The sequence below is a fragment of the Budorcas taxicolor genome, chromosome 22, assembly GCF_023091745.1.
Source record: "Budorcas taxicolor isolate Tak-1 chromosome 22, Takin1.1, whole genome shotgun sequence".
Classification (NCBI taxonomy): domain Eukaryota; kingdom Metazoa; phylum Chordata; class Mammalia; order Artiodactyla; family Bovidae; genus Budorcas; species Budorcas taxicolor.
This window is the reverse complement of record NC_068931.1, coordinates 59,379,190-59,451,278: the sequence shown is the minus strand read 5'-3', so window position 1 is coordinate 59,451,278 and position 72,089 is coordinate 59,379,190.

Genomic DNA, 72,089 nt, shown 5'->3' with positions numbered 1-72,089 from the left:
CACAGTTAGCCTGCCCTAATGCTGTTTTATTGAGTTTCCAACTGCCAAGTCGTGTCTGAGCTGACAATCTGAGTTTCAGACTTTTAGAGAAAGAATTGCTCCATGTTGAGCCATTCATACTTGTTTGATTTCATATAAAGAATCTGCCTTAACAGTTCTGGAGCCAGAAGGTACCTGAGTTTGGGGGTCCAGACCCCTTGACTTAACTTCTTACTCCAGTACTCTTGCCTGGAAAATCCCATGGATGGAGGAACCTGGAAGGCTGCAGTCCATGGGGTCGCTAAGGGTCAGACACAACTGAGCGACTTCACTTTCACTTTTCACTTTCATGCATTGGGGAAGGAAATGGTAACCCACTCCAGTGTTCTTGCCTGGAGAATCCCAGGGACGGGGGAGCCTGGTGGGCTGCCATCTATGGGGTCACACAGAGTCGGACACGACTGAAGCGACAGCAGCGGCAGTGTGGTCCATCGAAATATCTGAGTGGGGAAAAATAATTTCACAAGGGTATCAGAAACTTCTAAAGAACTGAGCAAATGTGGGGTTCAGATAGGACTTTTATGAACAGCAGCGCAGAAAACAGGGAGATAAGAGATGGCATCAGCCAGTTTCCTGAAGCTCTGGTCCCTGGAGGGACGTGGCAAGCTTTGATGCTCTGTGTGTCTCTCTGCTGTAGGACTTTAAAAGTCTAGAAAATCCTTAATATCTTTCATACCTTAACCCTTGGCATGCATCTGAATCACCTGGAGGGCATTTGTCATTTTTATTTCTTTTTTATTGAAGCGTAGTAGATTTAAATGTTGTGTTAGTTTCTGGTGTATAGCAAATTTATTCAGATATATGTGTATGTATGTATTCTTTTTCATATTATTATCGTATGGTGTATTACAAGATAAAATAGTTCCCTGTGCTAAAGGGTAGGGCCTTTTTTGTCTTTTATATATAGTAATTTGTGTCTGCTCATTGCAAATAGAAGGCATTTAAGGCACATATGTTTGAGTCCTACTCCCTGGTTTCTGATGTCTTGCGGTGAGGTCTCAAAATCAACTTCAAACAAGTTCCCCAAAAATGCTTGTGCTACGGGTTTGGGAACTAAATTTTACTGCATTACAAGGCTCTTCTCCTCCATGGCAGCTGAGTTGAAATTAAACAAAAGTGGGGAGCGACCCAAGGTCAATGTTCTCAGCCTTGGCTGTTTGCCTCCCCTGAGGAACACCGAAAAACAGCAATCTCAGAGTCTCTGGGCTGGCGGGCTGGGACCACGGTACCAGTCTTATGTTTTTTAAAGCTCTGCAGGAGTCTCCAGTGTGCACGCAGGTTTAAGATTCTTTGTCCTTTTCTGATTAGATGTCAAGCATGGTCAGTTGCTCCAAATGACTAGGGATGATAGTGCCTGGCCAGCCTCTGAAAGGCAGAGAGGAGGCCTAGTGTAATCCTTTCAATGTAGCGTCTGATCAGGGCTTGAGTGGACACAGCGCTGATAAATCATGAGGCTCTGACATAAGGCCTTTGTCCTCCGAATCGGACGCCAATTGGACAAGATATTTTTCACCCTATGGGACTTCGTGGGAATCTTTTACTACCTAGAGTGTGGCTGTGGGACCACGTACCTCAGAGAAAATAAAAGTTCCCTAAGGTCTTCTATTTTGGTGGGGAAGGTGCAGGGCATTTTAATTTGCACAATACGCTGAGCATGGAGCAGCGAAGTGCACTTCTCTGTGAGCAGGCTAATTTGTGAACTCTTGCTCTTACCCCGACACTAAGCCTGGCTAAACTGCATTCTTCTCAAGGGTGAGTCAATGGAGAAAATCAGATCAAAGCTCAGAAAACTGTCTGCAACCCAAGAGGAGAACATTTCTCTAAGTGTTCAATAGAACATCAGGCCCTCCAAATAGGATTACAACGTGGCAAGGGAAAAAAAAGAAACATTTAAAATGCCTGCCTGAGAACCCAGTTTGTTTTAGAACATGTGTAATGACAAATGGGTTGAGAAAAGTAGGGACCAGCTTATGTTAAGAAAAAATCGGAAAGAATCAAATGGTCCCAGAAGCAATAAAAGGGAAGATATGGTATACAGGAGATGGAATCATCAACACTATATTTTGATCTCAATTTTTAAAATTGGCACCATTAAAGCAATGCAAATAAGTTAGGTGAAGATTTTTTTTTTTCTTTTAGGGAAAGAGGATCCATTTCTTCATGAATGAAAATAGGAATCGACGTTCTATGCAATGCAGTGGTAGTTTGTCCCAGCAAATGGTCTGAGGAGGATTCCCGGTTACCCGTGGTCTCTAAATATTACACTCAGTGTATCTCCACAGTCACACCCTGCAGTGCCGCGCATGGATGCTGGGAGCTTAATGGGCAACGCAATGGTCAGTAAAGAGTTTCTTCTAGCACAGGGTGCTTCTCTCAGTCCCTACCTTCATGTCTACCCTGTTGGTGGGACAAACGTGCACCAAGATTCGGATGGGCGGGGCCTGCGGGGCTGCTTAGGGGTGTGGAATGCCTAGGGTGTGGGTGGCCTTTTCCCTGTCACTGTGACTTTTCACTTCCATGGCATTGCACAAGCTCTTTAAAATGCACTGAATGGCTGTTTGTCACAACATTAGATATTACCTTTAGTGATAATTTCCACAAAAGGGATAATTTCCACAAAATTGTTGCATGAAACAGTGTTCTTCATGAGATCATTGCCAGGAGTAAGGGCTCTTAGCTCAGGAAACAGTCATTCCTGTTCTATAGCTTAGAGCCTAAGCTCAAGCTAATTTTTCACGGGGACAGAGGAGTCAGTGAAGTTTCAATATACCTGCTCTTGTTCGAGCACGTGCTTGAACCTCTCAAGCGTGTTTGCCCCATTTAAGATCTAGCTTTGCCCATGGACACGATTCGCTTTCTACTGGAGGGAAGGGATTTCAGAACATGGAGGGAGCAGCCTGATAAAAGCTGTATTATTGTCAGTTAGAGTATATTGTAATAAGACAAATGCATGCGGTCGTTGACCCGGCTCTAGCGTTTCCACCACGACTTTTCCCTTTGATAATTGTTTGACTAGTGTAATACGTGACTAGAAAATAACGACAGTATCTTCCCTGCCGGAGAGATTTTTCAAATCTCTCCAAGCCCTTTCAGCTGTGTGATCACATTGTCATGGTAACTGGGAAGAAATTCTTAAATAATAGTGAGTGTTCTGCTCAAAATTCTATATCTAATATTATCACTTTTGTTCAAAAAGGTATATGGCAGGTAGTTTTGAGATCGACAAATGAATCACCAGTGTGGTATGAACTCTGAAAAGAAAATTAATATCTTCACCAAAGAAGCATGTTATCCCCATTCTAAAAATCTAATTTGTGTTAAAAAAAATTCTTCACAGAGCAGATAAACAAGGTCGCTGTGACTTCTTTTACACAGAAGCGTTTCACAGCTAAAATTAATTATTATTCCATTAAACTAGATGCCCATGAATTGTCTAAGTTACATCTGTGTACGACTCAGTGTGCCTGTCCTATGTGAGTTTCAGTGTGGCAAATGGAAGTAAGAGTCACATATTTGCTTATAAATTTTCCTTGCACTTACTCATATTATGAAAATTGTGGAGGCCCAGCATGGACTTAATTTACATATTTCATTCCCTGGATATCCAACTTGTCTCATACTTCCAATTAACTCCTGAGAGATGCCTGACAACAAATACAATGTGCGTAAGACATAGCGCACGCTGATACGTGCTACCTTTATCAGCCCGCATTTCAACTGGCCGGGATAATGAGTTGCATCCTTACCTCATAGCATAGGTCAAAGTTCGCTCAGTGGATCAGGGACCTGATATTAGAGCTGAAACTATATAAAGCGCTTAGAAGAACATATGCAGGCGTGAATCTGCACAGCCTTGGATGTGGCAAATGGTCCAGAAGCACAGGGAACGGAAACAGGAACGGACTCCATCAAAACTTTACCCTTGTGTCCAAAGACACTGTCAAGAAATGGAAAACACTTCACAGACTGGGAGAAAATATTTTCAAATCATGTCTCTGATAAAGATCTGGCATCTAGACTATATAAAGAACCTGCACAACTCAACAGAAACAGCCTAATTCAAAACTGGACCACGAGCTTGAGAAGACACTTCCCCAAAGAACATATTCAAGTGGCCAACAAGTCCAGGAAAAGACACTCAATATCATTCATCATTAAGCAAATCAAAACCGCAGTGAGATACCACTTCACACCAGTAGGATAGCTGTGACCAAAAAAGGAGAAAGAAGTGTTGACGAGGATATGGAGAAATTCACATCTCTGGGCATTAATGGCGGGAATATAAAATAGTGCAGTCACTATGGAAAACGGTTCGGTAGTTCTTCAGAAAGCTAAACATAGAATTACATAAGACCCAGCAATCCCGCCTCTAGGTAATATATACCCCCCAAAGGATTGAAAGCAGGCGTTCAAACAAAACATTGTATGTGAACCTAGTGGCAATGGAATATCATTCAGCCATAAGAGGAATGAAATACTGATATATTTTACAACATGGATGAGCCTTAGAAACACTATGCTAAGTGAAAGAAGCCAGGCACGAGAGACCACACGCTGTGTGAGTCTATGTATATACAATATCCATGGAAGGTAAACCCACAGATATATAAAGCACATGGCAGCTAACAGGGGTTGGAGGAAGGGGGGATTAGTGTTGACTACTAATGGGTGTATTGTTTTTGAGAACATTTTGAAAATATTCTGGAAATTAGTGGTGATTGCACATAACATTTTGAAATATGCTAAAAACCACAATTATATAGTTTAAAATGATTTATCAAATATACAGAATAGGCAAATACATAGAGATAAAGTACACGTTGCTTGGTGTCAAGGGGTAGGGGTGGGGGAAAGATGGAATGGGGAATGGTTGTTTAATGACTTTTCTTTTGGGGTGGCAAAACGGTGCTGGAACTAGATAGTAGTGCAAGATTGAAAATGTACTAAATACGGTACAATTTGGTACTTAAGAGGGTTAAAGCGGTGAATTTTATGTTATGTGAATAAAAATAAAATAAATAAAATTTTAAAAGTAAGGGAAGAACTGTTCTAAATAATAAAGTTTAATACATTTTTTTTAATGACCAGGTTAAAACTCTGAAATTTGAGTTGCAGCTTTTTAAAAAAATCTCTAATCTTATTTTGTGCAAAATTTGCACATAAATCTCATTTATCCAATTTTTGCTTATTTAATTTTTTTGGTTAGTTCAGATTTTAAGCAATTAAAAAGGATCCGAGATCCATTGGCTGTATATGAAGAAGGAACTAAGTCTTTTAATTGCACCCAGGAGGTTCAGATACGATGTTCCACTATGTAAAAATACCATCTTGCTGAATTATAAATAGGATCTCAGCTGCATTTTTTACAACTTTTTTAAATTAAAGTATTGTTGATTTACAGTATTAAGCAGCATGCTGATTCAGCCCTTTTGCAGATTGCATTGCATTGTGGGTAGTTGTCAGATGATGGGTGTCATTCCCTGTGAGTTGCTTATCTACTTTATGTATAGTAGTTTGTATCTAATAATCAGTTTAGCTCAGCTGCTCAGTTGTGCCCAACTCTTTGGGACCCCATGGACTGCAGCACGCCAGGCCTCCCTGTCCGTCACTAACTCCCAGAGCTTGCTCAAACTCATGTCCATCGAGTCAGTGATGCCATCCAACCACCTCATCCTCTGTCGTCCCCTTCTCCTCCTGCCCTCAATCTGTCCCAGCATCAGGGTCTTTTCCAATGAGTCAGCTCTTCGCATCAGGAGGCCAAAGTATTGGAGCTTCAGCTTCAGCGTCAGTCCTTCCAATGAACACTCAGGACTGATCTCCTTTAGGATGGACTGGTTGGATCTCCTTGCAGTCCAAGGGACTTTCAAGAGTCTTCTCCAACACCACAGTTCAAAAGCATCAATTCTTCGGCACTAGCTTTCTTTATGGTCCAACTCTCACATCCATACTTGACTACTGGAAAAACTATGATGGACCTTTGTGGACAAAGTAATGTCTCTGCTTTATAATATGCCCTCTAGGTTGGTCATAGCTTTTCTTCCAAGGAGCAAGCGTCTTTTAATTTCATGGCTGTAGTCACCATCTGCAGTGATTTTGGAGCCCCCCAAAATAGTCTCTCACTGTTTCCATTGTTTCCCCATCTATTTGCCATGAAGTGATGGGACCGGATGCCATGATCTTCATTTTTTGACTGTTGAGTTTTAAGCCAGCTTTTTCACTCTCCTCTTTTCACTTTCATCAAGAGGCTCTTTAGTTCTTCTTTGCTTTCTGCCATAAGGGTGGTGTCATCTCTGTATCTGAGGTTATTGATATTTTCTATTAATCTATTAATCCCATTCCCTTAATTTGCCCCTGCCTGCTTCCCTCTCCCCTTTGGTAGTCCACTGCATGAAATTTCTTGTGAATTTCAGGAGAAGAATTTCAGACGCTTAGAATTTCATTTTGTTTGTTTAGAAGAGTTTTCCTAGGTCTAGGTAAGGAACCTGAAACTTTGCCTAACTATTTGTAGATAAAAGACTAGGAAGAATGAGGCTATTTCCCACGTTGTTTGACTTATCAAGATGACCTTGTTGTCCTGAATATAATTTGAAAATTATCTTACTTCATTTAACATTTGATTAGTTTAATAGGGCACATTATAGAAATACAAAAGTTCCAGAAACCATCCTATAGAAGACATTCTTTCTCCCCGCATTGGCTCTCAGTGGGTCAGTTCTCTTCCTCAGGTTGTTGGGAATCCCCCGAGATTTCAGTGCACATCTGAGCAAATAAGTCACCTTTTACGTTAATAGTATATATTATGTAGCACTCTTATGAACTTGAAAACCATTTATTACATACTTTTACAGGTTGTTACATACCTGATTTTATTGGCTTGTCTCACCAAAAAAGGGGAGGAGGGCTGCATTGTATTTGATTATTTGTTTAAATTTCAGCTTACTTGAATTGATTTCAAATGTAACTTCTGCCTCCGAATTGTCCCAGATGAATATCACTGCGCTATCCCAGTGAAGTTATCTGACATTTTGGGTACCTTTTGTTCTCAGACTAGCTGTTTGAGTTTCTGAATAATTTAGTGTCGATTTATGACAGCTGTTTCCTCTAACTCATGTTGATTATATACTCTCTGCATAAAGATTATGCGATTCTGGCTTGAGACTCAAGCTCTGCCTATGTGAAGTCAAAATAGGCAGTCAGTTGACAAATTCTTTTGTTTCGATGGTACTTGCTAACCAACGGACTTTTGTTGTTGTTAAAATTTATTTGTTCATTTGGCTGCACTGGGTCTCAGTTGCAGCATGTGGGATCTAGTTTCCTCCCCAGGGATCGAACCCAGGCCCCCTGCACTGGGAAGACAGAGTCTTAACCACCGGACCTCCAGGGAAGTCGCTGACCAGCTGCCTTTGATCTTAAACGATGGGCTTTTGGCGGCGTGTTGCTCTAGCCATCTTACATATTCACGGAGACTGAACAAGACAGCAGCAGCAAGAAGAGAAGAACAGAAATATTTTTAAACTTTTCAGTCAGATGTTTTAAAACAGTGTTAGAAGCCTTTTTCAAAATGCATATGATTCAAACACATTTTTTTAAAGCTTTCATCCCTCAAGTAAACATTATTCTGTACTAAACAAATAATCATTTTTTAATTTTTGAAAGTTTCATTATAAATGGCATGATCTTCTAGAATACTAATACCTTGATCCAAGTATTTAATTTTACTGTTTGAAATATTAGCCAAAACCTGTGAAATAAAAAAGTAACAAAACCCTAAGCCATTTTTCTGTAAAGAAATAATGCTCTAAAGTCAAGGATAACTGCAATTCCTCATAAAACTCAACACACCGTGGCTTTATTTGCAGGTACAGGGGAAAAGAATCAGAATTACATTTGTAAAAGATAAATAGAATGCCTCAGATAAACATAATAAAGTGATGTATATTAGTATACAAGAGTTTGCAATGCTTCAGGGCGTAAGTTAATTTCCATAAATGAGATCTTAAGAGTTGTCTTGAGGCTCTTTTGTTGGTTTTCACATTAATCATCTTGTAACTGAATGCATTTTAGTTTATCATGCTTTCATTTAAAAATATATGTAAGAAAATGGTATAATTTATATCTAAATCATAATTTGATGAAGTGTTCTATAGCCATTGGTATAATTCCATGACAGTTTCTTAAATGTAGAAATCACTTAGTCTTGGTAAAATGTGCCAACTTCCTAATTAGTTTAATTTTCCCATTTATTGTAGTTCCTGGTGCTGTGTGTGTGTGTCCATGGGCACTTAGTCGTGTCCAGCTCTTTGCAACCCCAGGACTGTAGCCAGCCAGGCTCCTCTGTCCATGGAATTTTCCAAGCAAGTGCTGCATGCTGCTAAGTCGCTCAGTCGTGTCCGACTCTCTGCGACCCTGTGGACAGCAGCCCACCAGGCTCCTCTGGCCACGGGATTCTCTAGGCAAGAAGACTGGAGTGGGTAAGTGCTGCATGGAATTATGCAAATAAGAACACAAATGAAAGGCTTCTAATTTTACAGAACAGTTGTTAACTTCTTTTACTGAACACTTAGCATGTGCAAGGTACAGCTCACAATGCTTTCCAGGTCCTGACTCTTAACACTTGAATTACCTGCTAGGACTTCCGTGTAACAAAGCACCACAAGCTGGGTGACTGAAACAACAGAAGTTCATTGTCTCCCGGTCCTGGAGGCTGGAAGTCCAAGACCAGGGTAGGCGCCTTCTGAGGGCATTGAGGAAGAATCTGCTCCATGCCTCTCCCAGCCTCCGGCGATTTGCTGGCCATCTTTGCCACTCCCTGGCTTGCAGAAACGTCCTCCTAATCTCTGCCTTCATCTCCGCATGATGTTCCCTTTCTGCGTATCTGTCTGCCAGCTTCTCCTTTTATAACCACACCAACCGTACTGGAGCAGGGCAGGGCATCTGAATTAATTGCATTTGCAGCAACCATATTTCCAAATAAGGTACGTTCTGAGGTTCTAAGGGTTAGGGCCTCGACATGTGACTCTGGGTGGGGACACAACTCACAGCAGCAGTCACCCAGCCCTACAAGGCAGGCACTATTGCGCTCTCCAGTAGCTGTATGACACAGCTGAGACAGAGAGCTTCAGCTACCTGCCCAGTCTGACGCAGAGAGGAAGTAACAGCTGGGACTTCAGTGCAGGCATCTGAGCTTCAGAGTCTACAGACATTTTTTTTTTTAGCTTAATTTTCCTTTAATGGGCTTCAGGATATATTTTATTGATATTTTATATTTTTATATCAATATTCAAATGTGCATTTGTTCTATCTAAGGCCAGTTTTTCCACTGGAGCACTGGACTTTCTACTTCAGTGGCTTTCAGAGTCTGTTACTGCTAACCACCATCATCCCTCTTAACATGATCAGTTCCTGGCAGGATGATTTTCCTTATGATCTGGGTAAATTTAGGGCCCTATTTAGATGCCTAATCTACTAAACTACCTAACATATCTATAATGGAGTTAATAAAATATATTCAAGTTTATAAAGCTATATCTAATCCATATTCTGGTCACGTCATGCTTGTGTTGTCCCTGAATAACAAGTTTGAAAAGAAACAATGGAGAAATAGTATACCCCTTCTGCTGCTCCTTTGACCATGATCTGTGAGGGAGAGTTCACATTATTTTTCCACAAAGGAGAAAGCTGCTGAGTCAGAGGCAAGCAGGTAAACCTCCCATATACCCTGTAGACAGGAGACTTCTGTAGTGTGTATTTCAAGTTAAAAATTGTCAGAAGTACAGAGAGGCAATAACTGAAGGAGCTGCTGTTTCAAACACCAGGGAAATGCTCTTAGCGATGAGCGATTTCAGCGGGAAAAGACGCTCCTCGTGCCCCCTCTGTCCACACGGTCCTTACTGGCTCACCACAACGTCGGCATCCCACCCCTCCTTCAGGAGGATGGGAAGGGCTAGGTCCAACCCAGAAGTTGCACAGGTCACTTCTGCCTACATTTTTAGTAACAAAATCTTGTCATGTGGCCAGATGCAAGGGAAGCTAGGAGAACTCTAAGCTGAAAGTTTTATGACGAAGAAGAGAATGAATATTAAGGGATGTATAGTAGTTTCTACCGCAAAGAGGCAAATAGGCTCTGTGGCAGTGCAGCTTGACAGTAAAGGAGCATTTTTACATTGAATAGTAGGAAACTGAAGCCGTCAACCTATCACTTATAATAAAGAATAAGACATAGGAAAAGTTTCAAGCACGCATGAAAAAGCAGAAAATGGTTTAATAAACCTATGTCTCCATCACCAAATACAAATGGAAACAAGGATTCTGCGCCGACAGCTCAGAAGGGAATAAACCAAGCGTTCCGAGGACAGGAAAGATGCTGCAAACGGCATTATTCCGTGCTTTATGGCTGAGTAACGTTTCATCGTGTGTGTACCCTACATCTTCTTCATCCGCTCATCCGTCGGGGGACGTGTGTGTGCTTCCACGTCCTGGCTGTTGTAGAGAATGCTGCTATGATCATGGAGGTGCGAGTTTCTTTTTCATCTTTTCCAGATATCCGCTAAGAAGCGTGATTGTTGGGCCATTTGACGACTCTTAGTTTAGGTTTTGAAGGAACCTTTATACTGTTATCCTTAGTAGCTGCACCAGCTCACATTCCCAACAATGGAGGAGGTTCCTTTCTCTCCACACCCTCTCCAGCACGTATTATCTGTAGACTTTTTGATGGCCGTTCTGATTGGTGTCAAGGGATACGTCACTATAGTTCTGATCTGCTTTTCTCTAATATTTAGCGCTGTTGAGCACCTTTTCATGTTCCTGTTGGTGGCCATCTGTATGTCTTCTTCGGAGATATGTCTGTTTAGGTCTTCTGCCCATTTTTCCATTGGGTTGCTTGTGGGGTGTTGTGGGTTTTTTTTTTTTATGTTGAGCTATGTAAGTCGTTTGGATATTTTGGAAATTCATCTCTTGATCAGTCACATAGTTTGCACAAACACTTTTTGCCATTCTGTAGGTTATCTTTTTGTTTAAACAAAATGTACGTATTTTGCACAATGTTTTAATACATATCGCCAAATGGTTTTTCCAGAATATTCTGTTAATTTGCATTTCAACCAACGTTTTAGTCTATTTTCTTGCATCATATGGATATTTGTTTAAAAGCTGTAGCAAATTTGATAGATTAAAATGTTTATTCCTTTTATCACTAATCAAAATGAGTACACTTTTGTAGGTTTTTGAATGTTTGGTTTATTCTTCTCTGAGTTGGCAGGGCTTAATCTTTGCTTCCATTTGTACGTTATTCTGTCTTATAATTTTATAGAAGCCCTTAACGTGTTAACTCGTGGTCATTTTTATAGTTTGCCAACAGCTTTCTGTTTCTCATTTGACTTATTTTTCATAGTCTGTTACCCAAATAGTTTTAAATATTGATATTCATATTATCCGTTTTTACTTTTATTGTTTTTGCCTTTTACTTCAAGCTTAAAAAGACCTTCTTACCCTAGCTCAGTTCTTGATAGATGAACCACTTCCTTCAAAGTGATACACTTACAGTAGCCTTTACCTTACATGTGCATGTTTGAAAGCACCTGTGTTATTTTTCCTTTGTTTAGTATACCACAAATGCAGGGTCTTTTACTGCAATTTAGAGTAATCACCACTTAGTATTGATATGTTACTCAGGTATTTTATGACTAGAAAAGGAAAGGTTTCTACCCAAAAAGAAAAAAGTTGCTCAAACTGTACTAAAGAAATTTTCAAGGCATGGAAAATCACAGTGTCAGTTTCCCTTACTTTTTTTTCTCCTGGAATATTCCTGAGGGCAGAGGACAGTGATTAATTTTCCCCAGGATAAGCGGCAGCAGAGCCTAAGGCAGCTATAACAGCAAGCAATCCTTTGAAATTTTATTTTAAAGCTTAAACATTTATGCAAAATTTCCCTTCCGCTGCCGAGGATGCCCATTCAGTTTCCTTTGTGTTCTCAGTCGCGCAGTCGTGTCCAGCTCTTTGCAGCAGCCAGGCTCCTCTGGCTCAGCTGTGTGCCCCTCTTTGCAACCCGACGGACTGTATCCTGCCGGGCTCCTCTGTCCGTGGGATTTTCCAGGCAAGAATCCCAGAGTGGGTTACCATTTCCTACTCCAGGAGGTCTTCCCATCCAGGGACTGAACCTGAGTCTCTTGCGTCTCCTGCATTGGCAGGCTGATTCTTTACCACTGCACCAGTTGGGAAACCCTGGTTTTCTTTCAGCCAGGTTTATTGAGGTGTAATTTATATACAGGACAAATTACTCTTTCAAGTTGTATAGTTATGTTAGGTTTGATAAATGTATATAGCTGTGACTCATAACCACAATCAAGATACAGGAATGTTTCCATCATCCCAACAATTTCCTTTGTATCCATTGCAGATGATACCCTGTCTTCACCTGCAGCCCTTGGGAACCACTGCCCTGACCTCTGTCCCTGTAGCATTGCCTTTTGGTAAATGTCGTATAAATGAAACTGTAGCTTTTTGCGTTAGATTTTTTCATCAGCATAAATGATTTTAAGATTCATCATTGTTGCATTTGTCAGCAGTTTACTCATGCTGATTGCTGATAGTGCCCCATTATGTAATTTCATATGTGTTCATTCTTCGTTAACACTTGAATTGTTTCCTTTTTTAGCTGTAATGAATAAGTGAAGTGAAAGTCGCTCAGTCGTGTTCCACTTTGCAACCCCATGGACTGTAGCCCGCCAGGCTCCTCTGTCCATGGGATTCTCCAGGCAAGAATACTGGAGTGGGTGGCCTTTCCCTTCTCCAGGGGATCTTCCCAATCCAGCGACCAAACCCAGGTCTCCCACATGGCAGGCAGATTCTTTACTGTCTGAGGCACCAGGGAAGCAAAGATACCATGAAATCTTGCGTACAGGTCTCTGGAGATATAGTTTCATTTGTCTTATTCCCATACTGAGGGATGAGATTGTGACTTGTATGATCATTGTATGTTTAACTTTGAAAGAAATTGCCAACTTGTTTTCCAAAGTAGTTGTACCATTTTGCATTCCATTGAGCACTCTGTGAAAGTTCCAGTCATTCCAGATCCTCGCCTGTCAGATTTTAAAGTTTCAGCTCTTCTGCTAGGTGTATAGTGCCATCTCATTGTGGTTTTAATTTGCATTTTTCCAGTAACTATTGATATGAGTACTGGTTTTTAGTGCTATGTCATCTGTATCTCTTTTTTGTTAAAATATCTTGTCTTTTAAAAAAAATCTTTTTTTTTTTTGGCCAGCCAAGAAGCTTGTGGGATGCTATCAATAGCTCCCTGACCAGGAATTGAATCATGGGGTGAAAAGCACACGTGGCATGAAAAGGGCTCGTGGTAGTGAAAGCACATTCCTAACCCTGGAAACACTGGACCACCAGGGAATTCCCTTGTCCATTTTTATTGAGTTGCTCTTCCTTTATTGACTTGTGAGCTACTTAAATTTTAGATACAAGCTCTTTATGATACATGTTTTACAAATAATTATTCCATTCTTTGACTTGTATTTTTATTCCCTTAATAATATCATTCAGAGGTCAAATGTTTCTTTTTTTTCCAGTAAATTTTTAATTTTAGAATAGGTTCAGATTTACAGAAACAGTTGCAAAGGCTAATGCAGGAAGTTCCTGCATAGTCCTCGCGCAGCTTCTCCTGCTTTCGCATCCACTATCATGATGTGGTTGTCAAACTGGGAAGCCAGCTTGGACATCACTACTGACTGAACTCCAGGCTTGGTCTGGATCTCTTTTTGCCTCGAGAACTTCTTCCAGTTTGTGCAGGGAACTGGCAACAAATGCTCTCAGAACTCATTTTGCTGAAAATGGTGTATTTTACCTTTGATTTGGACATTTCTTTTCTATTTTGGTATAGAATTGCCACGAGCATTTTCTTTCAGATGTCATTCCGTTGTCTTCTGGCTGGAATTGTCTCTGAAGATGTTTCTGATAATGCTAAGCTTTCTTCTTCTGGGTAACATAACCTCTTTTCTTGGGCTGCCTCTTGGAAGACTTTCTTTTTCTCAGAAGTTCTCAGCAATTTGATTTCGTTTGGCATGGTTTTCATTAGATTCGTTCTGTTTGGGGTTATTTGAAGTTTTTTGAACCCATGAATTTATAGTTTTCAGAAGATTTATAAATTTGAGGGCCATTTTTTTCTCCAAGTATTTTCTGTATCCCTTTCATCTCCCCTCCTTTTGAGACTTCAATTACATGATGTCACTATCACTTAAATTCCCTTCATTTATTTTTGTCAATTTTCTCCAAGTTTCACTTTGGATAATTTATATTGTTATGTCTTCAAGTTTACAGATCTTTTCCTGTGCCATATCTAATCTGCTCTTAATCAACTGATACTTTGAATTAGATGTTATGATTTCTATCTCTAAAGATTCCATTTCATGATGTTTTTAAATCTTGAATTCTCTCTTTGCATAATTAAAACTTTCTGCATGCCAAACACATTTACAACAGCTGCTTGAAACTTGTAAGATAATTACAAATTATCCAATTATCCAAGCTTCTCTTATTTGTTGATTATTTTTCTGAAAATTATCCTACTCCTTTACATAATGGCTGGGGCTTCCCTGATGGCTCAGAAGGTAAAGCATCTGCCTGCAATGGGGGAGACCTGGGTTTGATCCCTGGATCAGGAAGATCCCCTGCAGAAGGAAATGGCAACCCACTCCAGTACTCTTGCCTGGAGAATCCCATGGACGGCGGAGCCTGGTAGGCTACAGTCCATGGGGTTGCAAAGAGTCAGACACGACTGAATGACTTCACTTTCTTTCTTTCTTTTACATAGCTAATAAATTTTAATTGGATCCTAGATAATGAATTTATGCTTTAATTTCTGTGTTTTGCTGCCTTCCTTTAAGGAATGTTGGATTTTTATTTTGTAGGCAGTTAACTTACTTATAGGTTGATTCTCCAGTGCTTTTATTAGGACTTGAAGTTTTTTATCAGTTCAGTCACTCCATCATGTCCGACTCTTTGCAAACCCATAGACTGCAGCACGCGAGGCCTCCCTGTCCATCACCAATTCCTGGAGTTGCTCAAACTCATGTCCATTGAGTCGGTGATGCCATCCAACCGTCTCATCCTCAGTCATCTCCTTATCCTCCTGCCTTCAATCTTTCCCAGCATCAAGGTCTTTTCAAATGAGTCAGTTCTCCACATCAGGTGGCCAAAGTATTGGAGTTCAGCTTCAGCATCAGTCCTTCCAATGAATATTCAGGACTGATCTGCTTTAGGATGGACTGGTTGTATCTCCTTGCAGTCCAAGGGATTCTCAAGAGTCTTTTCCAACACCACAGTTCAAAAACATCAATTCTTTGGCACTCAGGTTTCTTTATGGTCCAACTCTCATATCCATACATGACTACAGGAAAAACCATAGCTCTGACTAGACAGACAGGGCAGGTATAAAGGATACTTTACTTTATTTACTTCAGGGATAGTTTAGCCCTGCTACTAAAGTGTGACCCTCTCAAATGCTCTATTAAACTTGTAATGTATTCAAGGATATGAATTTCTTTGCCTTTAACCCTCGTGGCTCAGCTGGTAAAGCATTCGCCTGCAAGGCAGGAGACTTGGGTTCAATCCCTGGGTTGGGAAGATCCCCTGGAGAAGGGAAAGGCTACCCACTCCAGTGTTCTGGCCTGGAGAATCCCACGGACTGTGTATAGTCCACGGGGCTGCAGAGTCGGACATGATAGAGCGACTCTCACTCCCTCCGTCACTCCCCACTCTGGCTCTTGAAAGCTCAGCCTATCTGCAGCCCTTTCTCCTGCCTACAGGTCTCCCTCCAGTAACTGCTGTTTCTTGGGATTTGTACGTCCCCAGTCTTGTGAGGTTTTACTCTATACGCACTCAGATTGGTATTTAGCTGAGCACTCGGGGGCCCCTGTATAGATTTCTGGGACTCCTGCATGTCGTGACTGCTGCCTCTCTAGAGCTCTGACCCACATAGTCTGGCCGCCTAGGCTTCCTTGAACTCCTTATTCTGGAGTTGTCCGAGTGCCTTTAGTTATCAGTTCAGCTCATCAAGACCTTGCTGGGCGTTGCTTGGGTTTCTCCTTCATGCCTTAGGAATTATCTCAGTGCAAAAAACCGAGACTACCTTAGGCTTCATCTTGCTTACTTTCCTTATTCCAGGGACCATGGCCCCATGTTGTCTGTTGTCTAATTTTAGAAATCAATTACCACATGTATTCTTTCCTGTTTTCTAGTGGTTTAGGATGGGAAATATGCTGTTCCTCTTTCAAGGCCAGGAGCACCATATTCACTTTTAAAGTCAGTTTTTTTAATGAAATCAGTGAACCTCACTAATTCAAATTAAATTGTTTTGAATGGTTTCTCAATTATATTTAAACATATTTAAAACCCACTTCACTAAATTGATTGACAGGCTTGACTTGCTGGCCTTAATTACCATTGTATCATGATTTTTATTTATAAGGTCATTTGTTTATTTGGTTGTTTTTTTCCAGTCACTAAATGAATATTTATTCAGATTGTAATGGTATAGAAATTCTGGCCTAGTTATGGAGAATGCAGAAGAAAGTCACAACTAAATGAATTGTTTAGTAATGAAAATACTTTCATTTTTATTATAAAGATCATGCATAAATAAACATTTAGAAACAACTTTCCCTTCTTTTCAAATGGTATGTACTCATTTACTATATACGTATCAACTGTTTATGTTTTCAAAATTCAGTGTCTCGGTTGTGTGATACCGTCTAGTATCTTTCAAGTCAACAGATTTGAGTTTTTTTAGTTAAGATTTAATTTCAAAAGTGGTTTGAATTTACTTGAAATATATTTTGCTGATAATAACTTTTCTCTGGATTAAAAAATAATTTTTTTAAACTGTTCTAGATTTGTCTACTTAGATTTTTATGTTTTGAATATATATATATATATATATATATATATATATATATATATATATATATTTGCAGGAGAAAAAAGGGGTCTTTTAACAATATTTATCCAGGAAGGTATATTTATTCTTTTTACTACTATTTCTTTTATGAAGAATTTCCAATTAAAAATGAAGAGAAATTGTTTTGATTTCACATCTTTTTCAAACATCCATTTGACTTTGGGATTTAAAGAGAAATTTATCAGAGCACAAGTAGTGAGGATGAAAAGCATCTATAGAACGTGTAGGAATTTGATTTGAAGGAAGTGAAATGGAAGTTGTGCAACCAAATTTACATTTTTTAGTTTTCCCTTCCCAGTGAATAGATGTCGTTAGAGATTTGTTTGTTGCTTATAAGGTCAAAATAGCCATGTTTTAAACTTTATTAGAGGACGTAAGAAACACTGATGACCAGAGCCCTTCTCAGCAGGGAGGCCATAACAGTGACACAGCAGGCTCCGATGTAAATTCCAAGTCTCTGATTTGCAGTGTCAGGAAGGATCTTGCCAAGAGCAATTATGGTTTGGCTGTTACAGGAAAAGATGAATAGAGAAGGTCCTAATGAAGCTCAATTCGTTCTACTAAGAATAACAATTTTTCTTCAAACATCTTTTGTTTGGCTCTTTAAGGAAGAATAAGGGAAAATTGTATTTTATTCATTGTGCTGGCCATTTGTAATTAATAAAAAATAATACAGGTAGTTCAGTGGTAAAGAATCTGCCTGCCAGTGCAGGAGACACAGGAGACGTGGGTTCAACTCCTGGGTCAGGAAGGTCCCCTGGAGAAGGAAATGGCAACCCACTCCAGTATTTTTGAGAATCCCATGGACAGAGGAGCCAGGTGGGCTCAGACACGACTGAAGCGACAGAGGGTGCACAAATGCGACGGAAGAAATAAAGAGAACGCTTTGGCACAGAGCAGAAGGCTGCCCACGACTCACAGGAAAACGAAAACCAGAAACGGACAAGACACTTTCCAAATCTTAATTTTTTTTTAACCTTGGCTTGAGATGATATCCATTAAATGTTATCTTAAAATAGTCACCTGCCTAAAGGCATAGGAAGCACTCTCATACTTTGGTAAAGAAACAAGGGCGTGTATGTGTCCATGAACTTGCCAGGAAAGAAGTCCAGAGCTATTACGGTATTACTCTCGATTACTCCGGGTTATTTTAGACAAGCGGGACTGCAGTGACTGGGGGGTAGTCCTACAGATGTATTTCTCCATTGTTGCAAAAACTAACAAGGGCTTTTAAAGCATCGCTTAGCACAATTGACATCTTATCGTTACAACTTCATTTGTTTTGAAATCCTGCCACTTGGGGTTTTTTGGCAATTATGGGTCATCCTTTGCCAGTTTCCTGAAGGCTCAAAAATTGTCAAGAGCAGTCTTTTGAAATTAGGAAACATCGAAAATCCGTAGCTAGTTCTGTTTTTTGTTTGAGCCCACAAAGCCCACCTGTATCTGGACAGCATCGCGTGGGGGGTTTTTCCCTAATTATTTCCTACTTCATTCACATCCTTGGTGCGGCATGTGTTGCGGTGAGTGGAGGTCGCCCTTCGCTGCGGTGTACTGGCTCCTCTTGTCGGGGACCACGAGCTCAGTGCAAGTGGCTCTCAGTACTGGTGTCACGGTGACTGTTGCCCCGTGGTGCCTGGGATCTTCCCCGACCAGGGTTGAACCCGGGTCCCATTTTGGCAGACAGATTCTTATCCACAGTGCCACCAGGGAAGTCCTTTTTTTTTGTCCCGTGCAGTTTTGGGTCATCCAGCGCCTCACCTCAACCCCGTAAGTAGAGTCAGCTCTGCTGAGCGCTCTGGATGACGTGGGTGCAGGTCCGAGTCACTCCCTAATTCCTCTCTTTCTTCCAAATTTGCTGTTTCATTTTTCTGCTGAACACAAACAGGACTGGCAGGGGAGGCAGACCGTGCTTCTGAGGAGGTTTCACTGAATAAGATACCCATCTTTTGGAGTTGGCCAGGGACTTGACGAGGCCAGATAGAACAGATGAGGCTAGATTAAAGAGTGTTTTCACGCTGTTCCCTCAAACCATCACTCCAGCAGCTTCCAGATGAAGCTGAATAGATGCCAACAGATGTTTGGTTGAAGATGAAAATGTCACCTGCCAGGTGCAAAAAGTGGCTACTTGAGTGAAGTGACATGTAATACCCCCAGGTTGACTTCAAATGCTTTGGAGTGACCAGCTAACTCACGGGAACCAGATAAGAGGAATCTAATCTATAATAATATGTAGAGGATGACTTCTGATCTTTTTTTATTAATTTCAGCAGCACTAGATGTCTCCTATTTATTGCAAGTTATAGAGTGCTAAAAGCTCGATTTTAGTTGAAGGAAAAATCATTTCAAAGTAATGATTACCAGAGGCAATATCAATCTATTATGGAAAATTAGAAGTAGTGGCTCTGGGATTATTAAACTGTGGGTAGCAAATTATTGTTGTCCAATTTGTGTCCATTCTGTAGGTTTTACCCTTAATATGGGGCTTCCCTGGTGACTCAGATGGTAAAGCGTCTGCCTGCAGTGCGGGAGACCCAGGTTCAATTCCTGGGTCGGGAAGATTCCCTGGAGAAGGAAATGGCACCCCACTCCAGTACTCTTGCCTGGAAAATCCCATGGATGGAGGAGCCTGGTAGGCCACAGCCTTTAATATGAGGAACTTTTGTCTTTTTGAGGGTTGTTAATGAAACAGACTAAGTTAAAGCAGATATTTTACCTTTTGACCTTAAGCTGTTCTGTGATTTTCCACAGGTTTGGTTTTAATTGAGTTGTTCAATAAGAAAAGAAAAAAACTTAGCTGATGCATGACATTCATCACTAAAATTTTATTTTTGTGATAAAATAATCAAGTTAGGTTCAATTTAGCCATTTATGTTATTTACCAGAAGTTCCACGTTAATTTGTAATTCTGATGTTTGAATCATACTCACAAAAACACTGGTGAATTTTGTTGTATTCGTGTTTTAAACTCATTTTGTTGATGTACACTTTGGAGGCTGTCACAGATTTTTCCTTTAGGGAGCATCTCTTCTGTTCATTAGGAGTTACTTAAGCGTGGCTTTTCCTTGATTGCTTTTCTGCGTGCTAGGAGCGTAACATAATCATCTCTGCAAGGTTGTCTCAGTAAGGATCAGTTCAGTGGGTGACTTCAGCAGCTATTTTTAAATTAAAATCATGGCAGCTCATAGCTATAGGGCATTAGTTACAAAGACTCCAGAAATGAAGAAAATGCTATGTAGAGTTTTAATTCCCTGTAATTTTGTTGTCTGAGTAATAATAGGTAGCTATAAGTGATAATATTAATGTCTTTACTACATATTTACTCATTCACTAATTTTTACCATTTTGATGTGCTCACCACAATGAGAAATAATAAGACACACGTTAGATAATACCACTGCCTTTCAAAGTGCTTGCAGTCTTGTTTTTACTTAATTTTTATTGGCGTATCGTTGATTTACAATGTTAGTTTCAGGTGTAGAGCAGAGTGAATCACTCACACATGCCATCCACTCTTTTTAGATAGTTTTCCCATATAGGTCATCACAGAGCGTTGAGCAGAGCTTCCCGTGCTGTATACAGAAGGCCCTTGTTCTCTATTTTACTAATACATGTAGCAACGTGTGTATGTGGGCTTGCCACGTGGCTCAGTAGTAAGGAATCCGCCTGCCGATGCCGGAGACACAGCAGTTGTGGTTTCCATCCCTGGGTCAGGAAGATCCCCTGGAGAAGGCAATGGCAACCCACTCCAGTACTCGTGCCTGGAAAATTCCATGGACAGAGGAGCTGGCGGGTAAGTCAAGGAGGCCACCAGACACGACCGAGCGGCTGAGCCCAGCGCAGCAGGGCGTGGGTCAGCCCAGCCTCTGCTTGCCCCTCCTCTCCTTCCCCCTCGGTAACCATAAGTCTATTTTCTACGTCTGTGACTGTCTCCGTTCTGTAAGCTCATCTGTACCCCTCGTTTAGATCCCACATACAAGCGATCTCATGGATTTGTCTCTGACTTACTTTCCGCAGTGTGAGAACCTCTCGGTCCTTTCCTGTCACTGCAGATGGCGTTATTTCATTCTTTTTATGGCGGAGTAATATTTCGTTGTGTGTAGGTACCACATCTTTTTAAAAAAAATTTATTGGAGTATAGTTGATTTACAATGTTCTATTAGTTTCTACTGTTAAAAAAAAAAAAAAAAAAAAAAACCTCAAACTTCTTTTATTCTCTCTTTCTGTCTCAGTAGCTCTAAAAGCATGGAAGCCTCTTCCAGAATGTCCCAACCCTGCCACATCAAACTCAACCCCAGTTCTCCCCAGACTGCTTCCCCGCTGGTCTGGTCCATTCCACACTCCTTTTTAGAATGCCATTTTCTTTTCCTGACCCTTTCTCCCTTTACTCATGTAGATAAATCTAGCCTTTCTGGGCTTGTTCCAATTCTCCTGCCTATTGATTCTCCAGACAAATGTACCCAAAATACCAAGCCCAGTAGTCTCCAAAGCAACAAATGCCCGTTCTTTTTTGAAGATGAGGAGGAGAGAAGGCTATGAATATGCACGCGTTGATATCTTTGCCTACTTTGCACAATATCGTGGCTGTGACTACACTGCTTTCACAGAAACTTGCTTCTTAGAGCTGGATGGAATCTCAGGTCATTAGCTGGTCCTGTTTCCTGCTTCAAGTCATTGAGCTGTTTATACGCTGTGTTACTCTGAGACTTGACAAATTGGTTTGATATGCTACGGGGCATGGATTTATGGAAAAGAACATGGATAACCCCCAGTCATTGACATTTTGATAGTGCTCTTCCAACCACAGTATACTACTTGAATTTTTTCCATTTTGGCTATTCCATATAGTTAATCTCTAAGAGTTCAATTTCAGTATATTTCAATTTAATATCTAAATGTTGAAAAATCCACCCAATTTTGAACCCTCTACTCAGTGCTGGAGATTTTTTTTACACTGCCCCAACTTCCAGGTGTTCACAGTCTAGTGGAGAGGCAAATGCTCACTCTTCTACAATCTAGGCAGTGACTGACGGGCAGAATGAACACAATGGAGTGAGATCGGAATGGAGCGTAGAGGACAAAATGCTGTCTGAACATTGAGTAGTGGCCGCAAAGGTGATCTTTAGTACTTCTGATATGTGCAAACAGAACTCCTGGCGTAGCAATTAGAAGATATAGTTTTAATGCACAATAAATATTGAATCTTGTCTTATAAATGCTCTCTCCCTTTCTCTTCCTTGTTACTATAAATGTTGTTCTTCAGTCGTGTCCAACTTTTTGCAACCCCATGGACCGCAGCACAGCAGGCATCCCTGTCCTTAACCATCTCCCAGAGTTCACCCAAACTCATGTCCATTGAGTCGGTGATGCCATCCAACCATCTCATCCACTGTCGTCCCCTTCTTCTGCCCTCAGTTTTTCCCAGCATCAGGGTCTTTTCCAAAGAGTCAGTTCATCGCATCAGGTGGCCAAAATATTGGAGCTTCAGCATCAGTCATTCCAATGACTATTCAGGGTTTGTTTCCTTTAGGATTGACTGGTCTGATCTCCTTGCAGTCCCAGGGACTCTCCAGAGTCTTCTGCAGCACAACAGTTCAAAAGCATCAATAAATAAATATAAATGGGTCGTCTCTAATTTGTCACCGAGTCATTTTCATTCCTCTGGTCTGCCTTATTTCTAGCCCATTTTCTCAGAAGGTAAGCAGGTTACGCAGCTAAACGGTCGCTGGGGGAATGACTTCAAATTGTTTTCTTGGAAATGGGAAGGTTGGTTTGGGGAAAAAGTCATCTCTGGGAATCATCCAGCCCTCCTACCTTTCTGTCTGTCTCCGCTTCCTTCCCTGCTCCTCCTCTCTTCCTCTCCTCCCCTTCCAAGCTGCTGGTGGCTTAGCTGTCTTTGACTACCTGAGGGCACCCCAGCTCACTAGTAAGGACCTACTGAGTGCTCTCTTGTTCCGAGCCCATGGGAAAATCCTTAAATTTCTTCTTGTAACGCTCTCATATTGGAACTAGGGGATAAGAAAAGCAAAAGTGCATGTTAACCTGTGTGAGGAAAATTCCACAGTTTGTCGTATCTGGCAATGAATCGTGTGGGTTTAGGTATCGACCAGACTTTATTTTAAGTGATAAACAAATGAGAAATGAAACTATGCTGGCCAGCAGGTCTTGGTTCCAAGAAGACTTTTGATTTCTAAATGTCCTGCTTCTCTTTAAGATAAAATGTTTGAACTACTGGCCATTGGAACTGCACTTCTCTGACCATGTGTTCAGAAGCAATGGTAGATCTCAGTCCTGCCTCGAGGAGGAGATGCAGCTCGGGGCCACCCTGTTCCCTGGGGTGGGAGCCGCGGGAGAATGGGGAGGGGCAGTGGGATGGGGTGGGGGCGGGGCTCTGAAAGGTCTGAGACCCTTCAGACATGCTGGGGGGGGGGGGACATGCTGGGGAGGCGGTCGCCGTTGATACCACACCCCCTCTCAGATGCTGGCCTGACCTTCCTCATTGCCTCTGAAGAGCAGCACTGCTGGGGAGACCTGGCGGTCTCTAAGGAGCGCTCCCACCACACTTACAGAGAGCTGCATCCATCTCGGGAAAGAACGCCAGGACTCTCGAACAGCTGTGCCCTGGCCAAGGGCAAAGAAAGGGAGCCGCACCTGCAGAAAGGACGCATTTCCTCCTTCACGGGCCTCGCGTGGAGAGCGTTCGATTTGGTATTTAGATATAGTGGAGTTGCTGTTTGGTTGCTCTGTCGTGTCTGACTCTTGAGACCCATGCACTGTAGCCCACCAGGCTCCTCAGCCCATAGGATTTTCCAGGCAAGAATACCGGAGTGGGTTGCCAGTTCCTCCTCCAGGGAATCTTCCCAACCCCGGGATCAAAGCCAGGTCTCCAGCATCGGCAGGTGGGTTCTTTACCACTGGGCCAGCAGAGCTGGTGAGCTATAAAGTAAAACTTTGGCAAAACTAAAGTTATTGACCTATTTAGCAAAGCTGTCTTTCACTTGTAGTTGAGTTAAAAAGCAAAACAAATGCTTTGGCCGTGTCGTTATTTAAGATAGTCTGTTTTCCATTCAGTGTAGAGCTTTAAGTTCTTCAGTACTGAACAGCAGTCGAGCCTCCCCCGCACACACCTCTCTCTCTTGTTCTGAAGTTTCTGAAAGAGAATCACAGACCAGGAGAAGCCGGCCCTTGGGGGCCGCGCACACGCAGCAATGAGGGGGAGGCGGCGTGGCTCACAGGCTGCGTTTGTGACTCTGAAGTCACAGGAAGCTCTCCAGCTTTCTGAGTTAATGGAGGAAATCAGTGTCCATTTGTCTCAAACGTGCACCAAAACCACCCCCCCTTCCCGCCGCACTGTGTGTCTCAGGGAACTAACGGCACCAGGAAACAGAGGAAACCGTGTTGGTTTAGAAATAAAACTGGACGACAAAAACTTGACTCAAGCTCTAAAGCCTTTGAAGGTGCCCTAATGGCAACCCACTCCAGTATTCTTGCCTGGAGAATCCCAGGGACGGAGGAGCTTGGTGGGCTGCGGTCTATGGGGTCGCACAGAGTCGGACATGACTGAAGCGACTTAGCAGCAGCAGCAGCAAGCTTTCTTGAAGCATCATCACCAGTAATCTCTATCAGCTCTGTCTGCTCTGAGTAGCGTCTGAATTTTAAAAGAGACTCATTTGATCGTATGGTCCTCTTCAGGTTTGTCTTAGGTATGGCACTATAGCAAGAACCCGAACATTTTCTATTAAAGGTCACGTTTGTGTTCATTTGAGATGTATCACAGGAGGCAAGGATCCCAGCTGTTTCTCCCTTGATGGGTTAGGTAGGTCTGTGTGATGGTCACAGACTCATCTGTAACACAGACTGTCATTTCTGAAGGAAGTTGTGAGTCATATTTCTAACGCTGACCTCCTGGAAAACTTAAGACGCCAAATAAATACTGACCGCCGAAGGATGAGCGTTTTCATTTTTCTCTTTCCTGCCTCCCTCCCTCCCTCCTCTCCCTCCCCACCCCCACCCCATATTGCTACCTAGCTATCATCATCTATCACGTGTTTCCCCAGAGTTCTCTTTCCCCTGTATTCTAAGTATTCTCCCCTACTTCCTCAGGCAGATTGCTTCCATGTATCTTTTTTTAAATATCTGACAAAAGACTGTGACCTGAAACAAACAGATATTTCTCCAACAAAGATGGATTTATTTGAGATAATCGTTAAATTGCAGTTTGGGGTCTGCAATTATAAAGAGCAAAGTCCTGCAGGGCAAGGGAAGGGCAGAGTTTTTACAGAGGGGAAAGGGAAGCTGGGAGAGTTAGAGGAAATGGAATCTCTGCTTCATTGGCTGAGTTCTTACGAGGGAAGAGTTCTCTTCCACTGATCTCTGCTTGCTTTCTTTGCAGGCGAAAGAGCTCCCGCAACGGTCTCCCAAGTCTGTAGTATTGAGGTTTCTGGTTTTTGCTTGTCATTTAGTTGCTAAGTCATGTCCGATTTTTTGTGGCCCCATGCACTGTAGGCCACCAGACTCCTCTGTCCATGGGATTTCCCAGGCAAGAATACTGGAGTGGGTTGTCACGTCCTTTTCCAGGGGATCTTCCTGACCCAGGGATGGAACCCAGGTCTCCAGCATTGCAGGCCGATTCTTTACTTCTGCACCACCATAATTTCTTTTGTATCTTTTAAATCTCTGAATTTCTTAACCACTGCCTTCTTTATTTTTCTTGCCCTTCCTGCCTTCAATAACTTTAGAAAAAAGGCCATCCCCCGTTATTCTTTACATTTATTTGATATACAATATTTATCACTTCCTTCTTCTTTAAGGATTAACTTTTCTGTCTACTTCTTTTGGAAACTTGTCCAGTGTCTTTTCTTGTCTCTGGCGATGCCCTTTCCTTGGCAACTTTTCTGATTCCTCTCTTGCTCCCCATCCCTTAACTCTGGCTGTAAATTAAGTGCCTTCCTTTATGAGATAAGGCAGGCCATGTGGTAGCTTCGTGGTGAAAACCACAGGCTCCAACATCTAAAAGGCTAATGTTGGGATCCTGGATGTGTGACCTTGGGCGAGTTATTTAACCTCTGCAGTCTTAGTTTTCCTGTCTGTGAAAAGGGTACAGTAATGTTTATAGGAGAAAGTAGTTGTACAGCTTAAAACAAATCTTTTATATTTAAATGCTGGGCACAGGGCCTGACATGCAATGAGCACTCAGTGACTGAGATATTAGTGTCCTCTGAGACCTTTTATCTTTGCTTCAAACATCATCATCCCTGTTTATAATTCCAAGACCTGTTCCCAGATATCAGCCCTGATGTATGTGTCTCGGCTCGGTCCTGGATCTCCCGTACCTACAGCAACATCCGTGCAGATGATGTCCAAAATTGGCACTCCACAAGCTAGTTGGATTAAGAACATCCTGGAGAACACTGATGTGGTGTCTTAGTAGGAATTCCTGTGACAGTGTCCTTTTGGGAGCTGCCACTGTCAAGCAAACAACACTCCACAGTAAGATGGTTTTCCTCTGGTCTTTGGCGTGTCCGTGCATGCTCAGCCACGGCCAATTCTTTGTGACCGTATGGACTGCAGCCCACCAGGCTTTTCAGTCCATGGGATTTTCCTGGCAAATATTCTGGAGTGGGTTACCATTTCCTTCTCCAGCTTTGGTCTTTGGACTGTTCCCTAAGTACATGGAAACCTGTATGCCTTAAATATAAAGCCGACTGTTGCAACTTGATTATAATGTAGTGGTCTGAGTAGGTGTCTAGGCTACATTTGAAAATTAAATGTAGCCATATTAATCTTTTAAAGGACTTTGGGGTTGTTTATGCATGATCGCCCTCCCATCTCCACCCACACACACGTATCTCCTATTTATTTCAGGGAATTGGCTCATGTCATATGTGATTGTGGGTTTGAAATGTGTAGGGTAGGCTGGAAACTCTGATAGAAATTGCTGCTGCAACATTGAGGCAGAACGTTTTCCTTCTCTGGGAAGCTGTAGTCTGGCTTTTAAGGCCTTCTGACTGAGTGAATGAGGCCTGTCCACGTTACTGAGAATAATCTTACAAGTCAGCTGATTACTGATGTTAGCCACATGTACGAAATACCTTCACAGCAACACCTCGATTAAGGCTTGATTGAATCGATGCATACTATAGACGAGCCAAGTTGACCATTAAAACTGACCGTTACAGACACTAACAAATTATCCCCAGGAACCGACTCTAACCTTCTAATTTTTACATTTCAAAACTTTGGTGTAAGATTCTGTGTTAAGCAAGCCACTGAATGCTCTGAGGCTTGTTTTTTTCCCTGTGTCTCTGGATTTTATTCACCGGCCAGGTATGTGTATGCTCAGGCCTGTCTGACTCTGCAGCCTCATAGACTAGCCCACCAGGCTCCTCCACCCATGGGAATCTCCAGGCAAGAATACTGGAGTGGGGTGCCATCTCCTACCCCAGGGAATCTTCCTGACCTGCCCCTCTTGCGGCTCCCAGCCAGGTGTGAGGGTGTCCATGTGCCTGCGTCCGTCCCCTGGGCTCTCTGCCTTCACCTGTGCGGGTTCTCAGCACCGGATATTAGAATCACTGCAATAAAATCATTCAGTCTGACGTTACCTCTCTCTTGCTCTCTTCCTTTTATTGTTCTGGGAATTGACTGCATACTTTAATAGACTGTCGAGGCTCAGCGCTAGTTTGCACATGATTGATCTGAACCACCGTTCCTGTCTCAGCATGACAGACCTTCTGTGTGAGTGGCTAGGGTTGCATGTACGCAGGTATGCATGTGCTCACATTCACTTAGCCATTTACATGCATTCATACTCGAAGCATTTATTCAGGCTGGATTTGTGTTCAATTTGTATTCAAGCGTGTCAGTGTATTATTGAAACAAAAAGCAAATTTGCTTAAGACCATTTAACAGGAAGCATAAGTTTTCATTGTCACGTTGCTCTCCTAGCTTTCCTTCAGCTCCAAAAGGTCTACCAGATCCAAAGGTCTGCCGCGAAGCCACACCCCTGCATGTGAAAGAACTGATTTTTAAATGAATGGATATGATTCTGCATCGGGATATCTTTCTCAGTTTACGCCTAAGAGCCTGGGTAGTTTTCCACTGTCATTTTGAAGTCCAGACAGCAGTGTCTTCCTAAGGGGCTAATTTGTGAGGGGATGAATAAGGAACAGCAGGACTATTACCAATTGCCAGGGCAATTTACTGACTTAACTATTGCTAAGGACAAGAGGAAAGCCAAGCCCAAAACTCTGTGTGCTTTGGCATAGCAACATGTCAATTAGAACATGGGCCTGGCACCCCAATCTAAAACCTGAGGAAGAAATAAAATGGTCAAAAGACAAGTAAAGGAAAAGCTGGAATGTAGTAAGCTTCTTTAAGACAAGATCAGGTTAGAATAGCTCTTGACTCGGCAAGTTGCTATTCCGTTCCGTGCTTTTTCTCTTCAAACAACTTTGCTGCTGTGATTAAATGATGTCACATTTACCCTCTCTTTAATTCCTAGCTCCTTGGTGATATAGGCTGTCTTGAGTGGAAGTGTTAATTAAAAATAAATTCTCATATGGCAGGTGCTGTTCCTTTTTTGTCCATTTTGCTGCTAAGGGATGTTAATTCCACTAATCTGACATCTAGGAATGGTATAATTAAGAGTATTTGCGAGGGCTTGCACACAAATCTAGTATTTATTGATGTAATACTCTTCATATTATATGACTAGCAAGTGTTTATTATCTACATATCGTGGGAAACGACCCGACATTAACTTCTCCGTTGAGTAGTTACAATAATTTTTTCATAATAAATAATCCTAGTCAATAAATTCTTTTTCTAGGCACTGTGCATGTAGCAGCTATAGACTGTTTATTATTATTTGAGTTCGTGGCAACCTTAATCAAGATGGAACATCTCACAGCTATTTGTTTATGTCTTACTCTAAGCGACAGGGTTTAAATTTCTTAACCTTTCTTCATTTCAGATAACTCAGACATCCATCAAAGCTGCATTGTCATTAACATAAAAATCAATGATTCAGCAAAGAAAGAGAATAGAAATCGTATGTAAAAGACAGCCTTTGGCTCTCTACCGGCAAGTTTACATATCCGCATTGTTACTATTATTTTGTTAACTTTAAAGTTCTGCCTCAGCTTCTAAGTTCTTTCAGCTGGGAGCATATATTTTTTTAATATACTCATCACTATAAAATTAGACTTAAGAAAAGCTATTCAGAGGCCATAATAACAGAGTTGCAGTGAGTACAAGTCTCAGTCTGCAAGCTCAGCTGGAAGAAGTGTCAGTCACTCAGTTGTATCCCATTCCTTGTGACCCCATGGACTGTAGCCCGCTAGGCTCCTCCGTCCATGGGATTCTCCAAACCAGAATACTGGAATGGGTTGCCATTCCCTTCTCCAGGGGAATCTTCCCAACCCAGGAATCGAACCCAGGTCTCCTGCATGGCAAGCCGATTCTTCACCATCTGAGCCACCAGGGACGCCCTCAGTTGGAACAGCATACTTTAAAAATCTCCTTTGAATGACCCCTGTTCTGCCTCTGGGCCCTCGCTGGCAGAGGTTCCTTTTGGTAGGGTCTCCCTAAGGTCCTGGGGCTTGGGAAGGGCCGTAACTTCAAAGAGGGGTCTCAAGGCCCTCCTGATCATGGATGAGACACCCCCATTTTCTTGCCTGTTGGGTCTCTGAGTTTTGTGGTCATCTTTGGCATGTCTCTGAACCTAGGGGTTTTATGCTGATTCTCAAATAGGTGCCCCACGGGCCCCCAGCACAGAGGTGTGAGCCCGTGGGGTGTGCAGGGGCAGACAGCACTGGGTCAGTTCCGCCCCCTCTGGAGCCTCAGACCTGATTCATCTGGGGCCTCCAGGAGCCTCTCCTGATGTCTCCTGTTGCTTCAGAGGTGCCATTCTCTGCAAAGGACTGAAATTTTAAAAAGAACTTTACAAAGGACTTAGGCTTAAAAAAAAACCCTGTGCATTCCAAAACCCTGAATATAAGAAATTAAAGACTTGAGCTACCCTGAGATGGGTGAGGACGCAAGGGAAAAATAATTCATTAACAAGAAATGAATTGCCATTTAGGTATTAGTGTTAGTCGCTCAGTCATGTCCAACTCTTCGCAACCCCATGGCCTGTAGCCTGCCAGGCTCCTCTGTCCCTGGATTCTCCAGGCAAGGATACTAGAGCGGGTAGCCATTCCCTTCTCCAGGGGATCTTCCCGAGCCCATTTAGGTATTAATGCATCATCAGATTAATAAGTCAGCAACTTATCCTGCCACAAGATGTTTTCCTCTGTACACAAAAAGTGCAGAATGAGATTTGTAAGTTTTCGGTACTTCTAATGCCTCTCTCTTCTGGTTCCAATTTTTTTCTTTTCCTTCACGTGTCCAGTCACATGAACTTGAATTGATGGTAAAACAAGAGGAAGCACCTTTTAGTACATTGAACAGATGATTGTATTCAAGTTAAGAATCAAGGAAAAGCAAGCCCGAATAAATAAATGTGGTAGATACAGACACTATAAAGCTTACTTGATAAGGATTAAGATCCTTGGGCCATAGATCGCAGAGAAGATAAAATGTATTGATTGTCCTGACGCTGAGCCAGAAGAGTCCCTGGAACAGGCTAACACACGTGACAGCTGAGTGTGGAGGACACGCTTGGTTCCAGACTGTACTTAACGGTTGGTTCCATGGCTTGAAATGGTCATACTTCTGTATCTTTCTTACTCTTATCCATTCTTTTCATTGATTCATAACACCTGTCACTTAGTACATCCTTATGTATTTTTCAGTGATGTGAGGCATTCTCCATGTGTTTCCTTTCACATTTTGCTTTTAAGGGAAATTCAAGAGTACTCGCATTCAGTGAGCTTTGCTCTATCAGGGGCATTTGCTAGTAACTTCAAATAAGTTGTGTTATCTTCCCATCCACCATGTGTGAATATCTCCACGTTACAAAAGTGGTACCTGCGGCTAAGGTGGGTTTAATAGCTTGCTGAGCTGGTACTGATTTGTACTCCACTCTTCTTTGATGCTCAGAATCAAAACATTTTGACCTCATTGTATAAGTCTGAAGTTACACAGGCCTTCGGTTCCGCCGACTGATTTGCGAAGTGAAAATTTTCATCTTAAGAGAGTGTTATGTATTTTGTTTAGATGTTCCCCATACTATAGTTTATTGATGTACAATCCGAGGACTAGACCAATATTCCCAGTACATACCCAGTTGTCAGTATCAATTGGCAAAAATACAGATATTTGGGGCAGACCTCCTGAATGAGGATCCCCAGGTGATTCTGTGACTGTGGTGGTCAGACTAGTTTGTAGATGCTGTTGGCCAGGCTTAGTGGTGCCAGGCAAGGCCCATGTTTGTCTGTCTGGCCACCTCAGCAGTGACCCCTGTCGTGCCCCTCTGGTCTCTCCGCATTCGTCCTGGGCCAGGAGGAAGCCTGGAGTTTCTCTTAAACACACTGAGTCTGCTCAGCTTTGTGCCGTGTGTTGCTCTGCTCAGTCACGTCTGATTCTCTGCAGCCCCGTGGACTGTGGCCCGCCAGGCTCCTCTACCCGTGGATTTCTCCACAAGAACACTGGAGTGGGTTGCCCTGCCCCCCTCCAGGGAATCTGCCCGACCCAGGGATCAAACTCGAGTCTCCTGCCCTGGCAGGTGGGTTCTTTACCACTAGTACCACCTGGACTATAATGAACCACAAACTCTCCAGCCCCTGATGTTTAGTATGAGAGAGAAGCTCTAGGTAAGCACAGCTTGGTGCTTAACTGCCCTTCGGGTTCGTTCATTTCGGAGACCTCTGACCGTCCTGCATGGCGCGCCATTGTGGCTGCTGGCGCACCCAGACCGTCTCGTGGAGACCACGGCTGCCAGAGCCGCAGTCGCTGGCGCTTCTGTCTCCTTTTAAGATGAAGCCAGAGCTCTTTCTCTGCTAGTCAGAGGCCTTCCTAACCCGGCCCCTCTCGAGACCACTTCTCTCTCTCATGCCGATGTTTGAGCCCTCGCAAACCCTTTTTAATGCTCCCCACACACCAGGCACGTGTTCTTCCCTTTTCCCAGAGTGCACATCTCTCTCCTGTCTGTTTGGAAAATCTGCTGGTCATTAAAGCCCTGTGCAGGCATTGACCTTCACATGAGGTGCTCTGTACCCTCCGTACTGTGTCACTTGCTTTCTCTGTGGTGCCTCTCGCGTTCGTATATATAATCTGCCTTTTTGTGCATTACATAGCACAGTTTTATTTGTGGACGAGTTTGTCGTCACCAGACTTCGTCTGTGAACATGTCAGCAAGGTGGAGCCTGGTGCTGGACAGACAGTAGACCCTGAAGCCGACCTCAGTACCTGGGATGGACTGAATCAGATTCTCAAGCAGAGAGCCCTGGGCGCTGGACAAGACTCTACTCCACTGCGACCTCAAGACCTGACCTACCCCACAATCAGACCTGTGCGGTATTGACTGGCATTTCTTTATATCTGGCTGTGCTGGGTCTTAGACGTGGCACTCAGAATCTTTAGTTGCGGCATGTAGGATCCAGTTCCCTGACCAGGGATCGAACCCAGGCCGCCTGCTTTGGGAGCAGAGTCTTAGCCACTGGACCCCCTGGGAAGTCCCTTTGATTGACATTTCTAATCCTAATCCGCCTCCTCCTCTCTTGCCAGTGACACGCTGGCAGAGGACAGGGATTGACCATCTCTCCTCAAAATTCCTTGGATGCTGGGCACTCAAGCTATTGGAAAATCAGATGCCTCTGCCCCTTCCCTTACTTGCTAATAATGCCCTAAAAGGTGGCACCAGTGGAACCCTCCTGCCAATGCAGTTTAGACGTAAGAGATGCGGGTTCGATCCCTGGGTTGGAAAGATCCCCTGGAGCGGGGCATGGCAGCCCACTCCAGTTTTATTGCCTGGAGAATCCCGTGGAGAGAGGAGCCCGGTGGGCTACAGCCCATGGGGTCGCACAGAGTCAGACACGACTGAACGACTTCCCACACTCAATGCCCTCAAGTGACTGACAACGCTTCAGAGAAACCTCGGGCATTGTCTTCACCCCAGCTGTTGGCAAAAGCTATTATTTTCATGGAGATTCTAGCCTGCTCTTGTATATAACACTTCTCTGGCAGTTTTTGGGCAGAGACAGCAGGCTTCAGAAGGTGGCTTGTGTTGTAAACCTAGTCCTCATTTGTGAGAAGCGTCTGGGAGAGCTTGTCGCAGGCTCAAGTGTGTCATCCCGAGCACGCCTTTCCCAGGGCCCGTGGACCACATCCGCTCAGGGCGGAAGGCCTGCTGTGACCCACGGCTGACTGTCCCTTTCTTCCTTTAGGGAGTGTTCGTCCCAGCCTGTGTTCTATCCTTACCTTTTCCTCCAAACTCCCAGAAACCCTGTCAGGCTGCCCTTTGACCTGCCAGATCACCCCGTTCGTTCCTTCCTTATGGCCTCTAGAGCATCATGGACTTCTGGTCTTGCCTTTTAGCCATTGTTTTATCTTCTAATTTCCCAGCACATTTATAGAAGTCTGTTTGATATACCCAAGAAACTGGCATAACTACTCAGAGTGTAAGCACTTCTAGATAATACATGTAATCTCAAAAGAGCCTTCATACCTGATCCAGAAGAGTGCCTCGCAATGGGAATATCTGGTGGGATAAGTAAAGGTTGGGTGGCAGTTTTTGCCCGTTTCATAGGAAGTGAACTTCTAATTATTTTAATAGCATGTGAAGTAAACCACTTTCCCCCAAACATGTTTATATCATGGCACCAACAGGAAAGGATGTTATTTACATATCACAGATGATATTTGCATATCACAAAAGGTACAAACTGCCCGTGGACGGAAACAAACAGTCTAGGGCTCTGACTGTGTAGCCCTCCTCAGATGTATGATAGTAAAGGAGAAGATTTAATGTCTTAGCTCCTAGTAACCACACCATTAGAAGGCTCTGTATCAATAACTATCTACCCAACTACGTCTAGGATACTCATTATCTGAACAATTAATGCTGCTTATTTTTAAGTAATAGGGAGACAGCTATAATATTTACCATTATTGGAAATTGTGCTGTGATGCAAAGCTTCCTGAAAATGGCCTCGTGCTTTAAGGAAGCTAATCTGGTCCTGTGATAAAAGTCTTCTTTATCAATTCCACTGTCTATTTTTCATAGCTTTGTAATTTGGGGTTTTGGCTATTTTAAGGATATTCATTTTCTTTGAAATGTGGGTTGCCATGCTATTCCATTTGTGTATTTTCAGGAAAAAGTTTTAAAAATATGTCTTACGGAAAGTACCTAAATATGACCAACTTCGAAAAGAGAAAAGTCTGGAGCAAGGTTTTATTACAGAGCAAGACTATCTCTGAAAGGCTGTATGTAGTGGGGGCACCAAATTTTTATGAATTGTTTCAGAAAGCTGAGTTGGGACCAATAGTATGAAGCTATGGAGAGAAATAATTTAGGCTCAATATTTTTTATAAAGGACAGAAAACAGTTGGGAAGTAAACTAGGCTTTCTTAAAAGGAGCGGGCATTCCTCTATCTGGAGTATAAAAGTGGCTGAAAGGCGATTAAGGATTATGAAGATGAGCTTGCCCAGAGCACATGTTTTGTTAATGTACGTGATGTTTGATTCCCCCACTGGTCATCTTAGTATCAGTTCAGTTCAATTGCTCAGTCGTGTCCAGCTCTTTGCAACCCTATGGACTGCAGCACGCCAGGCTTCCCTGTCCTTCACTATCTCCCAGAGCTTGCTCAAACTTAAGTCCGTTGAATCAATGATGCCATCCAACCATCTCATCCTCTGTCGTCCCCTTCTCCTTCTGCCTTCAGTCTTTCCCAGTATCAGGGTCTTTTCCAATGAGTCAGTTCTTTGCATCAGGTGGCCAAAGTATTGGAGCTTCAGCATCAGTCCTCCAATGAATATTCAGGGTTGATTTCCTTTAGGATGGACTGGTTGGATCTCCTTGCTGAGCCACTAAGGAAGCCTAATGTGTTTTACTGGCTGCTGATTAATAGTGAGTTGTCTTAGGTTCTATTTCCTGAAGTGTTTAAGATATCTCGGAAGTCTGTTAGTGTCCCTGAAGTTCAAAGGCCTTGGTGTGACAAGACTTATTGAGAGGAAAAGGCTAACTGGTGGTGACCAGACACTGGAGACCTGAGCAAAACCAGCCCGATGTGATCTTTAGCAGGATTGCTACTCTCTGTTCAGCAATATGAGTGTGTACTATTATCACAAATTATGCATAAAGGGGCCTCAGTTAGATAACCCGCCACATACATACCAAGTAAATGGGAAAGTCAGAGTCTATAAACAGATTTCTCTTTCCCTCTTCTCTTTTCAGATCTGTGGTTTTTTTCTCTGAAGAACAATGCTCACTTGGTTAGTAGGTTGAGAAGTTGGGTCCACAGCTTCTTTCAAATGTGGATTTTCAAAATATCTTTTTACTGGACGTTTTACTATGAGCAACACTTCAATGAGTCTCTAAATTTGTACTATACTAGATTATATAAGAGATTTTACCCCTTTGAGTGTGTTAGTTAATTTGATCCTTTTCTTCTGGGAACTAGATAGACTGTTTCAAGGACAAATCTGCACTATCATCAGAATTTGATTAAACTAATTATGTACGATTTAATTCATGCTATTTTTTATTGAGCCATTGTAATTAATATTGGGGTAAAAGAAAGTATACGTAAGGAGAAGTGCGAAAGTAAACTGATTATGACATGAGAGAGGGGTTGCCGCTTCTGAATTTGGGCGAGTGTTCACTGAAGTTTGAATATTAAGGCTGAGCTGATTAGAAGATCTGCTAATAAATTTTATAGTGGGATTTCCTGTGCAGCTTAGGAGCAGAAAGCTCCGTGATACATGCCTCTGTTGTTTCTCTGTTTATCTTAAACACTTCATTTTAATCCCAAAATTAACAAAATTAACTAATTAACAAAAATTAACAAAATTTTCAAGAATGTTCTTTAAAAAATAAAACCTCACCAAAGAAAATAGACAGATGGCTATAAGCATGTGAAAAGATGCCCCACATTCTATGTCACTAGAGTCACGCAAATTAAAACAAGGAGATACCACTACACACCTATTAGAATGGCCCAAATCTGGAACACCCAGCACCAGACGCTGGGGAGAACGTGGAGTGACAGGAGCGCTCACCATTGCCGGTGGGAATGTGGAAGGGCGCAGCCACTTCGGAAGCCAGTGCAGCAGTTTTCTGCAAAAGTAAATGCAGTGTTAACCACGTGATCCATTAATCATGCTCCTTGGTATTTATTCACAGGAATTGAAAAATGTATGTCCACACAAAAACCTGCATATGAATATTTATTGCATCTTCATTCATAATTGACAAAACTTGGAAGCAACCAAAATAGTCTTCAAGAGGTGAATGGATAAATAATCTGTGGTACATCCAGACATTTGGATATTTCTTAGCACTAAAAACAAATGAGCTCTCAAGCTATGAGAATATGAAGGAATCTTAAATGCACATTGCTTAAGTGAAAGAAGCCAGTCCGAAAAGCCTACATACTACAGGATTCCAGCTATATGACATTCTGGAAAAGGCAAAATTACGGTAACAGTAGAAAGATCAGTAGATGCCGAGGGGGAAGGGAGGGATGAAAAGGCAGAGCCCAGAGGATGTTTAGGGTAGTGAAACGGCTCAGTACAACACTGTAGAGCTAGACACAGGTCGTGATAAGTTTGTCCAAACCTGTAAAATACACAAAGCGAAGAGTGAACCATAATGTTAACTATGGACTTTGGCTGATCATAATTTGTCAACATGGTTTCATCAGTTGAACACGTCCCCCGACTGTGATGGGGGATGTTGATAATGGGGAGACAAAGCATGTGTGCGAGTCAGGGGCGTGTGAGAAATTCTGTCCCTTCTGCTCAGTTTTGTTGTGCACCTAAAACAGATCTAAAACACAGAATATTTTTTAAAAGTAATGAGTATATTCATAGAACATGATATACTAAAAAAATACAGTATTCAAAACAGAAACATAAAACCCATCTAACATAGAAGAATTTCAGTTTGCTAATTATTTTGAAAATACTTTAAGCTGTGCAGAAATTAACAAACATAAAAACGATTTCATTGATTACCACCGTCAAAGACACTGACAACACCTATTTTCAACTTTGGCCTAGTTATACCCGCCTAACAATGAAATATGGATAAATCATGATACATAAAAGTATGGTTGTGTTATCTCTTTTTTAGTACCTGGTGCTGGTTTATTTTTTCGATTCGTTAATCAGATGTATAAACACAACCTATTTGAGTCAGTTGGAGAGTGTTGCATGGAAATATCACCACGTGGCTTCATGGTTATGTATGTTTAATATCCGTAATTTAGGAAAATAATGAACACAGATGAGATTGTTTCTTTGGCCCAGAGGTATTCATCTGGTGGAAATAGCCACTGGAATAACATCGGCATAAAATTAAAGTCTCAGACCTGAGAGACTTGACTGATAGAAATATAAAGAGTTTAGAATACAAATTATCTGGTTTATTTTTCAACTATCTGTAAGTATAAACTATTGTACAAAAAGGTATTATTTGAAAGGTATATCTAAATACACAAAGGCTAGCCCCAGAGGCTAACCAGTCTTTCAGAGTCCAGAAACGCCTGAGCATTCGTAAGTAAGCCACGTTTCTAAATAAAACGATTATTGTACACACACAGACACACACAGATATATTTTTATATGTATGTGATACGTATATTCCTTATCAGCTGATGTCATAAGCCCTACCATAGCTATCTATTTTAGTATGTATATATAATATGCATGTATATATTATATGTATGCTGCTGCTGCTGCTGCTGCTGCTAAGTCACTTCAGTCGTGTCTGACTCTGTGCAGCCCCATAGACGGCAGCCCACCAGGCTCCGCCGTCCCTGGGATTCTCCAGGCAAGAACATTGGAGTGGGTTGCCATTTCCTTCTCCAATGCATGAAAGTGAAAAGTGAAAGTAAAGTCGCTCAGTCGTGTCCGACTCTTCGCGATCCCATGGACTGCAGCCCACCAGGCTCTTCCATCCATGGGATTTTCCAGGCAAGAGTACTGGAGTGGGGTGCCATTGCCTTCTCTGTATTATATGTATACCCACAATTATAAATTCATACATGTTCTAATACAGTTTTTAAAACATATACAAATATTGATATTTTAAAAGTATAAGAGAAAAAATTTTAACCCTAATATCTAACTTCTTTTTTGTTCATTTATGGTATTGGTATAGAATCATTTTTCTCCCACTATAATCTTATTAATGGTGTTCTAGTGGTTTACTTTTTAAATATCATGCTCATCGTGACAACTTCATGCTACCATAAAATGTTAGCTGAAGGTAGGATGTGCATTAGTGTGAAGCTTATCATGAGTTATACCAGATGCAAATTCATGCTCTATAGTCTTGTTGATGTTAGTTTCGGGCTCTTGTGTGAACTCATCTGATTATTGTTACTTTAACCCTCAAGTGGAGGGAGAAGAGCTTGCTTTAGCAGTAGGCAAAGTTTCAGTCTGGCATTTTCTCCTTCTTCTCATGTACCTTCATTATAAAAATTTATAGATCACATATGGTTTCCATGCGGGCGTATTTTTTTCAACTTTTTATTTTGTTTTGGAATATAGCCGATTAGCACACACGGTTGTGGCGGTTCCAGGTGAACAGTGTAGGGACCCAGCCGTGCACACGCATGTGTCCGCTCTTCCCCACCCAGGCGGCCACACGACACTGAGCAGACTCCCTGTGCTCCAGCAGGCCCTTGTTGGTGATACATTTGTAGGACATCTTTAAGTGTCCATGTTGTAGAGGGTGTTTGAGTTGAAGTAGTTGAGATAATACATCCTATAAACACATTTAACCAGAAGCCCGCCTTGTAAGATAGAGCCCGCATCTTTATCTCCTGCTGGTAGAACTCCCACTCTGCCCTGATTTCTCTCCTTGACACCTAAGTAAGAGACATTTGTCCATCCACTAGAAAATATTAGTAAAGCCTACGTCCTTTCTTAACTTTAGATACATATGCAAATGAAGCATTCGTTTTCCCCACGCCCCAGTGGATTGTCTTGACAAATCCTGGTGTGAGCCCAAGCGTGCCGCTTTGCAGGCCCCTGACCCCCATGCATAATGGCAGGTGAGTCAGCTCGCCACAAGAACACGGCTCTTTGGGCTGCCTCTGTGCAAATAGCATCTTTAGTTTGCAAACTGTTTTCTAAACAGAGGCACAATTAAACATTTGTGACTGACTGAGTTTGGGCTAAAATAAGCGTAGTACATTGAACACATAGCTGAGCAGGGCTCGGGTGAACGGCTCCATAATAATACAGGGAGGACAAGGAAAGAAGGTCGTGCCTGCTTGGCTGCATTTATGCCTGCGTGCTGCGTGCTTCTACACTGCTTCATTAGTTCCATTCCTTCTTTGGCTTTCCCAAGTATTTATAGAGTCCAGTACACTCTATACTTGTTGGATTCCAAAGGTACATGAAATCTCATTTAGAGACACCTAGAATATGTCTAACCTAACTCTTCCCCAAGGCATAAATCCTCTCTATGAAGGCCTCAGAGGTGGAAGCCCAACTTCTGGGTTTCCACCTGTAGGACGGACTGATTATTTCCTCAGTAGGTCAGATGTAATGGCTCCCATAATAGCTCCTAATCTTTTTAAGTTCAAACATCCACAGACCTTCAGCTGTAATAAACACGATGAAGAATTTTCAACATACTGATGAATTCCGTCTAGGATCCTGTGGTTTACTTTGCCAGTCTTTTTCTAAAAATGAAATATATATGCAATAAACATGAAACAGCAATTCAGAATACTGCAAGTGCTTTGGTGCAGCATCAAAGTGATTCTGTTAGGTCCTCTGATTTGGCCCTCACACTCTTAATGTCATACAATCACTTTTTGCAGCAGATAAAATTTGATGATTCTTCATAACGCATGAGTCCACCAAACAGACCTACTGTTTTTAAAATTTTTTGTAAGCATTTCTGGTAAGAGCCATCTCTCATCGTTTTTCTTTTTGAGCATCTGACCTTTGAAAAGAATGAAATTCTACAGGGTTTTTTTCTGCTTGTCTGTGTTCCTAATAATAACTATCAGTATGTTCTGATTTTGTGTCCCTGGTTATCTGATGAACTAGTGCTAAGTTTTGTATCATATTTATTGCTTTGCCCCCACACCCTGCTCCACTGACTTGACTTGAGTGTTTTCACAGATTCAGAACCTAAACTATGCATCCTTTTGTTTGCCAAGGCATGTGATATACATGTTATAATATCAGATGTTTGATTGGATTGGATTCCCTGGTGGCTCAGATGGTAAAGAATCCGTCTGCAACGTGAGAGACCTGGGTTTGATCCTTGGGTCGGGAAGATCCCCTGGAGAATGGCATGGCAACCCACTCCAGGATTCTTGCCTGGAGAATCTCATGGACAGAGGAGCCCGGCAGGCTACAGTCCATGGGGCCGCAGAGTCGGACATGAATGAGCAACTAACACACTTGATTTGATTGTCAAAATAATAAAAAATTATGTTGCAGAGCTATTGTGTTGTTTTGTTTTTATTTATTCATTGGTGTGTTGGCTCTGCCGGGTCTTGTTGCTGTGTGCAGGCTTCTCTAGGTGCAGGGAGTGGGCGCTCTTCTCCAGGCACGGTGTGCAGGCGTCTCCTCGTGGTGGCTTCTCCTGTTGCCAGGCACGGGCTCGAGGGCTCCCGTAGCTGTGCTGCACAGGCGTATTGCCTCGTGGCCTGTGGGATCTTCCCAGATCTGGGATTAAACCCGTACGCCTCGCATTGGCAGGTGGATTCTTAACCGCTGGACCACCAGGGAAGCCCTGAGACCATGTGTTTTTTTTTAATAAGTTGGGGTGAAGTGAGGCTAGGAATGCATTACTGATGAAAGAAGGAAGAGGTATTGAAAGCCAGGGGCAGGGGAAGAAAGGCAGAGATGTGAAGCATTAGAGGCCAGGCTGTAGGGAGAAGCCCGGTCATGAGCGGCTGGTTTCCGTGGCCTGGCATGTTCTGACTTCCTGGTTGGGAAGGACTTTTTCCTACATGAGCCCCGTGTGCTTAGGCGCTTCAGTCATGTCCAGGTCTCTGCAACCCCATGGACTGGAGCCCGCCAGCCTCCTCTGTCCATGGAATTCTCCAGGCAGGAAGACTGGACTGGGTTGCCATTCCCTCCTCCAAGGGATCTTCCCAACCCAGGGATCGAATCCTCATCTTCTGTGTCTGCTTTGTTTCACGTGTATTCTTTACCTGCTGAGCCACTGGGGAAACCCATGATCCTTAGAGATTAATTGATTATTAGGATTAATATTAGCATCTCCAACCCCAAGATGAATTTGTGCAGGTACCACTTATCATGTTTATAATTAAGATGAGGACAGTCCCCCGACTCTTCTGCCCCGTATGTATGCACAATTCGTCCACGCCCCTGTTGACATCCGTCAGTCATATGCCACTCCATGGCCCTGATGACAGAGCGGGCTTCCTTGGCAGCTTCTCGCTTAGAGTGGATGAAGTTATTCAGTCCTTTTCTGAAGCAGGTTTTCATCTGCATATCTCTCACTTTCCATGAAGAAAGGATACGTTGCAGGACCACGAGGCCTCTATAAAACAGACCTTATGAAACTAACCTTTATGTCTGGGGCTATCCTGCCTATAAGAGCTTCCAGACTTGCAGTTAGGACCCCTGGTTGGTGAGGAGCCTGCCTCTGTTTCAGAAAGAGCCTTGATGATTTAAAACAATGGAAATTGGCAAACTGCATCAGAAATAGGAACATAAATCTTTCCCGGATGCTTCAAATAAACTGAAAAGTAAGATAACGAAAAAAAAGCAACATTGCTCTGCTAAAGGAACAGCTTTCAGAAAGGTGAACGTAGCTTTGCCCCTTCCTGTCTGTCTGTCTTGTCAGGAGACTCTGGGTGGCAGGGAACTGCAGAGATTGAGGGCCACACAGGCTACTCAGGGATTTGCTATAGGGAGATCAAGTCAAATAATGTACGAGGGGAGAAACTGGGAATTCAGTCTATCAGATCACAGCAGAGGGCAGTCAGGACTTGTGGGTGCTCCACCTTTTTATCACTGCTAGATACTGACAGGCAGCCTTGGACAGCTGCCTCTGTTGCTGGGGAATCTACCTTGTGGCTTAGAATCTCAAAAATTGGCCGATTTTCTATTTGGAGGCAATTTTAACACTCCAGATTTGGTCAGTAAGGATTTTTCTGCAATTTCATATTTGTTTAATGCTTCTACAGCCTAGGGTTGTTGTTGAGTAGCTAAGTCATAGCCAACTCTTTTGTGACCCCATGTTCCATAGCCCACCAGGCTCCTCTGGCCATGGGACTTCCCAGGCAAGAGCTGGAAAGGGTTGCCATGCCCTCCTCCAGGGGATCTTCCTGACCCAGGGATCGAACCCTCATCTCCTGCTTGGCAGGTGGATTCTTTACTGCTGAACCACCAGGGAAGCCAGGGTAGGCGCGTTGGGAACAGTTGTTAAAGAAGTTGAGGCCACGTGCTAGGGCTCATCCATCTCCTTCCAGGCTCAGCCTGGCCCCGTCCCTGTTGATGGTGATGATGCCGCTCCCGATCTGTGTCATGGCCCTTACTGTTGACAGCACCGTTCTTAAAAGGTGTAGTATTTGGAGCTCTCACCATACGTCAAGCATTATTCTGACACTGATAGATTATTTCATCTAAGGCCTTTAAGGAGCCCATGAGCTGGGGAGTAGTCTTGTCTCTACTTCATTATCAGCATCATTCTCACTCTCTGAAGCTGTTTCAGGCCAGTGATGTGTTTACTCCTCCAAGCTCTTAGATTATGGCACCTCACTCCAGTACTCTTGCCTGGAAAATCACATGGACAGAGGAGCCTGGTGGGCTGCAGTCCATGGGGTCGCTAAGAGTCGGACACGACTGAGCGACTTCACTTTCACTTTTCACTTTCATGCATTGGAGGAGGAAATGGCAACCCACTCCAGTGTTCTTGCCTGGAGAATCCCAGGGACGGGGGAGCCTGGTGGGCTGCCGTCTATGCGGTTGCACAGAGTCGGACACGACTGAAGCGACTCAGCAGCAGCAGCTCTTAGATTATGCGGCAGAGCCAAGGAAGAACTGAAACTTGAGCCCATGCTGTGTGCCATTGTGTTTCTAAGAAGTGGTTTATAGGGGTTGCTGCTGCTGCTGCTAAGTCACTTCAGTCGTGTCGGACTCTGTGTGACACCATAGACAGCAGCCCACCAGGCTCCCCCGTCCCTAGGGGTTAGCTGGGGGTGAGGGGGAATCACAACTATAAACATATTTTCTTCTAAAATGCGTTTCAAAAATTAGTTTGTCTTGATCATTGTCAGACCACCACAATTACCCATCTGCCTTTAAGAAATGGTGTGGCTTCCCCACCCGCTAGTCCCAAGTCCCAGTAAGAGGTTTGGGAGTAAGTCAGGGACGTTAGGTTTGACACTGAGAATCCATGCAGAGGCTGTATAGTCTTAGAGATGATATATTCCTGTACTGATAATGCTTCTCAATGTTCTGTATGTTGTCCTATGAAGTAATGTTTGGGTCTTTTAAATTAAGCTGTTTCCTCTGTCTACTCATAAACTTTTTTTTTAATTAATTTATGTTAATTGAAGACTAATTACTTTACAATATTGTGGTGGTTTTCACCATACATTGACATGAATCAGCCATGGGTGTACACGTGTTCCCCATCCTGAACCCCCCTCCCACATCCCTCCCCATCCCATCCCTCAGGGTCATCCCAGTGCACCAGCCCTGAGCACCCTGTCTCATGCATCAAACCTGGACTGGCCATCTGTTTCACATATGATAATATGCATGTTTCAATGCTGTTCTCTCAAATCATCTCACCCTCGCCTTCTCCCAGAGAGTCCAAAAGACTGTTCTATACATCTGTGTCTCTTTTGCTGTTTCACATACAGGGTCACCATTACCATCTTTCTAAATTCCATACATATGCGTTAGTATACTGTATTGGTGTTTTTCTTTCTAACTTACTTCACTTTCTATAATAGGCTCCAGTTTCATCCACCTCATTAGAACTGATTCGAATAAATGGCTGAGTAATATTCCATCGTGTATATGTACCACAGCTTTCTTATCCATTCGTCTGCCAATGGACATCTAGGTTGCTTCCATGTCCTGGCTATTGTAAACAGTGCTGCGATGAACATTGGGATACACTTGTCTTTCAGTTCTGGTTTCCTCAGTGTGTATGCCCAGCAGTGGGATTGCTCGGTCTTATGGCAGTTCTATTTCCAGTTTTTAAGGAATCTCCACACTGTTCTCCATAGTGGCTGAACTAGTTTGCATTCCCACCAACAGTGTAAGAGGGTTCCCTTTTCTCCACACCCTCTCCAGCATTTATTGTTTGTAGACTTTTGGATCGCAGCCATTCTGACTGGTGTGAAATGGTACCTCATTGTGGTTTTGGTTTGCATTTCTCTGATAATGAGTGATGTTGAGCATCTTTTCCTGTGTTTGTTGGCCATCTGTATGTCTTCTTTGGAGAAAAGTCTGTTTAGCTCTTTGGCCCATCTTTTGACGGGGTCGTTTATTTTTCTGGAGTTGAGCTGCAGGAGCTGCTTGTATATTTTTGAGATAAGTTGTTTGTCAGTTTCTTCATTTGCTATTATTTTCTCCCATTCTGAAGGCTGTCTTTTCACCTTGCTTATAGTTTTCTTCGTTGTGCAAAAGCTTTTAAGTTTAATTAGGTGCCATTTGTTTATTTTTGCGTTTATTTCTGTTACTCTGGGAGGTGGGTCATAGAGGATCCTGCTGTGATTTATGTCAGAAAATGTTTGCCTATGTTCTCCTCTAGGAGCTTTATAGTTTCTGGTCTTAGGTTTAGATCTTTAATCCATTTTGAGTTTATTTTTGTGTGTGGTGTTAGAAAGTGTTCTAGTTTCATTCTTTTACAAGTGGTTGACCAGTTTTCCCTGCACCACTTGTTAAAGAGATTGTCTTTTCTCCATTGCATATTCTTGCCTCCTTTGTCAAAGAGAAGGTGTCCATAGGTGCGTGGATTTATCTCTGGGCTTTCTATTTTGTCCATTAGACTCTTTTTGGATCAGCATACTGAAATTTTACCATGCACTGTGCAGTCAAATTGGGCTCTTCCCAGGTGGCTCAGTGGTAAAGAATCCACAGGCCAGTGCCGGCGACGCAGGAGACGTGGATTTGATCCCTGGGTCCGGAAGATCCCCCAGAGGAGGAAATGGCAACCCACTCCAGTATTCTTGCCTGGAAGATTCCATAGACGGAGGAGTCTGGTGAGCTACAGTCCATGGGGTTGCAAAGGAGTTAGATATGACTTGGCCACTGAGCACTACGCCATATGTCGTCGCAGTTACCCCGGACGCTCAGGAGGCTGGAAGTTTCTCTGTGCTGGGAGCTGCCAAAGCTGTCCTCCACCGGCCTTTTGCCCGCATGGTTTTCTTCCTTCTTTTAGTGTGAGAAAGCTGTCTTCCACTGATTGATTATATATTCCCTACCAATGGCGAGCACAGTGTTAGGGATACAAAGAACGTCCGTAAATATTTCCATCCCGGCAAAGAGCAGAGATAAAGAGAAACTGATTCACCAGCTTTTTAAAATTTCCAATCATTTATTCAGCTTGACTATGCAAGTGAGTTTTCAGCCACACTGAAGTGTTTTTAATTAAAGCTGTGCCCTCACTCCAGCCAGGTTGGTAGTTCTGCCTAAATTGACCGATCCCAGTTAATAATGGGGAGCCACAATGGGTGGCATTTTAATTTGGAATTATTTTCTAGAATTTGAATGGTGTGTCACCACGACTCACACACCAACTACTTATCACTTTCTGCTGCTGCCATGTCTCTTTCCGCAGCAGATAATGGGGATTTTAAAAATAAACTACCTGCAGTTTGCTTTCCACATTGCTGATTATGCCCCAAGTCATTTTCAGTACTGATGAATTCCATAGAGTGGTTTTCACTCTTTCTCGCCAAATGATATATAACTACAGCTTAATGATTCCTTCTTAAAGTCTCAGGGTGCCACGCTGTAGTGATATAGAGACTAATGGTAGGAGTGAACATTTGAGGGCTGGAGAGAACACAGTTGGCTTCCAGAACACTTCCAAGCTAGTCACTGGAATAGTGTTAGTCGCTCAGTCGTGCCCGACACTTTGCGACCCCATGGACTGCAGCCCTCTGTCCATGAGATTTTCCAGGCAAGGATACTGGAGTGGGTTGCCATTTCCTTCTCCAGGGGATCTTCCCAACCCAGGAATGGAACCCGGGTCTCCTGCACTGCAGGCAGATTCTTTACTGACTGAGCTACAAGGGAAGACTTCCTGTTAAATTGACCTCCCTAACACAGAGACCAGAAAAACAGGGTTTGTGGAGTAAAACAACTAATTTAAATAAGGCAACTTATGTTGGTTAAGTACGTCTGTTGGATCTAAACAATGAAGAGAGGTCATCACCAAAGCAAATTCAATTTTGTATCATGGGTCCTTGAGTGTTAGTCAAGGTTATTTCAGTTCTAGGCAACAAATGCTGACTCTGGCTAAAAGAAAAGAAAAGCACAAACAGATTTCCCAAAAGGATGCTGGTTAGTGCTGAATATAGGGAGAACTGAAGTGAAGTGATAGTCACTCAATCGTATCCGACTCTTTGCAACTCCGTGGGCTATATAGTCCATGAATACTGGACCAGAATACTGGAGTGGGTAGCCTTTCCCTTCTCCAAGGGGTATTTCCAACCCAGGGATCGAACCCAGGTCTCCTGTATTGCGGACGGGCTCTTTACCAGATGAGCTAGCAGGCAATTAGACTCGGGGAGAACTGGTCAAGCCTCAAAAAGGGCAGGGCCAACAGGGACCAGTGTCCCTAGCATGATTTTGATTTGCCAGGTCTCCTTTCTGTGCATCTTCCTATAATAATTTGGTTCTTTTAAGCAAGCTTTACCAGCTGGTGGTGGAAATGCCCAGGAGCAGGCTGATCAGCTTTCAACTTTGGGATAAGAGAGGGAAAAGACTGTCTTTGCCCAGCTCAGAGTCAGAGACTCCTAGAGAGAAAGTCTCTTTGGTGTGGCTGGGGTCATGTGACCCTCCATTATAAAGAGGTCTTGGAGGGTTAGTTCAGCTGGTAAAGAACCCGCCTGCAATGCAGGAGACCCTGGTTCAACTCCTGAGTCAGGAAGATCTGCTGGAGAAGGGATAGGCTACCCGCTCCAGTATTCTTAGGCTTCCCTTGTGGCTCAGCTGATAAAGAATCCGCCTGCAGTGCGGAAGACCGGGGTTTGATCTCTGGGTTGGGAAGATCCCCTGGAGAAGGGAAAGGCTACCCACTCCAGTATTCTGGCCTGGAGAATGGCGTCACAAGAGTCAGACATGACTGAGCGACTTTCACTTTCACTTTAGAGGGTTGTGGCCAAAAGAACAGGCTCTGGAGGTGAACTGCATGCTTCCTCTGGCAAGGTTGCTCAGCCACCCTGTGCCTCAATATCTTCATGTGTAAAATGAGGATGATCATGAGCTTTTAAAACGGGGGTTGCCTATAGACCTTGGCAGGAGAGACTCCCAGCGAGGTCCCGCACCAAAGAGGGCTGTGATAGGCTGAATTATGTCCCCTTTGAATTATATATTCAAGCCCCAACCCCATTTTCAAAATGCTACTGTGTTTGAAGATGGTGTCTTTAAAGAAGTGACCAAGTTAAGTGAGGTTGTTAGGGTGGGCCCTGATCCAGTTTATCGGTGTCCTTATGTGTGTGACAGCGCTCAGTCGTGTCCGACTCTTCCGTGACCCCATGGACTGTAGCCCGCCAGGCTCCTCTGTCCATGGGATTCTCCAGGCAAGAGCACTGGCGTGGGCTGCCATTTCCTCCTCGAGGGGGTCTTCCCTACCCAGGCTCCGCATTGGCAGGTGGATTCTTTACCACTGAGCCACCTGGGAAGCCGCCAGTGTCCTTAAAGGAGGAGAGAAATGGGACACACGAGGAGATATCAGGGTGAAGTACGCAGAGGAGAGCCAGGCTAGGACACAGAGAGAATGTGGGACTCACAGGCCAAGGAGAGAGGCCTCAGGGAAAATAACCTTGGGGACAGCTCCAGCTCAGATTTCTAGCCTTCAAAACTTCAAGAAAATAGATTTCTATAGTTTAAGCCCTGTGTGTGTGTCGCTCAGTCGTGTCTGACTCTTGCGACTCCAGGGACTGTAGGCCACCAGGTTCCTCTGCTCTTGGAATTCTCCAGGCAAGAATACTGGAGTGGGTCACCACTTGCTTCTCCAGGGGATCTTCCCCACCCAGGGATCAAACCCAGGTCTCCCGCACTGCAGGCTGCTTCCTTACCATCTATCTGAGCCACCAGGGAAGCCCTCAGGCCCTGTGGTCTCTTGTTCCAGTTGCCCTAATACAAGGGCTTTGCATACACCACACATGTCAACATTTTTCCTTCTTTCGAGTCTCCTTTGAGAGTTTTGGAACCCCAGTAACCAACTAGGCAACTGGGGATTCTGGGAGAAGACTCACCAGGGGCAGCGTGCAGAGCATCCTGTGAAGTCGGGGGGACGCCACAGCCTGCTTTTGCTGTGGATGCCCCCAAGGGGGTGGCTGGGTGAACCGGGTTCCTCCCCACTGTGACAGGGCTGTCTGGCCCTGCCCTTCTGCTATGGTGACACAGTTATAAGAGACTCTCTGAGTGGCCTAGAAATCCTGAGTGGGAAATGAGAGAGATGAGGGGAACTCCACATGTACCCCTGTTCCCTGGGGGCCCATTCAGCCCCTAACTTGGTATCAGTCCTTTCACCTCAGGCATAGACTTTGTTTACAACCTTAAAATTAATCATAAAAATGCAGCCTCCATTTTTGCTCTTGCCTGAGAACCTCACAAAACATTAGGGATAATATAAGTTAATACATGAATGTGAACATCTTCATTAAAAAAATAAGATCACGGATATTTCCTTCACTCCCTAAACATTTTTCCCTGAAGTAAGGCGTTTACATGTGTCCTCATTCCAATGTATAGGCATGATTTTATGTTGGCTTTCTTCCCATCTCATACAGAATTACTGATGATCAGCACCCTAAGGTAATGGATGGCCTGAAAATTTAAATACCGTGATACACGTTACACTTGAAACCAAAACACTGAGGTGTGAGGGAAGACAAGGTAAAATAGATCACCCAGTTTACTGTAGCTCCACCCCTCGTTGTCACAAAACAATTTCAAGTGGTTTTAAGCGGAGAGAAATGTCCCATAATCTAAGCTGAGTTCTCTGAAGGACCTTTACCACCTCCAGCTTCTGGGGAAGAAAATGAAAGAGAAGCAGCTTTAGAGAAAGCAGAGTGTGAAAGAACAGGAATATGGACGTTTTCGTCATTAACAAGACATTCATGTCTGCCCTGCATTGCCGACTGAAATCCCAGAACATCCACGCACTTGAGCTCGACTGCTGAGGAACATGTTGAGTGGGTGGAGGAGGCCTGGATGAGATTTCAGTTTAGTCTGCATGAACTAAGACATTAAAAATAGATAATAAAACTATAGATTGGATTTGGTAATCCAAGACGTATTTAATTTTTTGCCAGAAGGAAATATTTCTTCCTGTCATCTCTGTCAAAATCACTCTACAAAAGATCTAAGTTTAACCTGAGATTTTATTCTTCAAGAGTATTTTTGAAACTGACTCAGCTTTAAATAGTTTTAAATCGATCACCTATATAAACAGGTTCAGTGATACCTGTTCTTTCATCTTAACTATAGGAGTGAAGGGCAATAACACTCCAGAGAGGATGACTTTTTGAGTCATATAATTGAAAATTGAGTGTATCTGTAACAATTGTTGCTTTAGTAATTCATGGATTTATATCATCTCTGAAAGTAGGATGTTAAGGCTATGTTTTAGTTCATTACAAAGCTCTAGGAAAAGCTTATAGGAAAAATAAAAAATAATATTAATGACAATAAGATTATAATATAAAATTTGTTATATTTCATTTTTATAATAATAGTATTAAGGACACAAATTCTTCCATTTAAAAATACTTATGGAGCCCCAGGATCCACTCTTTGAAAGCCTCTGTAGTAGTTGAATATAGTTGATAATCCAAACCAGGCTTGATCTCTGCCTTCTTAGTGCTGATGGCCTTGTGAGAGAAAAGGATGAACTCTGACATGGTTCTTATGACACTTGTTACCAAGAAGAGGTTCGTGTCAACATCAGGGCCTCTGCTGTGGGAGCCAGACGTAGAGAGGGCCACAGCAAGGTTTCCCTGAGAAAGTAATGTGGGCTCTGAGGTCTGAAGAAAGAGAAGGAATCAACTAAACAAAGAGAAAAGCAAAGAGCTTCCAAGGCACAAGGAACAGCATGGAGCCCTGAGAGTAGGTCGGTCAGTCCAGTTCAGTCGCTCAGTCGTGTCCAACTCTTTGCAACCCTGTGAATCGCAGCACGCCAGGCCTCCCTGTCCATCACGAACTCCCGGAGTTCACTCAAACCCATGTCCATCGAGTTGGTGATGCCATCCAGCCATCTCATCCTCTGTTGTCCCCTTCTCCTCCTACCCCCAATCCCTCCCAGCATCAGGGTCTTTTCCAGTGAGTCAACTCTTCGCATGAGGTGGCCAAAGTACTGGAGCTTCAGCTTTAGCATCATTCCTTCCAAAGAACACCCAGGACTGATCTCCTTTAGGATGGACTGCCTGGATCTCCTTGCAGTCCAAGGGACTCTCAAGAGTCTTCTCCAACACCACAGTTCAAAAGCATCAATTCTTTGGTGCTCAGCTTTCTTCACAGTCCAACTCTCACATCCATACATGACCACAGGAAAAACTATAGCCTTGACTAGACGGACCTTAGTCAGCAAAGTAATGTCCCTGCTTTTGAATATGCTATCTAGGTTGGTCATAACTTTTCTTCCAAGGAGTAAGCGTCTTTTAATTTCATGGCTGCAGTCACCATCTGCAGTGATTTTGGAGCCCCCCAAAATAAAGTCTGACACTGTTTCTACTGTTTCCCCATCTATTTCCCATGAAGTGATGGGACCAGATGCCATGATCTTCGTTTTCTGAATGTTGAGCTTTAAGCCAACTTTTTCACTCTCCTCTTTCACTTTCATCAAGAGGCTTTTTAGTTCCTCTTCACTTTCTGCCATAAGGGTGGTATCATCTGCATATCTGAGGTGATTGATATTTCTCCCGGCAATCTTGATTCCAGCTTGTGGACTGTGTTTCTTCCAGTCCAGCATTTCTCATGACGTACTCTGCATATAAGTTAAATAAGCAGGGTGACAATATACAGCCTTGACGTACTCCTTTCCCTATTTGGAACCAGTCTGTGGTTCCATGTCCAGTTCTAACTGTTGCTTCCTGACCTGCATACACATTTCTCAAGAGGCAGGTCAGGTGGTCTGGTATTCCCATCTCTTGAAGAATAGTCACTAGTAGTCTATTAATGAGAGAAAAGAATGTCTTAAAATTCAGAATGGCACCAGGCCCCTCACCCATAAGATGCATTTTGTGACAATCTTGGCACCAAATGGTTCATCTTGGGCCATAAAATGATTAACTTGAATCTTGAAGAAGGGCAGAGCACCATACGAATAGTCTCATTTACATAGATTAGAGGAATAATACCTGAGTATAACATACTGGTTTGTCAAGTAGTTTCTGAGCCAAAAGGCGGATGGACTTGAAGACAGAGTTTGGGGTAAATGCATGGTACATTAGCATAGCTTAAAATAAACATTACCATAAGAAAAAGGCATTGGTTAACTTCAGGTGAAACCAGGTGTCACTATGGCAACACAAAATTTTAAGAGAAACCTCCTGTTAAATTTGTATAGAGAAGGAAAAAATATTGGTAGTTTGTTTCCTCCTGCCGCTTAAGAGAGAGAAAAATGTCTGACACTTGCAGGCTATTTCCTCTGTTTGAAGACCTGTGGCCTTCCTGCCTGTTACCGTCTCAGGACCTTGCTTCTATCACCAGTCACATCCACAACTGGGTGTTGTTTTTGCTTTGGCTCCATCCCTCCATTCTTTCTGGAGTTATTTCTCCACTGATCTCCAGTAGCATATTGGGCACCTACTGACCTGGGAGTTCCTCTTTCAGTATCCTATCATTTTGCCTTTTCATACTGTTCATGGGGCTCTCAAGGCAAGAATACTGAAGTGGTTTGCCATTCCCTTCTCCAGTGGACCCCATTCTGTCGGACCTCTCCACCATGACCCGCCCGTCTTGGGTGGCCCCATGGGCATGGCAGGTAGGTCAGGAAGCTGAGATAATAAAGAGAGGTACGATGTCATCTGAGGCTGAAAAACTGCTTTCCAAAGACTGTCAGTGTGCAAAGAGTTTGGGAGCAAAAAGGCTCTTTAATGAAGCGATGCAATTCGCTGCACTGACCGTTGTAAGCCAAGTGCATAAAAGAGTGAGGAATTAGACGGGCTGACTTTTTACACGGCTCTGTCTCTGCCAGTCAGTCACATAAAGTGTTTGCACTGATGTCTGCAGGACCTATCTGATTGACTGAGCCAAATGATGGATGTGTTTGGTCCCGAAGCACATGGATGGCTTTTCCCATGTGTTGAAGTAGTACTTTCCACTTCTACTCAGCTTCAAAAACAACACCACAGGCTTGAAAGCAGTTTAACACACTTTGGTTCTGTTAATGATATTGATGACCAGCTGCTGTAATATTAACAACACTGAATATTATCATGGCAGAGATCCAGATAAGCAGAAGAGCTTGTTTATATAGATTTGCTGAATTATAGATTAAATGCTTCATACAAATGAAAATCCTTTATAACTAGATTTACAAGCAGCATGAATTGGTTTCTTGCTGCCAGCTGCTATGAGTAGCAAGTGTGATGAAAAGGTACAGAAAATGAATCATCTCTATGAAAACAGAGCTTTGAATCCACTTTTTTTTTTCTTGAAGATTACTTCTTGCTTTGTACTCATACATAATGTCCACTCACACAAACACACAAAAGTATTTTTCATCAGGCTTCTTTCAAATCAGTGGTATGATACAGCTTTTGGGAAGTCAACTTGAAAACTACTCAGCAATGTGTCACAGGTCAATTTTTTTTAATTTTCTTAAATATTTATTTCCTTTGGAAAAAATGGAATAGCTAAAAGGAAAACAGAAGGTGTTTCTTTAAAATTGTGCTTCAGTTCTGTTTTTGCTGTCATTCAGTCACTCAGTCATGTCCGACTCTTTGTGACCCCATGGACGGCAGCATGCCAGGCCTCCCTGTCCATCACCAGCTCCCGGAGTTCACTCAAACCCATGTCCATCGAGTCGGTGATGCCATCCAGCCATCCCATCCTCTGTCATCCCCTTCTCCTCCTGCCTTCAATCTTTCCCAGCATCAGGGTCTTTTCAGTTCTATAGTCATTCTATTTTTCATTTATTGTAGTATAGTTGATGTATTAAGGAAGTAACAGGTGTATAATATAGTGATTCACAATTTTAAAGGTTATATTGCACTTACAGTTATTTCTAAATGCTGTCTGTTCTCTCCGTGTCATGCAGTATATCCTTGTAGCTTAGTTTATGCAACAGTTTGTACCTCTTAATCCCCTACCTTTATATTGCCCCTCCTACCTTCCCTGTCCTGACGGACACCCACTAGTTTGTTCTGTGAGTCTGCTTCATTTTTGGATTCCACATATAAGTGGTGTCTCATGGTTTTGTCTTTCTCTTTCTGACTGGCTTCACTTAGTGTGATAACTCTAAGTCCAGCCATATTCCTGCAGATGGCGTTATTTCATTTTTTATGGCTGTCTAGTATTCCTTAGATGGAGAGGCAGGCACACCTTTATCCACTTATCTGTTGATGGACACAAGTTGCCTCTGTGTCTTGGCAGTTGTGAATGACGCTGCTATGAATATTGGGGTGTGTCTATCTTCATAATTCGTGTTTGGGGGATTTTGGGATGCATACCCAGGAATGGAATTTCTGCACTGCATGGGAGTTCTGTTTTTACAGTGGTCACACCCCTTTATATTCCCAGCAGCAGTGCATGAGGGCTCTCTTTTCTCCTTGTCCTTGCCAGTATTTGTTCGATCTGTACTTTTTGACGCTGGCCATTCTGATGGGCCTCTCTCTGTCACTCTGATTTGCATTTCCCTGATGGTGGTGGTGGTGAGCATCTTTTCCTGTGCCTACTCGCCATCTGCATTTCCTTTTTGGGAAAATGTCTATTCAGTTTCTCTGCCAGTTTTTAATTGGGTTCTGTCTGTATTCTCCATGTTTTCTTTTTTTTTTATGTGCTTTTTTATGTTGAGCTGTATGAACTATTTATATGTGTAGTGTATTAGCCCCTTGTCTGCCATAGCATTTACAAGTATTTTCTCCCACTAGTAGGTTCTCTTCACTTTGTTGACGGTTTCCTTTTCTGTGCAAAAGCTTCTAAGTTTAATTGGTCCCATTTGTGTATTTTTTGCTTTTACTTCCTTTGTTTAGGAGATGAATCCAAAAACATACTGCCCTAATTTATGTCAAAGAGTGTTCTACTTATGTTTTCCTCAGAGTTTTCTGGTATCCAGCCTTACATTTAGGTCTTTAATCCATTTTGAGTTTATTTTTGTATATGGTGTTAGAGAACGATCCATTTGCATTTTTCTCATGCAGCTGGCCAGTTTTCCCAGCACCACTTGTTGAAGAGACTGTCTTTGCCCCATTGTACATGCTTGCCTGCTTTGTTGTCAATTAATTGGCATAAATGCACGGGTTTATTTCTGGACTTTCTATTCTGTCCCATTTGATACTCAGTGTTGTGCTTAGTAAAATGAGATTTCACGTGTTTCATTATTACAGTTTCATTATTCATTATTAAAGGTTAGAAATTAATTCATTTCTGGCTTTGTTTTGTTTAGGGGAGGGGTACATCTCAAATACTGAAATTAAAAGTGATGAGAGACTTAAGGACCTTATTCCTGCTGTTCAGGTTTTAAAAAACTGTTTGCATGTTTGAATGCTTCATTTCAACTCCTTTATCTTTTATTCTATAGCAGCAGCAGCAGATGCTTACATGGTGTTTCCTTAGCTAATTCTTTTCAGCAGAATTCACCACGTAAATGTTTATTGTTATCTAAGCTTTTTTAATGACTATTAAAATTTTGGAAAATAAATAAAATCACAGAAAAAAAACTATGGGAGAAGCCACTGAGGATTTAACAGGTGTAACATCCATTTGCATGAACAAAACACTAGGGTGTTTTCCTGCAGCGCTGTTCATTACAAATTCAGCATTTTGGTGAGCTTATCTTAATGCACGGTTCCTCTAAGCTGGGTTGGAGAGCGACGTCCCCTCTTCTTCCGTGTCTCTCAGAGGACTCTGTGACTGACCACAGAGCTGCAATGGGGCTTGGGATGGATCACTGGACTATAAGGCCAGTGGCCAATGTTGAGCTGAGTTCTGTGTGTTTCATGCCCCAGACATATAAAGAAGCTTTCTTTCTTTCCCACTTTGTATTCCTCCTAATACTATTTTTATATATTTGTCTTTTTTAGTACATGATGAGAATATACCATTGTCTCCTTGCAGAGGAGAAACTGTGCCTTCTATATGTTTCCATTCCCACAGCGCCAACTTACCACGTTGATTTCAAAGAGAACGTATGATCCAGCCGCCAAAAGCTGACCTAGAAACAGACTTTGAGAACAAACCATTTCCAAGTCGACGGCCTCTAAGGAGTGTGTGTGTGCACACAGGTACACACACCTCCACGGCATCACATAGTAAGGTCAGTCTGCATTCCATAGAAATACAAGTGTGTGTATTTGATTTTTATAAATAAAATGTATTATTTCTAAAGCATCTATATTCATGTGTGGGCAAAGATAAGACATTTAACTGGTGCTTTGTTAGTTTGATTTTTTTACTTTACCATTCATCCTCTTCATTTTCCTGACTTCCTTTAAGAAATACATACGCTCTTTCATCTGTAGTGTGTTGACCTGAGATAGACTGCCATATGTTTCTCCAACAAAGATGAGTTTACTCAGGATCAGCAGAGAATTGTAACTTGGGGTCTGTAACCATGGCAAGCCATATGCCATGCAGGTCCCAAGATGGCAAAGAAAGGGGAACGCTTTCATAGAGGGGAGGTGGAAGCGGGCAGGACTGAGGAAATGGAGCCCATGGCTTTCCACCGGCTGAGACCTTGCCAGGAAAGAAGTCTTTCTCCTTCCTGTTGGACTCGGCCACGTCCCCGGGTGTGAGGGCTCCCCCTGCTGGTCTCCTAACTCTATTTGAGATTTCCAAGATTTTTTACAAGAAACACAAAGGAAATACTGCTTTCGCGCACTGCTAAGAGTTCTGGTAAGCGTGAAGAGCTGACTCATTTGAAAAGAGCCTGATGCTGGGAAAGATTGAAGGCAGGAGGAGAAGGGGACGGCAGAGGAGGAGGTGGTTGGATGGCATCACCGACTTGATGGACATGAGTCTGAGCAAGCTCTGGGAGCTGGTGATGGACGGGGAGGCCTGGTGTGCTGCAGTTCATGGGGTCGCAAGGAGTCGGACACGCCTGGGTGACTGAACTGAACTGAAGAGGATGTTTGGCTCAGAGTAAGTGTAAATGAAATGTATATAGACGCTTTCCTAATGATAACTTAGTTTGCTGTTGTTTAGAGTTGATTTCATTTGCTGATAGATTTGGAGGGATATGTAACGTTGATCTGGGGGTTTTAAGAAGGTGGTGTTAGGAGTTGTAGTTTTCACTAGAACTTGACTGTAAGAACCAAGTTATCAGTGGTTCCCTTGTCCTGGAAACGGCTATGTAATAAATTGTACTCCTGTGTTTCCTGACATTTATCTTAAATAGAAATTCCTACATTAAAGGAATGTGGATATGCCTTCAGTAGTTACTTCACTCAGAGTTTTACTGAGCACCAACTTTATCCAAACACTGTCTCAGACTCTGAGAACACAGAATGAATGGACTGTAGTTCTCCTCTCAAGAAACTGTCTTTGCTGAAGAGCCTGTTCTACAGGTTAAGCTGCAGGTGCTTGTTGGCATGGGTGTGGGCATGCATGCCTCTGTTCTACCTGCCTTATTTAATTATGAGTATTCTTGTAGCATTTTTCAATGCAAATAGATCCTAGGGAAAAAGAGTTCTGAAAAGTGAAGAGCCCCAGTACTATTCCCAAGGCACCATAAGGAGGCAGTCTTGGAGAACAGAAAGTACCTGGGCTTTAAAGCCGTTCCGACCTCAGCTGAAACCTCCAGCCTAGCATGTTTCAAGTCTCAAGCTCTGGGCTTTGCCAGTGACCTGAAGATGATAAAAACTGCCCTTCAGTGGTGTGCTAAAGATCTGAGATCATTTGGGTAAAGTGTCTGGTTCCTGGTCAGCACTTAATACTTGCCTAGGTTCATTTGAATACGGTCGTAAATTAATGTTATCAACAGTTTAGTATGGGAGAGCCAGCCTGCCACTGTGTTCAAGAGCCCTGTTCTGGAACCCACCTGCCTGGGTTCCACTTATGGTCCTGCCATGCTCTAGTTTATTTAATTGTGGGGAATCTCTCTGGCCCACTGCTTTCCCATTGGCATTTTAAATAAAGAGTCACTTCAGTTCAGTCGCTCAGTCGTGTCCGACTCTTTGTGACCCCGTGGACGGCAGCACGCCAGGCTTCCTTGTCTGTCACCAACTCCCGAAGCTTACTCAAATTCATGTCCGTTGAGTCAGTGATGACATCCAACCATCTCATCCTCTGTCGTCCCCTTCTCCTCCTGCCTTCAGTCTTTTCCAGCATCAGGGTCTTTTCCAATGAGTCAGCTCCTCACATCAGGTGGCCAAAGTATTGGAGCTTCAGCTTCAGCATCAGTCCTTCCAATGAACACTCAGGACTGATCTCCTTTAGGATGGACTGGTTGGATCTCCTTGCAGTCCAAGGGACTCTCAAGAGTCTTCTCCAACACCACAGTTCAAAGCATCAGTTCTTCGGGGCTCAGCTTTGTTTATAGTCCAACTCTCACATCCATACATGACCACTGGAAAAACCATAGCCTTGACTAGATGGACCTTTGTTGGCAAAGTCATGTTTCTGCTTTTTAATATGCTGTCTAGGTTGGTCATAACTTTTCTTCCAAGGAACAAGCATCTTTTAATTTCATGGCTGCAATCACCATCCGCAGTGATCTTGGAGCCCAGAAAAATAAACTCTGTAACTGTTTCCATTGTTTCCCCATCTATTTGCCATGAAGTGATGGGACTGGATGCCATAATCTTAGTTTGCTAAATGTTGAGCTTTAAGCCAACTTTTTACTCTCCTCTTTCACTTTCAACAAGAGACTCTTTATTTCTTCATCACTTTCTGCCATAAGGGTGGTGTCATCTGCATGTCTGAGGTTATTGATATTTCTCCTGGAAATCTTGATTCCAGTTTGTGCTTCAGCCCAGCATTTCTCATGATGTACTCTGCATATAGGTTAAATAAGCAAGATGATGATATACAGCCTTAACATACTCCTTCCCCGATTTGGATCCAGTCTGTTGTTCCATGTCCAGTTCTAACTGTTGCTTCCTGACCTAAATACAGATTTTTGAGAATGTAGATCAGGTGGTCTGGTATTCCCATCTCTTTCAGAATTTTCCACAGTTTACTGGGATCCACACAGTCAAAGGCTTTGGCATAGTCAATAAGGAAGAAGTATATGTTTTTCTGGTATTCTCTTGCTTTTTCAATGATCTAGCAGATGTTGGCAATTTGATCTCTGGTTCCTACACCTTTTCTAAAACCAGCTTGAACATCTGGAAGTTCACAGTTCATGTATTGCTGAAGCCTGGCTTGAAGAATTTTAAGCATTACTTTTCTAGCGTGTGAGATGAGTGCAATTGTGCGGTAGTTTGAGCATTCTTTGGCATTGCCTTTCTTTGGGATTGGCATGAAAACTGACCTTTTCCAGTCCTGTGGCCACTGGCGAGTTTTCCAAATTTGCTGACATATTGAGTGCAGCACTTTCACAGCATCATATTTCAGAATTTGAAACAGTTCAACTGGAATTCCATCACCTCCACTAGCTTGTTCATAGTGATGCTTCCTAAGGCCCACTTGACTTCACATTCCAGGATGTCTGGCTCTATCTAGGTGAGTGATCTCACCATCGTGGTTATCTGGGTCACGAAGATCTCTTTTGTATAGTTCTTCTGTGTATTCTTGCCACCTCTTCTTAATACCTTCTGCTTCTGTTCAGTTCAGTTCAGTTCAGTCACTCAGTCGTGTCTGACTCTTTGCTACACCATGAATCACAGCCTGCCAGTTAGGTCCATACTATTTCTGTCTTTATTTAAATAAAGAGTAAGTTAGTGTTAATAATAGAATGTTAAGAATAGTTCCTGGTACATAGTAATTACTATATGAGTTTTGTTAAAATTAGATAACACTCGCTTTGATTCTATGGAATCTACACTTATTAAATTAGACAAAAGCTTTCAAGATTTGGGAGACATTTTTATCCATTTTTCAATAATGAGATGACAGTGATGATATCAAAGCAAACCACTGGCTGGGTTATCTCCAGCCATGTGTTTGGCGTGTCTCAGTGATAAAGATCACTAAGTGGACTCAGAAGATTTTGTAGGAATGATTTTACTTTCATTCCTGTCTTGGGCACTGTTCTTTGTTGTTTTTTTTGTTGTTGTTGCTAAATAGCTTTAAGCTGGAGAAGGCGATGGCACCCCACTCCAGTACTCTTGCCTGGAGAATCCCATGGATGGAGGAGCCTGGTAGGCTGCAGTCCATGGGGTCACTGAGGGTCGGACACGACTGAAGTGACTTAGCAGCAGCAGCAGCTGTGAGCTGGCATGTACACGGTATGTGTGCTTGGTCGCGCAGTCGTGTCCGACTCTTTGCGACCCTATGGACTATCACCAGCCAGGCTCCTCTGTCCATGGAATTTTTATGGCAAGCACACTGGAGTGGGTTGCCATTTCCTTCTCCAGGAGGTCTTTCTGACCGAGGGATCAAACCCCGTTCTCCTGCCTTGTAGCCCAGGCACATTAGGGGAACACCAGCTCAGGATTGTCTGGCCTCCCTTCTCCCTGGGGTCAGCAAGGCCTCAGGTGGGAGGGCTGTGTGTCTGGGAAGTACAGATTTTCAGCATTTAGAGATGATTTATTTCAACCATCACATTTCATTGTTCGGGTAATAAAATTCCAGGGTGATTAACTCTCTCATTTGCCATCTTGGAAATGTCTGAAGGTGAGAGATGTTGGAATTAATAGTTAAAATGTAACTTTTAAAATTACCGTGGCGGAAGTCAGGATTTCCATAACCTGTTTTGCTCATTATTACCAATACTGTTGGGCTGAACATAGCTTCACAAGCAGGCTCACCAGCATGACTCAGGTGGAATAAGCAGTGACATTTCCAGCAAAAGAGTCGCAGCTGTCAGCATGGTCAGAGAACCAGCTGTCACCGTGGTTACGATGCTGAAGTTTTTCGGGAGTGTAGCAGTAATATTGTCTGGATGTTATTAAGGCCAAGGAGAGTCTTATCTCACTAGTGTCAGTACTGCAGATGTCAAAGGCCTAGTTCATGTGATTTTTCCTCCCAAGATTTTAGAGATATTTTTTAAAACATCACTAAATTATCATATATTCTAGGAAACATTTGGAAAATATAGTATTTGTGATACACATTGTCTAGTCTTAAAATTTTGTCTGGTTTCTAACAGTAACTATTTGATATTTCATTTTGTTACATATCATTAAACAAGGTAACATTAAATAACTATCTTTTGATATTTAACTAATTTCATCTCTCTCACACTACTCTTTAAATGATACTGATAAATAATTAGGGTTGCCAGAAAAAAATACGGTTGTCCAGTCAATTTAATTTCATATTAACAAAAAGAATATTTATACTGTAAAATGATTCACTGTTTATCTGAATATCAAATTGAACTGGGAGTTAAATGTTTTTATTTGCTAACTCAGACAATCCTGTAAGTATTGTCGCAAGTCCAAGCAGACAACTTTGAAATCTGTAGTTTCAAAGTCTAACACCCATTTCAAGACAGAGTTAATAACCATTATTTTTGTGAAATATCCTCGATGCCTCCAGGAAGATTTGGGCCTCTCTTTAGCATCCACGTATCTTTAATGTGCCCATACTGGAGCATGTATCAGTGTGTTACCATTTATCTTTACATCTCTCATATTCTAACCTATGAGAGTAGGGATCTGTTTTCTTCAACCTCGAGTCACCAGAATCTAGCTCTGTGCCTGACAGATTAAAGCAGATAGCTCATGAATAATGAAGGCTCTTTGGTGCCCAGCATGCAATCTTCTACTGAGCTCCAGAGAAACGGACATCCAATGCACCTTCGATCGTCCATAGGCTCTTCCAGTTCAACATATCCAAAACTTGCTTTGTCGTGTTTTTGTGAGACCTGATCCTGTCCCACAGGTTCTGCGCTGGTCAGTGGCAGCGCTGTCCAGGCCGTCAGCCAGGCAACCACCCTGGGAGTCCAGCGAGGTGTGCCCCTTGCATTCCTGTTCCTTCATCTGTTCAGTGTGTAAGATCTTAAAGGTTCTCCTTTAAGATGTCTCATACTCAGCCTTCCTTTCCAACCTCATTGTGAAATAATGGAGAAGAATAGCAGCATCAAAGACCAAGTGGAACTGGAATTCAGAAATAATAAATTACTTCTGAATTTAAGCATTCTGACTTCAGTATCTATATGTAGCTCTAAAACAAACAACCCCCAAATATCTGATGCCCAGTTTCAAAAGAGAATAACCTTTCACAGGGCTTCCCCAGTGGCTTAGCAGTAAAGAATCCACCGGCAATGCAAGAGATGGGGGTTCAATCCCTGGGTCGGGAAGATCCCCTGGAGAAGGAAATGGCCTCTCCCTCCAGTGTTCTTGCCTGGAGAATCCCATGGACAGGGCAGCCCGGTGGGCTATAGTCCATGGGGGTTGCAAAAGAGTCGGACACAACTGAGCGATTAAACAACAAATTTATGACATCAAAAATAGAATTTTTGGTTAGAAGTCTAACATACCCTATGGAGGAATATGATTTTATTTCTAGACAGTGGCTGTACCTACAGAGTAACCGGATATAAGTGATCTGGCTTTTGCCATGTTTCCATAACTATTTTGAGTAGTTTTGTCCTCACAGAGGATCATGGGTCTTGTTCTCAGCCTCACAGATAGTGGCAGGGTCCAGTATGGTGGGGTCTTCTACAGCCTAAGCTAGTGCTTTGCCAGATATGTGTCTGATGTTGCCCTTTTTAAAAAAAAAAAAATTCTGAGTTTGTTTACTGTCCCACAAATAACCTTGTTAAGAAGGAGATTATCATCTCTGGTTTTAAAATCAGTTTTATAATCACATAATCTTAAATACACACACGCAATGTCTCCTCTAATGTCATCTGAAAAATGTCATAAGAGAAACTGTCTACGTCTTTTTCTGCTTATTAGCTAGCTGTCTCCCAGGAAGAAGAGTATGGGATTTAGAATGAAGAGGAATGGAATTCATACTCCAATCTGGCTCCTTTCTGGCTGTCTGGCATTACATAACTTATCTGACCTAATGCTCAGTTTATTTATAACGTGGGAGAATAAGACCTATTTCTTATGCCTACTCTGTACCCAGCAATGTTGGTTTAGCTTCCCTTTTGTTGTTGTTGTTGCTTAGTAGCTAAGTTGTGTCTGACTCTTTGCAACCCATGGACTGTAGCCCACCAGACTCCTCCGTCCATGGGATTCTCCAGGCAAGAATACTGGGGTGGGTTGCCATGCCTTCCTCCAGGGGATCTTTCCTACCCAGGGATCTCACCACTGTCTCCTCCACTGGCAGTTGAATTCTTTACAACTGAGCCACCTGGGAACCCCACCTTGCTTTTACCGTCCTTTAAATGTTAGATGAGTTACTCACATGAATAAAACTACTTTTTTCTCTCTGTTTAGCCTAAGTTATTTAATATTATAATTATCTTTTTAAAAAGCAAATGGTCACTTTTGGCCTTCCCAGGTTGGTCAGCTGGTAAAGAATCCATCTGCAATGCAGAAGAGAGACCCGGGTTCGATCTCTGGGTCGAGAAGATCCCCTGGAGAAAGAAACGGCAACCCAGTCTTCTGGCCTGGAGAATCCATGGACAGAGGAGCCTGGTGGGCTGCAGTCCAGAGGGTCTCAGAGCCAGACACGACCGAGCCGCTGAACAGAGCACAGCGCGCGGTCACCGCTGTCTGGTTATTTTGAACTCAGACACCTGGGCTATACAGCACAGGCCCTGCAACACTGATCCGGGAAAGTCTTACTGCTCTTTAAGCGGAGTGTAGTTCAAAAATGTTGTTTTAGTGAATCAGTTAAATGCATCATCACATTACATTATGCTCATGTGTTTCCTGAAAAAGTTGTGCAGATCCAGGCTCTGTGCTCGTCACGGGCTAGGAATGCGCACTGGATTTGAATAATTACCTTCATGCCTAGAATTAATTGTTCTTTCTTCATGTATGCTAGGTCTCTGCAAATTAAGATTCTTTGTGTCAGAAGCTTTGTGAAGTGCCAGCGTGTTGATTCACTTCATCCGGCCTGAAAAAGGAATGCCTCAAAAGAGGAGCGCTTCCACATCAATATTTTTTTTTCCTGGGAAATTAAACCTTCTGCAATATTTGCACTTCTGTAATTATGAGTGAAGGTAGGGATCTTTTCTAAAATTACTATGATGAATTCAATACATACAGAGGTTTTAAATACATTACAGTGAATACTTTGTGCTATGCGGCTCGAGAAATGAAACAGTACTGATGACTTAAAGCTCCAGGTGTCCCCCACTCTGTCATGCTCCTCGGCCCTTTCACCATCCAGAATCTGGCGTTTATCATGCCCCATGTTCTTTCTTGGGCTTTCCAGGCAACTCTCATGGTAAAGAACCAGCCTGCCAATGCAGGAGACCTGGGTTCGATCCCTGGGTCAGGCAGATCCCCTGAAGAGGGCATGGCAACCCACTCCAGTGCTCTTGCCTGGAGAATCCCATGGACAGAGGAATCCATGGGGTCGCAAAGAGTTGGGCGTGACTGAAGTGACTTAGCGTGCACACTCACACGCACTCACACGTTCTTTCTTAAGTAGATTTTTACTATGTAGGTTTGCGTTCCCAAGTTATTCATGCAGCTTGGATTTGCATGTTTTTAAACTTTATGCAAATAATATCGTGTTCTGCTGCTTAAGCTCCTCCTCTTCCTGCTCAGTTTAGTGAGATCTGTCTGTGCTGACACGTGCATCTCCTGTCCACTTATTTTCACTGGTATTAAAGTTTGTCATTATTCACTTGATTGATAATTAGGTTGTTTGGGAATTTGTTTGTTCAATCCCAGAAATGACTGCCTTGAACACACCTTGTTTATCTCTTTGTACACAGGGGTGAATTGTGTTTGTATACATACAAGGGGAATTTCTGGGGCGTGGACTCTTCCACTTCCATGAGACGTTGCAAAAGTGCTCACCAGCATCAGTTTACACTGGCCAGCAGAGGAGGAGAATTCCCTCTGCTCCACATCCTCTCCCATCCATGACTTTATATGGCTTTTGAATGTGTAGTAGGATCATCTAGTGGCTTTATTTGCATTTCTTAGATACTTTACCATCTGGGCCACCAGGGAAGCCCTCTTAGATTACTAACGACTTTAAAATATTTTACTTGTTTTTATTAGTCATTTCCAATTTCTCTTCTCAGAATGGCTTTCTCCGCCCAGATTAGTCCTTGTGATGCCTGATGTTATGTTGGTTTGCCTGGGCTCAGGGAAGCCCAGACAGCTGATAAACGTGATTTCTGGCCATGCCTGTAAGTGCGTTTGTGGAGTGAAAGTCGCTAAGTCGTGTCTGACTCTTTGCAACCCCATGGACTATACAGTCCATGGAATTCTTCAGGCCAGAATCCTGGAATGGGTAGCCTTTCCCTTTCAGGGGATCTTCCCAATCCAGGGATCGGACCCAGGTCTCCCACATTGCAGGTGGATTCTTTACTAGCTTAGCCACAAGGGACTCAGAATGTGACTGCGTTTGGATATAAGGTATTTGAAGAGGTAACTCAGTTAAAATTAGGTCATTACAGTGGGCCCTAATCTAGCTGATTGGTATCCTTATAAGAAGAGAAAACCTGGACACATGGAAAGGCCAGGGGTGGGAAGCTCACAGAGATGGTGCCAGGACGCAGTGAGAAGGGGCCCACCTGCAGGCCGAGAGAGAGACCTCAGAAGGAACCAGTCCTCCTGACACTTTAATCTTGGACTCCTAGCCTCCAGACTGGGAAGAATAAATTTCTGCTAAGCTCCCTAGTCTGTTACAGTTTCTTCTAGCCAGCCCCAGCAAACTAAGAGAGTCATGGACGGTGTTTGTAATGACAGACACTTGTTATGACCCATGGTGGGACAAGCAGATCCCATTCCTGGGAATTTGAAAATATCCTTAGAGTTGCACTGAAAGAACAAACAGGTGGAGGGGCTTGTTTGGCAGGGAGGTTGAGAGAAAAAGTCCATCGTGTTGCTTTCTGAAAGTCATGAGCATTTTGGATTTTTGTCCTTGCCATGGGTTAGCTTTCCAGCTACTCTGTGAACAGGTACAGTAGAAATGTCTTTCCACTGAAAGTCTTTTGCTCACTGGGGAGTCAGAATCAGTTTCTTCCAACTGAACTGAAGAAATACACTGAACATGCCCAAAGGAAGTTTATTTAAAGATGATATGCATGGGGAAATGTTTTGGTAAATAACTCTTCTTGAGTTGGACTTGAAATAGAAAATTTTCAAGTGGGAATGTTTAATAACAAGTGTGTCATCAAAATCCTCCTTCTTTCTGAACAAGAAATAATTTCTGGCTATGTGGGTTTTAATTTGAATCCTCTCGTTGTTTAGACGCTAAATCGTGTCCGACTCTTTGTGACCCTGTGGACTGAAGCACGCCAGGCTCCCCTGTCCTTCACTATCTCCCAGAGCTTGCTCACATTTATGTCCATTGATCTGGTGATGCCATCCAACCATCTCATCCTCTGTCACCCCCTTCTCCTTTCGCCTTCACTCTTGCTAACTTCCCGGTCCTTCCTAATGAGGCAGCTCTTCACGTCAGGCAGCCAAGGGGCTAGAGCTGCAGCCGCGGCATCAGTCTTTCCAGTGAGTGTCCAGGTTGACTTCCTTTCGGATTGACTGGCTTGATCTCCTTGCTCTTCTGGGGACTTTCAAGAGTCTTCTCCAGCACCACAGTTCTAAAGCATCAGCTCTTCAGCGCTCAGCCTTCTTTTATGGTCCAGCTCTCACATCCATACGTGACTCCTGAAAAACCATAGTTTGACTATACAGACCTTTGTCAGCAAAGTGACGTCTCTGCCTTTTCATACTCTTCCTAAGTTTGCCTTTATCAGGACTTTCTCTGTCGCTAGAGTAGGCCTTGCCTGGCATGATAGCCATTAGAGATTCAGCAGGTAGCTTCTTCGGAGAGTCCAGGAGAAGAATGATGTGTTTGTCACCTGTGATCCCTATGAGTCCTCCACTTTCCTTCCCCCTTTTCTGTGGAATATTGACAAGTACATGAACTTGACCTAGGAACCATAAGTTCACATGCTTCTGCAATGAGGAGAGAGCTGGGCGAGGAGTGGCACTAAGGTCTGCACTACTGTTTTAATTCATTTGAAATAGAATCCTTTCTTGGCTTATATATCTCTTGTATTGCTCAGATACGCAGCTATAACTGAGTTTCAGAGATGTATTATATATAAAAGCCTGTGCTTTCTCCAAAAAAACATAATTTTTTTTGTTGAGTTATGTGGACAGTTAGATAGATATTTCTAGACTGAGTCATTTTTATTTATAATACCAGGCATCATTTATAAAACTGGGACAAAAACTGATTATCACATCGCTTTGGCTGTGCTTAGATTTTCTTCCTTTACAAGATCCACAGTTAATTATCAATTTTCCTTAAAAAGTGATCTATGTAAGTATTACTTTAGAATTATATTTTTTAGTAAGGCTCATGGGGGAGATTTTAACAAAGAGCAAAGCTTTATTTTAAATAAACATATACACCTTGGCTAAGATGTATTTTTTAAATTGCCCTTTGCTATCAGCTGACCAACATGGCCTTGGGGCTCCCTTCCTTTGACAAAATTACCCAAGCTTCTTCTTGACAATAGGCACCCGCCCTCTCTTTTCTTAGAGCATTTATTTAGGAAACATGTATAAATTCTTTATTTATGAACATCATAAATTCTTTCTCTGACCCATTTGAAATTAATAAATCTTTTGAAAAAAAGAAACCCTTTTGCCAAGGAATGTCTTTCTTAGGCACCTGTGAACCATTCCTTTGAAATGTAACCTTGCCATGTTTCTCATTATAAAGCCATGAAGACGGGGAACGTCTGCTTTCCCTCTATTGCCTGATTCTCTCACCTCTTCTCCAATCATCTTCTCCTTCACTTGGACAATCCACTCCCATGGCCACGCCTTGGATCTCGCCATCACAAATAATCCATCACAAACAATGCTCCACTTTCAAAGCCACTGATTCAGCCAGCTTTCCCCCTGACCACGTCTCTTCTCTCGTTTTCTGGTTCATTCCGGCTTCCTTGCCCCAGCAACTCCCTTGTGATCATCCTCCACTCTCTGAGCCATCAGGCCACTGACCTGTTTCTTACCAATTCCTGTTACCGACTTGCGTCATTTCTCACCCGATCCAATCAGAAGCCAGGACCTAGATTTGCAGCATCACTCCTGTTGAAATCCTAATTTCTTTCTGTCTTCTTCTCATCCAGTCCTGAGTGAATTAGCACTTTCTTCCATGCCTGAGCACAGTTGTCATTTTCTGAATGCTTCTGGAGAAAGTCACATGAAAAGGAATATTACTTCCAGTCTATCAGGTTCCCCTGGCTTGTAATGGACTTTTCACTCTCTTGACAATCCAACTGGAGTACTATTTAAGGTATCCTCCCATCTCCAAAATGACTGTTTCTAACTTTCCTTATTCTCTGGAACATTCCAAATTCCACAATCCATCCTACTCCATATTCTTAGCAGTTTTATCTAGCTCTGCTTTTTAGAAAAAAAAAAAAAAAATAGAAGGCATCGGATAGAAACTCGTTTATTCTCCACATTGAATATACATACCTACTTAGACCTGATTTCACCTTCTCATTCCCTTCTACTGCAATATGTGAGTTAAAGTATGCAAATAATACCCTTGAACATTTTAAAGCAGCTTTATTATATACAAGAAGCTACAATATTTATACAGTTTAAGTTTAACCTATGCATACACCCATGAAGTTATCACCACAATCAAGGTGACAGACATTTCCATCACCTCCAAAAGTGTCCGTCTGCCATGTTGCGTGTGTGGTAATATCACAGCATGAGCCTCACGAATTTGTTAAGCGCCCAATGCAGTATTGTTGGCCACAGGTACTGTGTCACACATTAGATCTCGAGAAGTTATCCATCTCGCATAACTGACGCTTCATAGCTGTCGAACAAAAACTCTGCATTCCCTCCTCCCCCCAGTCCCCAGCAACCACCATTCTCTTCTTTGTGTCTATGAGTTTGATTATTCTGATACGTCATATAAGTGGAGCCATGCCATATTTTTCTGTGAATGGCTTGTTTCACTTGGCATAACGCTCTCCCAGTTCATCCTGGTCGTCACATACGGCAGGATTCCCTTCTCTTTGAAAGCTGGATCGCATTCCATTGTGTACATTTCTCCATCCATTCATCCCCTAAGCCTGTTTTCCACACCCATCCTCCTCCTCGGCCTCTCTGCCCCCGTTCACTGGCCTCCTCCTGTTTCTTAAACACACCCCAGGCATGCTCACAGCTCCACACCTCCGCATCCTCTGACCCATCTTCCTGCAGCTTTCTTACCCCATCTGTTTGCATGGTCCCGCTGCCTTGCTTCTTGGGGTCTGAGCTCAGGGAGCACCTCAGTGAAGTCTTCGCAGGCTGTCTTATTTAAAGTTGCACCCCCTTCCATCATACACACCGTATTTCCCCACTTCACTTTACTTTCCCCACTTCACTTTACTTTCCTCTGGCAAACTACATATTCTGGCCATTTATTTATTTACTATTTACCTTTTTAAATGCGAAAGTTAGCCCAGTGGAGGTAGGGGCTATTTTTGTTCACTGCTGCTACCTTTAGCACGTAAAGTGGGCTCAGTAAGAATCTAGCCAGTAAGTGAATGAGTCACTCCTGGCAGTTTCTTCTTATGCAAAAAAAAAAAAAAAATGAAATCAAAAGAGTCACATGACTGAGAAAAAAGTCAGGAAACCCAGATATCATATGTAGAACACTCCTTGTTCAGAAATAATGCTTTAGCCAACACTTCATTCAAATCTAAACTGGCTTATAGATAAAACCTATAAATTTTTGTAGGTAACTTAATAATCTAGCCTAAGACTCTATTAACTTGTAGAGAGTACAAACATTAAAAAAGAAATCTTAGCGCCGTACACTCACTTATCATCCCTAAGGCAACCCTGAGACAGTGAGTGATTCTGGAGATTTTTATGAATATTTCAAGTGTTAAAAAGGTCAGAAATGCTTAGGGATTAAATGCAGTTTCATGGACCCTGACGACTCCTTAAAAACAGCAATCCACACAGGGTTCATAATACGAACCTTTGTGAGTCAGAAAATTCAGCCTACCAGAACACTTGATGCCTGCATTCAGAATTACTTACCAAGTGCCTACTAAATGCACACTCTTAGGTGAGGGTGTTGTGATACAGAGATGCTGGGCGTGGTCTCTGCCTGGGAGGGCTGTGTGCGCGTGTGAGTCACTCAGTCGTGTCTGACTCTTTGCAACCCCGGGGACTGTGGCCCGCCAGGCTCCTCTGTCCCTGGGATTCTCCAGGCAAGAAGACTGGAGTGGGTTGCCATTTCCTGCCCAGGGGACCTTCCTGGCCCAGGGATGGAACCCGGGTCTCTCGAGGCTCCTGCCCCGGCAGGTGGGTTTTATTTACCACTGCACCACTCGTAGGCCCTGGGAGGGGGGAGCCATCTGTAAATAAGAAAGTTTATTGTATTTTTCTTCTTAGCTCATCCTCTGTGTTGGAGATTGATACCCTTGTGTACCTGTCAAACAGACTCATATATTTACGAAAAGCACGTATTTTCTCTTTCTCAAGAGCACTACTTCCAAGAAGAGAATATCCCCGACTAAAAAGCGACTGTTTCTAAATATGCAGCCTTGCTGTTTAGTGCCTCAGTTGTGTCTGACTGCTTGTGGCCCCAGGGACTGTAGCCCACCAGGACCCTCTGTCCATGGGATTCTCCAGGCAAGAATGCTGGAGGGGGATCTTCCCGACCCAGGGATCGAACCTGTGTCTCCTGCACGGCGGCAGATTCTTTACCCTGCGCCACTGGGGAAGCCCAAAACAGGCAGTATCCTCTGCTCATTTACATGCGGCCTCTGCGACTGTGCCTTTCATCCGCTTTTTTCCTCTATCCAACATTATTTCCTCTTTTTAAAAAATACAGCAATAATATTTCTTTGCTGTGGAACAGTGGCCCTAATTGGCATAGGTCATGTTGCTCCGAGTATTGTCACAATACTCATCAGACTGGAGTGCTGATGAGATAATTTACCTGACAGGTTTCTTCCCAGTGTGGGGGTTATCTTATCAACATAATTACATTCATTTCCTTTGTTAAGTCAGTCTCAGTTTACATTTCCCCTTCTTTGTTCTCAGCCACTGGAGATATTGATTTCATCTGTATTACAATATAACTGGAAAAATTGAGGCTAACATTCTTGCTTTGGCTAAAGGCAGTGTTTTAAAATGTGTGGTTTCTCCTTCTATGTGTAAATAATAAATCATGTCAAACCCTACTGAGTATGGAATATAAAAAAATAGATTTGTTAGACCTCACCCCAACGAATTAATTCTTTCACAGCTTGCCTCCCAGAATTATCAAACTGCTAGAAGTGACTGGTGAACACTTGATTTCTTTAAAAGTATAATCAATTCCAATTTCTGAGTGATCAGATTAAGTATTAGGCATGATCTTTTATGCAGGGGACTCTAAACCTGGGGATTATTATAGACACAAGAGAGGCATTTTGAGATACTAGCAAGAGGTCTGGATTAGGAATTGGGAGATAAAAATCAGCAAGTGGTTTTGTAGTCTCCAGCCAATCTTTTAATCTCTATAACTTTGTTTCCTCTTTTGAAAAATGGAGCTGTCACTTGCCCAGCGTATCTTGCAAGGAGCTTGAGATAATATAATGAGTTGTTGTTCAGTCACTAAGTTGTATCCAACTCTTTGCAACCCCATGGACTGCAGCACACCAGGCTTTCCTGTCCTTCACCGTCTCCTGGAGCTTACTCAAGCCCATGTCCATTGAGCTGGTGATGCCATCCAAGGGATCTCATTCTCTGTCATCCCCTTCTCCTCCTGCCATCAATCTTTCCCAGCAGCAGGGTCTTTTCCAAGGAGTCAGCCTTCAAGCAGCATAAAAACTGTATCTACGCAAATACTTTTAAAATTGTTAAAGGTGATATTTTATAAAGGTAAGACATTTCTTACATTTGTAAGACCAACCTAGACAGCATATTAAAAAGCAGACGTTACTTTGCCAACAAAGGTCCATCTAGTCAAGGCTATGGTTTTTCCAGTAGTCATGTATGGATGTGAGAGTTGGACTGTGAAGAAAGCTGAGCACCAAAGAATTGATGCTTTTGAACTGTGGTGTTGGAGAAGACTCTTGAGAGTCCCTTGGACTGCAAGGAGATCCCACCAGTCCATCCTAAACGATATCAGTCCTGAGCATTCATTGGAAGGGTTGATGCTGAAGCTGAAACTCTAATACTTGGACCATCTGATGCAAAGAGCTGACTCATTGGAAAAGACCCTGATGCTGGGAAAGATTGAAGGCAGGAGGAGAAGGGGACGACAGAGGATGAGATGGTTGGATGGCATCACCGACTCAATGGACATGAGTTTGAGCAAGCTCCGAGAGTTGGTGATGGACAGGGAGGCCTGGCGTGCTGCGGTCCATGGGGTCACAAAGAGTCAGACATGACTGAGCAACTGAACTGAAGACGTTTCTCATTCTATTTA